At 42.8% G+C, this 72,089-nt stretch overlaps 4 protein-coding genes across 5 annotated transcripts in view; 1 reads left to right on the plus strand and 3 right to left on the minus strand.

Moving 5' to 3' along the window:
- Window positions 1-1,314: 1,314 nt before the first annotated feature.
- LOC134435936 (sodium-dependent neutral amino acid transporter B(0)AT1-like) lies at window positions 1,315-22,889 on the minus strand. Its single transcript, XM_063184970.1, has 12 exons — window positions 22,680-22,889; window positions 19,436-19,576; window positions 18,256-18,393; window positions 16,675-16,856; window positions 15,860-15,970; window positions 14,803-14,915; window positions 12,906-13,034; window positions 11,485-11,641; window positions 7,912-8,116; window positions 7,057-7,216; window positions 2,756-2,918; window positions 1,315-1,556 (listed from the first exon to the last, which is right to left on the minus strand). Exons 1-12 carry the CDS (start codon window positions 22,876-22,878, stop codon window positions 1,413-1,415), a joined length of 1,842 nt encoding a protein of 613 aa, XP_063041040.1. The 5' UTR covers window positions 22,879-22,889; the 3' UTR covers window positions 1,315-1,412.
- A 3,968-nt stretch (window positions 22,890-26,857) lies between these two features.
- Window positions 26,858-53,818, minus strand: LOC134436688 (sodium-dependent neutral amino acid transporter B(0)AT1-like). Its single transcript, XM_063186018.1, has 12 exons — window positions 53,603-53,818; window positions 50,483-50,623; window positions 49,701-49,838; window positions 45,548-45,729; window positions 42,312-42,422; window positions 39,895-40,007; window positions 38,787-38,915; window positions 37,718-37,874; window positions 36,591-36,795; window positions 32,472-32,631; window positions 31,467-31,629; window positions 26,858-28,067 (listed from the first exon to the last, which is right to left on the minus strand). Exons 1-12 carry the CDS (start codon window positions 53,799-53,801, stop codon window positions 27,858-27,860), a joined length of 1,908 nt encoding a protein of 635 aa, XP_063042088.1. The 5' UTR covers window positions 53,802-53,818; the 3' UTR covers window positions 26,858-27,857.
- Window positions 53,819-65,655: 11,837 nt separating this feature from the next.
- The window catches only part of LOC134436065 (sodium-dependent neutral amino acid transporter B(0)AT1-like), a 36,245-nt gene continuing 29,811 nt past the window's right edge, over window positions 65,656-72,089 (minus strand). Inside the window, exons 9-12 of the mRNA XM_063185092.1 lie at window positions 69,523-69,727; window positions 69,236-69,395; window positions 67,791-67,953; window positions 65,656-65,880 (exon numbers count right to left, since the gene is read on the minus strand). Coding sequence (XP_063041162.1) covers window positions 65,656-65,880; window positions 67,791-67,953; window positions 69,236-69,395; window positions 69,523-69,727 — 753 coding nt within the window. The remainder of the gene's footprint in view (window positions 65,881-67,790; window positions 67,954-69,235; window positions 69,396-69,522; window positions 69,728-72,089) is intronic.
- zgc:174680 (uncharacterized protein LOC100136843 homolog) overlaps window positions 71,468-72,089 on the plus strand; it is a 3,094-nt gene continuing 2,472 nt past the window's right edge. Inside the window, exons 1-2 of one of the 2 annotated variants that reach the window (XM_063186021.1) lie at window positions 71,468-71,555; window positions 71,840-72,089. The exon at window positions 71,840-72,089 is cut by the window's right edge and continues 436 nt beyond it. In XM_063186021.1, the coding sequence (XP_063042091.1) occupies window positions 71,544-71,555; window positions 71,840-72,089 (262 nt within the window). In that variant the 5' untranslated portion in view covers window positions 71,468-71,543. The remainder of the gene's footprint in view (window positions 71,556-71,839) is intronic. The other variant, XM_063186020.1, reaches the window with a different exon arrangement.

Consider the following 72,089-nt stretch of genomic DNA (forward strand, 5'->3'; position numbering starts at 1 on the left):
AAAAACAACACTTCATTTTTAAAGTCCACTAAAAATGGATAATGCATAATGCAATCTCCACCATAACGATGATGAAGATGAACATTAGTAGGATGTCATTATTTGGGCACTAAATCATTGGGCAACATCATTTTTTTTATCATCCTACAGTAGCTTACAGTAGCAGCAACAACAGCTGGTAACCTTTCACAACAATTCCAAATGAAAGACAGCAGGGAGCCAATCACTGGTTGCCTGGCAACAAAGTTTGCCAGTTACACCAGAGACATTCTAAAGAGAACCAGGCTGATTTCTAATACTTGTGCTCCAAATGCTTATTCCACTACTTGAGCTTGTAGCCTCATGTTTTGCTGATGCCCCGCCTCCGTAGAGAAAACAATTAAGGTTCCCCGCTGTCAACCTGGCCCGTGGGCGTAGATTTAGGTAGGGACGGTCGTGACATGTCACAACCAATATTCAAGGGATATAAAATAGTTCCTACCAATATATTAATAAAAAAAAAAAAAGAAAAAGAAATAAATGAACAAAAATCTACATTGATTAGTTTAATATTTCAGTAGGGCCTATACTACGCAGTGGTAGCATTAATTTTAAAAACATTATAAATACCTGTTATTGTGCTTGGTAGTAAGTTTAAGGTCCTACCAAAGCTTACAGCAAACCTATGCCCTTGACCTGGCCACAACAACTTTTGGGGGACTATTCTTCATTTACTTTCCAATTTTCAAATCAGAAAATGACTTTACAATTGAGCTTTTGCAAGATATTGAAATATAAGGCTGTTTTCAGTGATGCCATCATGACATCAAGGCCACAAGCACAAGTGGAGGACGCATATTGGAACACACTCCCTATGTAGAAAGTCTTTGATTGCACCCGCCCTAGGTTGGTCCAACTGGGATTAACAATAAACACACACAGTAAAAAAAAAATGCAGTGTATGCAGTGTTAATTCAACACTTTGAGAGTACATGTAGAGAGCAGAGTGAGGGTCAGAGCCACTCCGAAGTAAAGTTAAAAGTCTTTTTCTAAGTAGGGCATTAACCGACGCATTTCGGTCGCGTGCAACCTTCTTCAGGGCTAATACTCGGGACCAAATACACAGAATATGTTACATCGACTCTCTCAGGGTTGAATTAACACTGCATTTTTATGGTGGACCACTGATTCAACCAATACCCAAAATGAAAAAAACAACCTCTAAAAGTAACCCCACTGTAGTGTCACATTTTCAAGGGGTAAGCCACTATTTTGACTCTCACTAGCTTAGGTACTTACTCCCTCCTTAAAACAAGACAACGCTTAACATGAAAAATAAGACACTTTGCCACCTTTATAAACCCAGGGCAATGATTTCAATCGTATTACAATAAGCCCCAAAATAGTGGCATACCCCTTGAAGGCTTTTAACATCAGTGTCCTCCGCTGCAACGGATCCGTATGTATTTATAAAGCGCCACCACCGGAACAGCCAAACTAGGCACCCCAGCCAGTATGAAGATAATGACGTAAATCCATCCAGGATACGTTAGTCTGGCCAATTTCGGGAAGTCTACCTGTAGGAGAAAGACATACGTAGCAATCATCAACATTTTACAGTGACTGCTGTTGTTGATAAAAAATGTTTTAAAAACACGGTGACACAAGTGACATTCCCACTGTCCAGTTTTGAAACCAGAGTTTACAGTGTATATCATTGTTTCCCAATCCTGGATAAAATACTTGAACTTCCCTACAAGAATGTTATCCCGCTGCACAAAGGTGAAATGTACAGGGTCAAGACACTGGTGTTTTCTGCAGACCACTTTTTCACAATACGTGTGTGCTCCTACTAGAGATGCAACGGATCCTGATTTTTAGGATCCTGCCGAATACCGGATCCACTGCTTAAGATCCGGCCACCAATCCTGGGGGTCCCTCACATGGAATTACGGCTCACACACAATGGGTACGCTTCCGATGGCCTCACAATGGGGCACCTAAGTCTCCACCCCTTCCGGGCGGCTTATGGGGCTGGGAACGCAAACACTTTTGACTGGGCTGCAATGGACTGATCAAAGCTATTTTCCGACCCACCTCGCATTTCCCCGTCGATCACACATATGCTGTGCCTCAGAATTAATAACAACCAATGGTGTGCTTGTTGACTTCACTTGGCAAGCGATTTTTGAGTTGTGTGTGTGCAAAAATATGTAATTATTTGGACTACACAACAGACGTCGCATGTCCGACGTGCAGCCACTTAAGCCACGGTGCAGCGGTAGGGTTGGCTGTGCCTCGGTTCACGTCAGATATGCGAGGCGCACGTGTAGTCTCCAACACAGTTTTGCACAAAAGCTAAAATAAGGTTTCTTGCGTGCCGAAAATGAGTGGTCTTACGACGCAAATCCAAACCTTTCAAATTCACTGTCATCATATGTGAAATCCGGAGCACATGCCAAACGGGATGAGGATTTAGCTTGACTCGCTCCATTAACTCGCATGCAAAATTTTGAGAGCTCCAGCCCCATGGATCGGAAGTAGAAGGGCGTGACTTAGGTGCCCCATACCATCCCACTTCTGACACCATTTGTAGCGAAGGGGAGTAGAGTTGCCCAGCTGGGACTCGAACCCAGACCTTCTGGGGTAGTAAACTGGGGCTCTGACCGCTACACCAAAGAGCCAGGCTCGTTGGCGTGACAGTCAGAACACACCCACAACCCTAGTGATGGTCACTCCATCACAATAAACAAAAAAAACCATTTATAGTACTTACATAGCTGGGGTCCCATACAGCGTAGGTGAGCTCTTTTGTCACCTGGGAGACGAAGTAGGCTATGAATATGGCCAGCACCAGCAGGGGACTGATGAACCTCCAGGTAGCCTGCCAGAAGATGTTGGGCTTGTGGCCGATCATGAACTCCATGTCCGCGTTAAACCTGATGGTCAGAGAATGAAAACAACATATTCAATTTATATAATAATAAAGTGCTAAGAATCAGGGGGTTTGTGGCCGATCATGAACACAGGTCCTCGTTGAACCTGATAGAGTGACAACAAGAAAATAATAATGTTCAATTTACTATATGATATAGCGCTAACCATCCGGGGGCTTGTGGCCGATCATTAACTCCATGTCCCCGTTAAACCTGATGGTCAGAGAATGAAAACAACATATTCAATTTATATAATAATAAAGTGCTAACCATCAGGGGGCCGATCATGAACTCCATGTCCGCATTAAACCTGATAGAGTGACAACCAGAGAATAACAACACATTCAATGTATATAATAACTACTAGCGCTAACCATCCGGGGGCTTGTGGCCGATCATGAACTCCATGTCCGTGTTAAACCTGATAGAGTGACAACCAGAGAATAACAACACATTCAATCAGTGGTGTAGTCTACATAGAACTCGGGTATACGGAGTATACCCACTTCTAAATTCCAGGGATTTCAGTATACCCACTTAAAATTGATTGATCCATTGTTTTGAATAGCACAAATATATGCAGTATACCCATTTCAAAAAATGCTGAAATATACAGTATACCCACCATAAAAAAGTAGACTACACCACTGCATTCAATGTATATAATAACTAGCGCTAACCATCCGGGGGCTTGTGGGCGATTATGAATTCTAAGCAGCAACGGTTCTACCTATTTGGTGGCCCTAGGCAAAACATAGACTGGGGACCCCTTTTCAATTACTTTCGCTGGTATTTACTATGGTGGGGTGGACTGTCGGGGGCCCACTACATTTGGGAAATTTGGTGGGGCCCTAGGTAACTGCCTAGTCTGCTACTCTTCCTCTTCATTAAAGGCCAACTTCCGATAAAACTCAGTTTTACTCACTCCTTTCGAAGATCGGACGGTCACCCTAAGTTAAACTCACTTGCAAGGCTCTCATAGCGGTGCGTCAACTCTCCTGGCTGTGTTTCCCGGTGTTTCCCAATTTACATAAATAATGCAGAGAAACGAGCGAATCACGAAAGCCTTTCTGTGTTTCGTCACGTCGAAAGAAGGCGTTGCCCACAAAGGTTTATATCGACCCATTTATCTAAAAACATGTCGAGTAATTTTTTTCTGCTTGTTTTCAAAACAAGCAACGTCTGGTGGCCCAAAACATAGCTTAGCTTAGCTATCAGCTGGTTGCTACTCTCAGGTACACACACAGCACAAAGCCTCATACATAAAGCCTGCTCACTCCGGTTGCTCCGTGCCTGCAGCTCGCCTAGGGGTCGCTGTCAAAAGAGCACAGCCCTGAATGGAGCCTGCACGCCTCCGTTGGCGCCCCTATAGTGCAGTACCACCCGGGGAAGTGGCGACTCTGTTTCCCATTACATTCTCTCCAAGAACTGGAGGACTGAGCCAATCAGAGACGCGTTTCTTTGAGAGCAGGAGGAGTGAGCCAATCAGAGACGCATTTCCACGAGAAACACGGAACACTCTCTCGTTTCTCCACAAGCCACCTTGCCAGCTTGCAAAAACGTCTTGAAACAAAGCAACCAGAACGTTTTTTAAAACAGGACCAACGCGTAACACATTCAATAACAATTGGGAACACGGCAATATTAATTAAATGACGTTGAGAGGCCATCTTTAAAAAAAGCTTTTCATTAAATGTAGCTAGTTCATATTTGAACAGTTAAAAGTGGCCATGATGTTTCGGCCAAACATAGGCCTTTATCAGGGCTTTAAAAGGGCTACACCTTTGTTTAAGGTACAAGGACAGTCAGCTAATGTCAACAAGGTTGTAAATCTACAGTGCCCTCCATAATTATTGGCACCCCTGGTTGAGATGTGTTTTTTAGCTTCCAATTATTTTATTTTTTTTCTAAATAATATGGGACCTTAATGGAAAAAAAGAGAAAAATCCAACCTTCAATACAAGTGCATTTATTCAGTGGGGAAAAAATCCCACATAAAGAAATAATTATTTGACATCAAATAATGTGTGTCACAATTATTAGCACCCCTGGTGTTAATATTTTGTACAACCCCCTTTTGCCAACAAAACAGCACCTAATCTTCTCCTATAATGTTTCACAAGATGGGAAAAGACAGAAAGAGGGATTTTCAGCCATTCCTCTTTGCAGAATCTCTCTAAATCATCCAGAGACCTGGGTCCTCTCCTCTGTACTCTCCTCTTCAGCTCACCCCACAGGTTCTCAATGGGGTTGAGGTCAGGGGACTGAGATGGCCATGGGAGGAGCTTGATTTTGTGTCTGGTGAACCATTTCTGTGTAGATTTGGCCATATGTTTAGGGTCATTGTCTTGCTGAAAGACCCAGTGACGACCCAGCTTCAGCTTTCGGGCAGAGGGCAACAGATTTTGATTTAAAATGTCCTGGTATTTCAAAGCATTCATGATGCCATGCACCCTAACAAGGTTCCCAGGGCCTTTGGAAGCGAAACAGCCCCACAGCATCACTGACCCACCCCCATACTTCACAGTGGGTATGAGGTGCTTTTCAGCATGCGCATCTTTCGTGGTACGCCAGACCCACTTAGAGTGTTTGTTGCCAAAAAGCTCAATCTTGGTCTCATCTGACCAAAGCACACGGTCCCAGTTGAAACCCCAATACCGCTTGGCGAACTCCAGACGCTTGCGTTTATGATTGTGAGTGAGGAAAGGTTTTCTCCGTGCATGCCTCCCAAACAGCTTGTTGGCGTGTAGACAGCGCCTGATGGTTGATTTGGAGACTTTGTGACCCCAGGATGCTACCATTTGTTGTAATTCTGTAACAGTGAGCTTTGGAGATCTTTTGATTTCTCTTACCATCCTCCTCACTGTGCGTGGTGGCAAAATAAACTTGGGTCCTCGTCCAGGCTTGTTTACCACTGTTCCAGTTGTTTTGAACTTCTTAATTATTCCTCTCACAGTGGATATGGGCAGCTGCAGTTGAGTGGCAATCTTTTTGTAGCCTCTGCCTGACCTGTGAAGGTCGACGCACATCTGCCTCACTTGTATGCTGTGTTCCTTTGTCTTTCCCATGTTTAAGAGTGGATAAGAGAAATGGCCTCGGTGTCACGTCATATTTATACACCAGGGAAACAGGAAGTGATGAATTACTAATTAAATGTTCCTACATACTCTGGTAAACTTTGTAAACTACTGTAGAAATTACAGAAATGCTTCAATTATATTTATTTCCTGGGAATTGTTAAGGGTGCCAATAATTGTGGAACAGGTGATTTAATGAAAAAGAATTATTTTTTAGTCAGGGATTTATTTTCTTTTCTTACAATTCATTTGAGTTGAAGGCTACATTTTCCTACAATTTTCAGTGTGACAGTATTCTTCTGCAATAAACACTGAATTTATTTTAAGGCTTTTAACACATCTCAACCAGGGGTGCCAATAATTATGGAGGGCACTGTATATCATTTATGGTTGTAAAAACAAAATGATCACCAAGTGTGTCAGCAAGAAGTTTTGTGATAATCTAGTAATGTTGGGCCTTTCTGGACATTCTACAGGTGGATATTGCGTATGCAAATGGTATGGCGTCAGGGGTGAAAGTAGTTTACGTCTCTTACCGGTGCTCCCCACCGACCACCCGCAAACAAACAATATGAACATAATGTGCACTACAGATCTATAGTGCTGCATGACTACTTCGCCTGTCTCATCATAGGAGGACACTTGTCTCAAATGGCAGTGTGCTTTGTAGTATGTGTTTTCTACATAAATAGCAGACTTAATACAATACAATACAATACAGTACAATATCTTTTATTTGTCATTGTGACAAGCACAACGAAATTGTGCATTCCTTGTTAAAGCAAAAATAAATAAAAAAAATAAAAAAATAAAAAATGTAATAAAAAGAATGGTATACTTTTCTCAAATGTGAGTTTTTGGGCAGCATTAAACCTATTCTCTTACCAGTACGGTGCACCAGCTGTGAATTGTATACCGGTGCTATGAACTTGTGCGCACCCGTCTACTTTCACCCCTGTATGCCGTATACACTGTCTATACAGTAACGTGTCCATAAGGGAATATTGAGAACATGAGTGGAAACACAGACTATTGTGCACAATTTTTGTATTTTTTCCCCTCACCTGTCTATTCCATATATGTACACAACTGAGATCATTTCAAAGAAGGCGATGGTGAGTAGAGGTATGGAGCCAGCGAAGGTGTCAAACAAAGTCACCCAGTAGTTTCCCGAGCGTTGAGAGAAGATCAAAGCAATGATGAAGGAAACTAGACACGTCAGACCTGAAACAAATCAAACATCGAGCATCAGCTGTAAAAGTATGATGTGTGTTCTAGACTCTAGACAAATTTGAGGGAATTCTTATTGATTTGGATACATGGGGTGATAGTGAAAAAAAATCCTGAGCCTGAACTTTTTCCCCTGCTCTAACGACGACGACAAGATATTGCATAATGACGCAACGTATGCCTATTTTGACACATTATTCAAACATTTAATAGCCTGTGTATGACCATTACTCAAGCATGATAGTAGAAGAAAACCCTGAACCCATTATTATCAATGTTTTTTTTATTTTTGCAAAGTCTGTCAAGCCTGAAATCAGGCATGGAGCCTGAATACTATCAGCCCTGTGGATACCTGATTTCTATTCTCACGCATTCGGGTCATGGTGGACAAATACTGTAAGCTACATAAGTTATAAGTAACTCGAAGTCTTTTGGAACTCGAAGGTATTTAATCCATCGTCTGAAAGACTTCAACAGCAGAAGTTGAAAAGGTATTCCTCTTCAATCTCTAAACAGAAGGTCAGTTGCTTACAATGACAAGTTTAGGATTTTGTGATTCTAGGAATCTGTTTCCAAAGTCCTCACAGACACACAGATATGTAGCTACTAGCTACGTAAGATTTGATGCATAACAGTATGGACCGTCCATGCACATCCAACCATCCATCCATCCATGTTTTGCACAGTACCTGTGAAAGCCTCCTTGGGCCATTTCTTAGGAAGGACATTGAGGTCTTGCAGCGGCACCACCACCCCTTCGATGTTGCCGAATAGGCTGGACAGGCCGAGGCAGAAGAGCATGACGAAGAACAACACGGACCAGAGAGGGGAGATGGGCATCTTGGTGATGGCCTCCGTAAAGACGATAAAGGCCAGGCCAGTCCCCTCCACACCCTGTAAACATATTCATCAACATAATTAAAAAGTGCATCTGTATTAAATCAAATTGCACCGCACCGCACTCGTGATTAAACGGGGCGACACATAAACTAGAACTGTGAAAGAAAAATATCTGCACACTTGAAAAAATAAAAAATTATCACCAATCTTTTGGGCTAAAGAACTTCCTCATCAAATGAAAAAAATGATTTAAGTGTGCAGATCTTTGGGGGCACTCTGGCGCAGCGCGCTAAGCCCCCCCACATTTGGGCTTGCATGCCCTCGGGGACCCCGGTTCGAGTCTGGCCGGGGTCATTTCCCGATCCCACCCCATCTCTTTGTCCCACTCGCTTCCTGCTAGATCCCTATCACATTTTGAAACTATTATGATATGTTTTTTGTGGCTAATGTGAGAGAGAGAGAGAGAGAGAGAGAGAGAGAGAGAGAGAGAGAGAGAGAGAGAGAGAGAAAGAGAGAGAGAGTGAGGAGTGCCAAAAGTTGCATGCAAGTGATGCCTTTGCCCTTTGTACTATTTATGGCCCTCTACAAGGCTAGCAGGTGATTCATTAGGCCAGGAAGACACATGGACATTGGACTTAAAGTCAAGAAAAGGGGGCGTACCTTGCATCAAACTGTTTTCTTTATTTTTGTGCACAAAACAGTTTGATGCAAGGTGCGCCCCCTTCTCTTTGATTCTAAGTATTTTATTTGGGCCAGCACCCTCAAAATTAATCAAGAAACCTGAGTGAAGCCTGCTACTTGTCATACATTGTACTTAAAGTGACATTTCACCATTTCTTGAACTACATGTTCATTTCCCACCTTTCTCCCATTCTCCCAGCAGTTTCCTGAGTCTGGAGACACCGCTTGTACGTCCAAGCTAGCAGGCATCATTGAATTGAATAGGGCAACTAGCATGTAGTATAATTGAATGGAATGGGGCAACTAGTATGCATCATTGAATTGAATGGGGCAAGCTAGCATGCATCATTTAACTGAATGTGGCAGCTAGCATGTATAATGGAACGTAAAGGGTCCAGACCCCATTTGATTCAATGATAAATGCTATCTTAAAACTAGGAGAAATATAACCAACTGAGTTATGACTTAGAGAACAGCTTGTACATACTCCCAGAAATGTTGCTTCAATACAATGGGATCTTCCCAAATAGGAATGGAGAGACATATAATAACTGTTCTGTCTGTTCCATTGGGGATTTCTCTACAGCCAGTCTGACACGCAGACAACAGCAAGGACGTCACTTTGCATACAAGTTTGGTCTCGCTATTAAACTGATAAACAAAGGCTAAAGCTACCACAGCACGTGTTGAACATTTAACATTTATTTAAACTATTTTTGTTCTACTTTAAAGGGACACTGTGTGAGATTTTTAGTTGTTTATTTCCAGAATTCATGCCACCCATTCACTAATGTTACCTATTTACTACCACCATGAAATTCTAAATATTCATTATGACTAGAAAAATTGCACTTTCCATACATGAAAAGGGGGATCTTCTCCATGGTCCGCCATTTTGAATTTCCAGAAATAGCCATTTTTAACTGCAAAAATGACTGTAATTGGACCATACAAGATATTTGTTTATTACTTAGTAAACTTTCATGTAAAGATCAAATTTGGCAATAGGCAGCCTAGTTTCAATGAGCAGCATAGTTGCAGTACCTTTTTTGACCATTTCCTGCACAGTGTCCATTTAAATCTTCTTGCTTGGGCTGGATGTTTGGGTACTGGATGGGATTTTCATGTTAAAATCTGGCATTGTCTATGAAGTTATGTAATGTCATTTCAAGAAAATAAAACCAGAAAAGCAAACAAACAAACAAACGAAACAAGATGCGTCCAGATGCTGTTTATATTCTGTACATTGAAATATGTGTTGTTGACTATTATTCAGTTTGGAGGGTATAAGAAAATGTAGTTGCCACTTTGACTGGTAGCCAGTGTAGCCTATGTTTGTGTTGTAAAATTTAACATCAACTAGCAAAATTGGCTAGTGAAGAAAAAGCTGCAGAAAAAAATGTAAAAAAATGTACTGTGTAGCCCTGGTTGTTGATGTAAATGTCATTAAAGAAGAAAAATCCGCTCTCACAAGATATGTGGCCTACGTCTCATTATTTATTTATACCCATGCAGTGATGATGGCTTCAGAGCCGAAACGTGTTTGCTTGTGGACAAGGTGGTAATATAAATCAGTGTTTCTCAACCTTTTTTTAGGCGAGGCGCCCTTTCAATTCTTGAAATATCTCAAGGCACCCCAAACCAACAAGCCGTAACATCGCATCTGCTACCACACAAGCTTAGAAAAGTGACGCATTTGGAGATGTCACACAACCTACGTTCGAAGTTGCAGCTTTAACCTATCTCTGACAGGCTATGTGTAGGCCACACTGGGGCAACCTAAATTTAGGCTACTTTATTGTGCGTAAATGGTAGATGAAAGATTCCTCTGACTAAGCATTTATTTATTAATTTAGACAAATATGTATTATATTACATCATTTATTTAGGTCAATTTCACATACCGCCAGACACGTTTCTGCGGCACCCCTGAGGTGCCCCGGCAACCCGGTTGAGAAACACTGATATGAATAAAAAATAATGAGATGTAGCTTGTGAGTGCGGATTTTTCTTCTTTAAGTTGATAAATGTTATCGTGCACCCAAAATCATTAATTTTTTCCTAGAAGTTGAGCGCGCCCTCTGACAAACTTGATGTAAATTTCTTGCAATACCTCAGTGTTTCTCAACAGGGGTGCCGGGGCACCCTGGGGTGCCGCGGAAACGTGGCTGATAAATAAGTTCTGTAATATAATACATATTTGTCTAAATTGATAAGTTAATGCTAGTCAGTGGAATCTTTCATCTGCCATTGACGCACAATAAAGTAAATATAGGTCGGTCCAGTCAGCTGTAACTTCGAACGTAGATCGTGTGACGTCTCCAAATGTGTTACTTTTCTAAGCTTGTGTGGTATCGGATGCGATGCCATGTTACGGCTTGTTGGTTTGGGGTGCCTTGAAATATTTCATGAATTGAAAGGGTGCCTCGCCTAAAAAAAGGTTGAGAAACACTGCAATACCTCACTGAGGAAGTTCCAAACTTGATATAAATGTGAAGAGTTCAGATGCAAAAACCCCTAACTCCATTTCTGAAGACATGCACTTCTATATTTTTAGAGAACCCGGTTGTTGGTTTGGTTTACATTCATGTACTTGATAATACATATAAATAGTTATATTACATAAATAAAATAAAAAAAATGCATTTTGATAGCTTTGTATTAAATAAAAATGGATCAAGATTAATTTCTGAAAAGGCACTTAGAGGTTTTGCATCTGAACTCTTCATGTCATGCCATACCTCACTGAGGAAGGTCTGCATTTCACAGGTCTTCAGCTGTAATCCCTCGATGATGCCTGGAGAGATGCTGGTGAGATTCGTGAGATGCGAGTCATAGTTGTCCAGTGTGATGCTTCCCTCGGCCATGTCAAACGCATTCAGCAGCGCCAGGATATTCCTGTGGAAAAGTGGAGAAGACACGCTCACACTATCGCCTAAATAGGATACTTTTAACAGTTCTTAACGGGGTGCTGAATCCCACAAAAACTTAATTGAATGAATGAAACGAAGGACAGCACTCTTCAGACTTCTTCTTTGTTTATTCGCCCACAAACGTTTCGGGCAGAGCCCTTCTTCAGCGTGTAATGGCGTTTCAAACAAATTAAGATATTCCTGTGGAAATAGGCACCGTTGTTTAGTAAACAGCTGCAGTATTGGAAAAAAAAAATTAAACCCATCAAAACACCCTTTTCCCCACAGGAATGTGTTTGATCGAGTCTTATGTTGCAGTAGATACAGTATGAGTAGAACAAGAAATGCTTTTGTCTCCTCTTGTCTTTTCAAAACATTTTTTTTTAACCAAATAACAACTTTATTTCAACTGCTAACTGCTGTTGAAACAAGGATGGTAAAGAGGGATCATACTATCTTTTTAAAGTATTTTTGGGGCTTTTCTGCCTTTATTGGTTTTTGTGAGACAGGATAGTGGAGGAGAGACAGGAAGTAAGCTGGGAGAGAGAGACGGGGAAGGACCGGCAAAGGACCCAGACTGGGAATCGAACCCGGGTCGGCCAAGTGGTAAATGTGTGCCCTACCATATCAGCCACGGTAGGGCCGGGAGCATCCTATCTGTGAGGATGTATCACACCACCTGTTGCCCTCAGGTAGGGGGTTCAGGCTGCCTTCATTTCAGACAAATAGAGCCCACAGATCTTTCATACCACTAGTTCCCTAGTTTCCCTCAGTAAGAAACAATGTTATACAACAAACAAAAATGTTTTACCTCTACACAACTGTTAAGAAAATTCCATGATATTCCATGAATGTGCATGCAAAATGGTAAAATTCCATGACTTTCCATGACTGGAAAAACTTTCATGAAATTCCATGATATTACAGAAATTCCATGACCCGTGGGAACCCTGATTGTACTTTAAACTGTTTTTGTCGTTATATTGTCAGCCTGTCTTTTTTTCCAAGAGGGGTTTGGGTGCTGTGTATGTCTAGTGTGTTATGTCCATTGTGTGTTTTTGTAACCGTATCAGACACACTCTATCTATCTATCTATCTATCTATCTATCTATCTATCTATCTATCTATCTATCTATCTATCTATCTATCTATCTATCTATCTATCTATCTATCTTTTGCTGTTTAAAAAATGCCCTTTACATTGACATTGACATGACCTTGAAAAGATGAACATGACCTTGATAACATACCCGCCGAGGCAATCGTCGTACTTCTCTGTAGCTCGGAACCCAATAATGGAGTAGATGACGATGGCAGCATAGAGCGATGTGCAGCCCGTTACTATGGAGATGATGATGGCATCCAGCTCACAGTTGTTGCTAAGGAAAGTGTAGAGTAGACATACTGCTTATTTGGAAGGACATTTAAAAAAGAAAGTCATTAGTTTTCTTTTGTTTCAGACATCACAGTAACATCGACTGATTACAAAGAACGTCACCAGGGCTGGCCTGGGGGAGAAATAGGGCCCTGTCACTTTTGGCGTACAGTTTTTCTCAATTGGTTTTGTACATTTCTCACAACAGAATGATGATTATCAAAAGTCTTTGTTTAATTGTGACTTCCTGGTGTTACCTGTGCACATGGTCAAATCAGTTTCTCATTGTTTTCGGCATATAGCAAATGCTCTCGTCCACCATGCCATGGCTGTGTACAATTCTCAGTGATTTCGTACATTATCAATTGCTTTTGTCATATCACTCAAAAAGCTTTGTCACTGAATGCATTAAACTATCTCAATCTTATCTGATCAATGTAATATAAAACTGAATTTAAAACATTTCCCATCCAATCTAAACAACATTTCGCTTCAGAAAAGATCCTCAAGAGTGTACCATTCAATTGACAACATGAGAAATTGATTTAACTAGCTTGTCCATACACTATGACACAATGACTAACCATTCTGCTGGCGCTGATACGTTCATTGACACAAAAACTTGGTTTTTGAAAGACAAATAAGGGTTTTGAGCAAGAGACTCGGTTTTGCAGATTATCCACCGTGTTTTGCCATTTGTTAAAGCTGTTTTGAGAATGAATATTATGCTTTGCAAATTGCGAGATAGATTCGAGAAATGTACAAAACCAATTGAGAAATACTGTAATTATGACGGGCCCCTCATGACTTTTTTTTTCTTTTTACATTTCTGAAAATAGGGGCCCACAAGGGTGCGAGGCCAGCCGGGAAATGCCCGGTATGCCAGATGGCCAGTCCAGCCCTGCATGTCACACATCAACACCTTTGTCACCATTGAAACATGTCAGGTAAATGAACACTTTTTACATGTCCGAAGCAAACCAAACCATAATGACTTGAAATACATAGTATTTAGTAGTAAATACATCCACACTTGATAGCTATTGTGGACTGTATAGTAGAGTAGTAGTAGAGTAGTAGAGTGCTTTATTGTCACTATATAAATACAGTGAGATGATGTGTGGATGCAACCCAGAGATGCCCACATATTACATGTAACAGTATAACTAATGTGATAAGAAAAAAAAGCCATAAAATATGCAATCAAGTATTCGCATGTCCACACACACACACACACACACACACACACACACACACACACACACGCACACGCACACGCACACGCACACGCACACGCACACGCACACGCACACACACACACACACACACACACACACACACACACACACACACACACACACACACGCACACACGCACACGCACACACACACACACACACACACACACACACACCAATTGCACCAGGTTCTATGTCCTCTACTTACTGCACAGAGTTGTAGCTGGGGTGCGGGCACCCCCTGGGGGTGCGCCAGAGATTCCAGGGGGTGTACGGAATTTTGTTTGTGCTGAGGTTGTGACCAAAATTCTGCTAGCAACCATTATAATAAGGCCAGATTAAACCAAATGAAAACATGTTTTGGTCCCCATGTAAAGCCATTAAGGTATTGGTAAATGTTTTAAGCAAGATTCACGGTAATAAACTTAAATCATATTTTTGTGCGTATATGAAGTTTGGGTTGGGGGTGCGCGGCTTGTCTTGGACGGCGGTAAGGGGGTGCTTTAAGAAAAAAGGTTAAGAACCACTGACTTACTGCACAGAGTTGTAGCTAGAGAAGGAGATGAGCCCTCCCCAGGCCAGACCAAACGAGTAGAACACCTGAGCTCCAGCATCCAGCCAGGTTTGAGGATTCATCAACTCGTTCACCTGTCGGAACACAACACACATTATTGAAGGTCTTGCCATATTTTTTGGGCTAGGTCAGTGGTTCTCAAACTTTTCCCATCATTCCCCCCTTCGGAGGGTCTGGATGCTTCCGAAAAAGTTGATTTATTTCCATAATTCCATCAATAATGTTAAACTGTCATGGATTGTAGATTCATGACCCAGTTTTTTAACTATTCCAATCATTATTTTTTTTCTTTTTATATACGTTGGCCTTCCAGCTCAAAAAACCCATGAATTGGGAAATTCGCATTATTAGAATATTGTTATAAAATCACAATTTTCTTCATCAAAATTCGGGTCACATTAAATCAGTTGAAATTTGGTACTTTCTACATAACATGCAATGGTCAATACTTGGTTAGGACATTCTCTGTCTTCATAATGGCCATGATGCGTTTAACATTGAAGTCAATGGCAAAAACAGTGCATGGGAGTTATGGAAGCCCAGATATCCTTGATGCTTTGCTGTCAGCTGTTTTTGTTTGTTGACCTGGTACCCCACACTTCACTCTTCAATATACCCTGTAGATTTCCATGCCACGTTTTGGCGCTAACTCACCAGTTTAATTCTAAATAACCAGAAATTAAACCCCATTGAAAATGAATGGGGTTTAATTTCTGTTGAGTTAGAATTAAACTGGTGAGTTAACACCAAAACGTGGCATGGAAATCTTCGGGTATATTGAAGAGGGAAGTGTGGGGCACCAGGTCAACAAACAAGAACAGCTGACAGCAAAGCATCAAGGATATCTGGGCTTCCATAACTCCCATGCATCCAGCCACACACACACACACACACACACACACACACACACACACACACACACACACACACACACACACACACACACACACACACACACACACACACACACACACACACACACACACACAGATACTACATTGTTGAGAAGACTTCTTACATCTGGGGTGAAGAGGAACACTATGCCACTGGTGGATCCTTTAAGGGTTAATCCTCGGATCAGGAAGATGGCCAACACCACATACGGAAGAGTTGAAGTCACATAGACCGCCTGAAACAGAGAGAACATAGAAACATATAACGCATTTTTAAGGAAGTCTGTTCAACTCCAAACTGTGTCCCTTCTATCTGAAGTCACATAGGCTGCCTGAAACATAGAGAGAGTTTTTTTTAGGAAGTGCGTTCAACTCCAAACTCCAAACGTTTGTACTTCCACGTCATTCCCGTCCAGTTCCACTTACTAGCTGTAACTGCTGTCCAGAGTAATTTAAATATACAACCAGAGACAATCCCCCTGAGAGATTAGATGCCTTTCTGAAGGGCTCCTAAAGGAGAATTCCAGATCATTCAATGTGCAGTCATATTGCTCACTCTGCTCCTGACTTGACCCAAGAACACCCAAAGACACATACTGATGGGATGGGATGATGGATGTTGTTGACAATTTTGAGACATTTCAAACAACATTAGATGGACAGGATCTCAAAAAAAAATAAAAAAAAAAAAAAAAAAGGCCTGAATAAAATTAAAAATCCGGATCATTCAATATGCAGTCATATTGCTCACTCTGCTCCTGACTTGTCCCAAGAACACCCAAAGACACATAATAATGGGATGGGATGGGGTGGGATGATGGATGTTGTTGACAATTTTGAGACATTTCAAACAACATTAGGTGGACAGGATCTCAAAAAAAAATAAAAAATAAAAGAGCTGAACAAAATTAAAAATGAAAGCTTTTAGCTGTTGCCGCACCTTGCCAGTGGACTCGATCCCCCTTAAGCAGCAGATGTAGAGAATGGTCCAGGCTGAGAAGGACACCAGCACCAGCCACCACATCAGTCCTCCAGAGTCGTCGATGGTGGCCGAGGTGTTCAGGGTCTCCCTGTACCAGAAGTAATCCACCGAGGAGCTCTTGGCGCACTCCTCCACCAGAGCTGCAGGGGGCAGTAGAGGGCTAGTGTTGCTGAAAGTGATCAAGGACTACTTGGGCCAGAAGGAATCAACTGAAGAGGTTTTGGAACACTTGGAGTGAATTCCAATATGCACACTTCTGTCCTTCGTTGCTCACTTGCCTCCTTGTGACCTCATGATGACGTCACCGACGACAGAAAATTTGTTCAATATCTTGCAAAAGCACAATTTTAATGTCATGTCAGTTATGAGGGCTAGGCTGAAAGCGGGGAAACGTTATTGTTTTCTCCACGGAGGCGGGGTGTCAGCAACATCCGAGGCCACAAGCACAAGTGGAGGACAGAAGTCTGCATATTGGAATGCAACCTTAGCCATCAGAGTTGCACTTTAGAGTATCATCATTATATAGTTTATGATGCTGCTGAGGCTTCAAACAGAGCAGCTGAATTTGCTTAAATGGCTGAAATAGACCAGGTGTGAAAACACCCTACGATGCTGAAACGGATTAATGTGTAATCAGCCTGGACATTAGAGTAATAACTGACACCGGGTTGATAAATAACATAATAGAGCCACAAGCCGAGGCTAAAGTGTCAGACAGAAACACGCATCAGTGGCGTGGTGAGTCTGTAACCTGTACTCTCACCACTTAATCTCCTTTTCAAATTGACTCAGATGCTCAGTCAGACTCCATAAAAGAAGAACATGATGCAAAGAGCAGGTGTTTAATGACTGAAAATTGAAATGTCCTAAAGTAAATGGTAGCTAAATATTTTACATTTTTTTCAAATGCTAAAAAGCGCTTACCCATACTTTGGATACTTTTTCTAAACTCTTAACACAGACTACCACCTACCAAGCACAATTGGTCAAACAGTTCATTTTCTTCTCAAAAGCACACACTGTTAAATATACACAAAGAAATGCATTCATTGACTGCTAATTGTGTGAAAAAGGCATGTAATGTGTCAACTGTATGGTAATGGAAAGCCCTTGGTGTGCTAACTGTATTAAGAGTTTTGCAAATGTCGCTGAGGTTTGGACAAAAGCTTGTTAGCAGTTGAAAAAACTGTAATTGAAAGTAACATTAATGGCAGGCCTATCATTAGCATCAGGGCCGCTGATAGCTTTTGCCGGGCCCGGGACAAAGCCGTTTGAAAGGGCCCCCCATCCAATACATATAATGAAAGGAAGACCCAATTTGGGGCCCCTCTCTCCCTGGGCCCGGGACAACTGACCCCTTTGTCCTCCTCCCATATCGACTTCCCTGATTAGCATTATGGATGCCATCTTACAGTAGGCTATCTGTGAAAGGTTTACACATGTATGTGTGTGTGGGTGGACGTGGGTGTGCGGGTGAATGGGTGGATATGTTGGCTGACATGTGTGTTGTGTGTACAGCATCTCTACAGCGGGGGGCACCTGTTCTGTTGTCGTTAATGGGACACTGGCTCCATGGCAACGGGTTCTGGAAGGAGTTGAAGAAGTACCACATGACCCAGGAGAGAATGGTGTTGTAGTAGAGGGCCACCAGGAAGGACACCATCATAGAGGCGATCCCTGTGGATCACATATGAAACACTGGTCAGAACCAAAAAGGGTATTAGGGCCTCCGCACTTTGGCTCCGACAGCACTGCGGAGCACTTTCGCTTCCGACACAGTTCTGACCCCCAAACCCAATTATACACGAACTTAGATCTCGCTTCTAATCGCTTGCCGACATCCATGAATGTCTGCGGACATCGGTGCTGGTGTGCAGGGTTGTATTGACAACAGTGGAATTGAACTTTGGTGGAGCAGTGCACCATATTGTGGCAGAGCCAATGTGCAGAGGCCCTTACTTGCACAGGGTCAGGCCTAAGTACCTTCCTACATCTCTATGTTCCCACAGTCTTATGTTCTCTCAAGAAAAAAAGTAGCCTATTTATTTACTGATAGATTAGGGTTAAGGACTAATTCGGTCTGGGCGCACCGTAGCATTATTTTGTTTTGTTTCGTTTATAGACAGAATTTGGCATCGACTAAGTGGGAGAGGTATTTCATCTGCATTGTAGAATTACAGACTAGAGAGAATGGTGTTGTAGTAGAGGGCCACCAGGAAGGACACCATCATAGAGGCGATCCCTGTGGATGGTCAAAAAGAGAAAAACACGCACATCCGTCTCAAAAAGATTGGGTGCAGGACTTGCAAAAATACCATGAAAACTGGGGGGCACTGTGGCGCAGTGCGCTAAGCCCCCCGCATTTGGGCTTGCATGCCCACGGGGACCCCAGTTCGAGTCCGGCTGGGGTCATCCCGATCCCACCCCGTTTCTCTGTCCCAATCACTTCCTGTCACCATCTCAGACTGTCCAATCAAATAAAGGCATAAAAGCCCCTAAAAATATATTTAAAAAATAATTTTAAAAAAACCCATGACAACTGAAAAAAAATGTCTGCAACACCAAGCTCCCACTTCTCTTATTTTAAAGTGACGTTTCGGGCAGCATGCCCTTCCCATCGTTATCTCATCGCACATCGTTATAAATATAGTATATACTATTTAGTAATGATAATATTGTTATAAAAACACTACAATACAATATAAACCCGTCTTCTTACCGACTCCAGTGAGGTAGGGGCTGATGGACCTCCAGACCCCCACACTGCCCCCTCTGAGTCTCTGGCCAATGGCAAACTCCAGGTAGAGGAGGGGCGTGCCCTCCAGGACCAATAGGATCATGTAGGGGATAATGAACGCTCCTGGGAAACCAATCAAATATCAGCTAGGTAAAAAAAACACCTGTGCACAGGTACAGTACAGGGCCCTATGTTACAAAGCTGGTTCAGGATAAGTTAAGGTTAAGTTAAGAGGTAAATCATCTAATACAAGAGCTTTTCTTAAGAACTCCAGGCTCATCTATTAGATGATTTACCTCTTAACTTAACCTAACTTATCGCTCCTGGGAAACCAATCAAATATCAGCTAGGCAAAAATAACACCTGCGCACAGGTACAGTACAGTCAGTATTGCCAGATTGGGCGGTTACCTACCCAAATGGGCTACTTGAGATGACCGTCTGCGGGTAACAACGGGAGAAATTGGCAATTTGGTGTTTTTTTATGCAATTTTGTGCCCATATAAATCAATGCAATTTGTTGAAATTGGGCGGAATTTAACACATTTTGGCGGTTTTTTAGAACCTTTTGGGTGGAATTTAATCAGACAAATCTGGAAACACTGAGTACAGTACATTAACTTGGCAACAATAACACAAACCAAGGTATAGTTACACCCAGGGGCAGGGCTATAGGGGAGGCAAGCGGGGCATTTGCCCCTGAGCCCAGGGCCCTTTTTTAATGGATGGCGGGGGCCCTATTATGACCATATAGGGGGCTCACAGTTTTTTTTCATGCAGGACCCTGTGTGCAATTGTTCCACCAGTGAGTACATGAACTTAGCTACAAGAACTATGCACTGTCAGAAATAAAGGTACAGAACTCGTCGCTGTGGCAGTACCCTCAAGGGGAGTACCATTGTGTTGCTTGATTGGTACCCCAAAAAAGAGGAGCGTTCAGTTTCTTGCAATGGTGACTAATGTGCATCTGTCACCTCTTTTTTAGGGTACCAATCAAGCGACACAATGGTACTCCCCTTGAGGGTACTGCCACAGCGAAGAGTTCTGTACCTTTATTTCTGGGAGTGTATGCACAGGTACAATAACAATAGAGCATGCACAGGTAAATTCATTTAGCAGCAACTACCATGCACAGATACATTGAAGCAACACCAAAAGACACTCTTCAGTTGTCTGACTACATTGTCTTTCATGTAGTTTTGGGTAGGGTGCGCACATCCAAAAACACTTGTTGCAGGTGCCAGACAAAAAAGTCAGACTGTTGAAAAAGGTAGGTCTGCACACTGCCGATCAGCTCCAAAAATAAACTTTATTATTTAAAAAGCAACGTTTCGATCACGCTGGATCTTCATCAGGCATATGGGTAACAGGAAGAAGCAGTGACTTATATCACATGACCATTCATACACCCGCCCAGGCAAGGCACCCAAGGGTGTCAATCAAATAGACAGACAGGCGTCTTGGCCTGTGTCCATCATATATCAGGCAAAACCAGAAACATTTGCAAGTTTCAAGAATCAAGGAATGAGAAAAGATTAAAAATATGAATAGAGTACATGAACATATAAGTACCTTTCACATGGTTAAAAAAAAAAACAACAACAATTAGGAGACAATTACAGAAATTACGTTATCTTTCAAGTCACAGGTTGGCAAACTTTTTGAGCAGTAACAGTACAACTCACGGAAGAACGGTTCGGCCTGTTATCAGCCTATTATATATTAATAGCGCCACATTAATTGCATCAGTCAGAGATTTACAAAGTTTCATTCAGGCTTGTGCCGTTGTCTTCCCTTGGCATTCCTTAGAAGTTTTTTTTTTTAAATGGATTTCATTTTCAAAGATTGTCAAACTTTAAGCACAACAGACAGAAAAGACAACACTAAGCATACTTCATAAGTTACAGAATATCTCTTCATGTGTTACACTTTACCAAAAATGCAAATTCTCCTCCGACTTACTCGTGATGATGGAACACAAGCATATTTGAAAACCAAATTCACTGAACACAACACATTTTTCCTGAGACAACTTTTTATGAAATAGGCCTATAGAATATTTTTCTCTTCTTCTTGAAGAATGTACGTGTAATAGCGTTGTATTTGTTATTCTATGTTTAGGCTCTCTATCTGAGGCCAGGCCCAGCCACATGTCAATATTCCACCGGTGCACTCTTCACAGCAAAGCGTTTTATGACAGCAAATAATGCAATTACTTAAATACCTTAAATAGTCTACTTTAATACCTGAACACAATGCTGATATCTTGTATGGATTTCAATATATGAATACAACAAGTATTTACACTCTGTAGGCTACATAGTCTTACCTTCACACTCATTCTCACTATCACTTGTTCCAAAATAACAAGACACATACCCTTAATAATTTACAAATAACACAACATGTTGACGAACAGATCCACATCTCTTGTATTTTAATACAACGTATTTTCCATATTCTCCACAACCTTACTTCCTCTGGCATTATTCTTTTAATGGTGCACTCTTTCAGTACACAGTCTTACGTTACACATTCAGTTAAACCACCAGGGACATTTTAACACTACATGTAATCATGTAAATATATTCCCACATTTTCCACAGCCCACATCTCTTCCAAGGCTTTGGCACAATTCTTAGCATTAGTCTCACCATTACAGATAGGCTACACTTGAATTGCCATTGACAAACACTTCATACTGTATATTTCAATACAATATTTCAGACATTTCTCCATAATATTATCTCCTCCATGGCTATTCTTTGCACCGGTCTTGTAATACAGTCTTACCATCACACAGTTAACCTACCAGTGACAACACTAAAACGATCCATAGCCTTCATACGTACATGTCAACACAATAACAAGATAAGATGTGTCCCACGAACTTAAATATCCCATGGATGAAAATATGTCTTGGACAGGTAGAGTTACACGCTGCAATCAGGACCAACAAAACACACACGAGACTCATCACAAACCCAAGCTGAATAAGCAAGACATGACAGACATTGTATCACAACATAGCATAGAGCATCAAAGCAAGCACACCATATTCAGACGTTTCCTAATACTTGTCAGTCTTATTTATATACGTTTTAGTTTAACTGCACATTGGAGACTGGTCAAATGCATTTTCAAACTTCTGTGCTAACCCTGTTGCATAGATTTTTGACAATAAAGTACACTTGACTTGACTTGACTTGACATGATAATAAACTCACCTCCTCCATGACTCTGGCACAGGTAAGGGAACCTCCAGACGTTGCCCAGCCCGATACAGAAGCCCACGCAGGTGAGTAGATACTGGGCCTTGTTGTCCCATTTGGGCCGGCTGTCCGCCTCCTCCACCTCCAGCTTTTCCAGCTGGGCATGGCTGGGTATGCGCTCCTCCAGCCCGGGGTTCGGGAACACCAGACGCATGGCAGTAGCGTATGGTGGTGGTGGTGGTGGTGGTGGTAGTAGTAGAGTAGTGTGGCTGCTTCCCTAACGGACACTGAGAGGAAAATTCAAAGTCACGGCAAGATAGTGACTGTGTGCGTGTGTGTGTGTGTGTGTGTGTGTGTGTGTGTGTGTGTGTGTGTGTGTGTGTGTGTGTGTGTGTGTGTGTGTGTGTGTGTGTGTGTGTGTGTGTGTGTGTGTGTGTGTGTGTGTGTGTGTGTTTAAGAGAGAGAGACACACACAGCCTGCGTGTGTGTGTGTGTGTCGTCCAGCTCGGCTTGGGGAACACCAGACGCATGGCTGGCTATGGTAGTAGAGTAGAGTAGAGTAGAGTAGAGTAGAGTAGAGTAGAGTAGAGTATCATTTATTGATCCCGAGGGAAAGTAGCCTCTTACTGCAGATGGGGTCGCCAGCGGGCCTATTCACTATTTGCTGAAAATACTCAACTACATCGTAACAACATTGCTATGACAGAGAGCCTTAAATAACAGATTAAGCCATCAAGACATAGCCATTACAATTTTGGTGACAATAAGGTCATAACATAGGCTCTACGCCAAGGGGTTAAGGTGTCAAGTACACAGTACATTATGCGGTGTTAATTCAACACTTCGAGAGTTCATTTAAGTCCATATGATGTCAAATCAACTCTCTAAGTGTTAAATGAGCACTGCAGAATTTACTGTGTAGCATACATACGTACATGAATACATAAATATAGAAGAAGACACAAGGACATTACACACAACATTGCACATATATTCACAAAAATCACCATACCTACTGTATGTTCACAGGTTCAGACGTGGTGGTGGTAGTAGTGCAGTTTTGCTGCTTCCCTAGCTACAGTGTGTGTTACTGGGCTGTGGAGCTAGCTAGGGGTCGGGGACGCTGGTTAATGTCTCACACACTTTGCTGCTGCAGACGCACACGCATAGAGACAGACGCAGGTAGAAAAGCAGGCGTACACAGGCGTGCATCCACGCACGCGTGTGCACACATACAAATGAGCGCGTGCACACACACACACACACACACACACAAACACACAGACTGTGTGTGTCTCTCTTAAACACACGCACACACAGTCACTATCTTGCTGTGACTTTGATTTTTCCTCTCAGACTGTGTGTGTGTGTGTGTGTGTGTGTGTGTGTGTGTGTGTGTGTGTGTGTGTGTGTGTGTGTGTGTGTGTGTGTGTGTGTGTGTGTGTGGCCGAGGCACGAGGACGATTGTTTTACAGGTGTTTATCTTTACACTCCAATGCCACTGCAATGTCAATGTCTTAGCAACATCACACACACACACACACACACACACACACACACACACACACACACACACACACACACACACACACACACACACACACACACACACACACACTTGTTGTGGCCATCTAAATGGAGAGAGAGAGAGAGAAAGAAAGAGAGAGAGAGAGAGAGAGAGAGAGAGAGAGAGAGAGAGAGAGAGAGAGAGAGAGAGAGAGAGAGAGAGAGAGAGAGAGAGATACTGACAGCTGCCTATCAGGAGATGAAGGGAAGCGAGAGTGATTGTCACATGATCATATCTCTACTTTATTGGCTTCAAATGGCTTGTGAATAATAATTACTCAGTTTCACTCTACGCTTTTTAGGACATGCTATCACTCTAGTACAAAGTGCTCTGATAAAATATTTCATTAATTAGTTAGTTATGACTCGAACATTAATAGGCCTACAATAAGAACACCCTCCGTTGGACATATTGTGTACATTTTATACTGATATGCAATCTTTGATCAGGTGCTGATTTTTTTTTCCTGTAAATCAGTTACACATGTGTTCATTATGCACTTAATCAGATACAAGTCTCGTAAATATTTGATTTATTAATTCTCAATGGGTTTATTGATATCTATTCGTTTATTGATATTTCTTTTTAAAACAATACCCCTTTCATTAAGTCTAGGATTATAAAAAATGCTGTTATTGTAAAAGATTACTGTAAATGTGCACCGACAATGCGTGTGTGTGTAGCTCTAGAGCCCCCTGGAGCGCAGCTACACACACTACGGTCTGGTAGCGCTGCCATTAACATGCTCTTCTCGAGTAGAAAATAAACGGAGCATTTATTGCTTAAATATCAACGGCAGCTCGCATTGATGAGTCACAGGACAGATTATAGACTATATTGACTCTTTAGAGATTAACAGAAAACGTTTTTGGAGGAGTTGCAATAAATGCGCCATTTGCTACCATTGTGCCAAGTGCTACCAGACGGTAGTTTATGTACATACACGGAGTGCGCTACAATATGCGGCCTTGCATCCTCCACTTGTGCTTGTTTCCTCGCTCTGCCTCCTGGCCCCTCCTCCGTGGAGAAAACGATTAAAGTTTCCCAGTTGTCAGCAATAGCCACAACAACTTTTGAGGGTTTTTCATTCACCATCCCAATTGCAAATGAGAAAAAGAGCTTTTGCAAGATATTGAAATAAAATGCTGTTGTCAGTGATGTCATCATGACATATTACTTCCTGGTGCGAGGAAACAAGCACAAGTGGAGGAGGCAAGGCCGCATATTGTAACGCACCCACGCATGGCGGCAAGGCTAACAAAAGGCTAATGTGCCATAACATTACCCTGGGGACTTGGATGCGATTCCGACCCGAGCTTGTTTCCTGATCTTTTCCCGTCTCTCTCTCGCCCCACTCATTTCCTGTCTCTCCCTGTCCTGTCTAAGTAATAATTAGAAATAAATAATAACAATAACAAACTTTTACACTGATTTCCTCTTGAATTTGTGATGGGGATTGACTTAAATGTAGCACTCATCGCATTTTTCTCTACTAATTTTGAACCCGTTGACACAGCTTGGCCTGTCCAACAATCGCACTTCCTGTCTTTTACGGCGTCATATAAAATACTCGGCAATAAAGATGATAAAGTAATGATAAAGTTGTTTCTGCACTGGGCAAAGAAAATAAAAGAGGAAAGCAGCGATGTTTAAATTAAGCGGCCTGAATAATGTGGAGAATATAATGTAAGCTAAGCCCTGCGGTGGACAGAATCACAACCTTGATTACCTCCGCCAAGGAGGTTATGTGATCGTCCGCTTTGTGTGTTCCTTCATATGTTCGTACGTTTGCCGTGCATGTGTATTGTAACGTTCATTACACATGTGGTATATTTGGCATTGCTGAAAGTGAACTCATTTATAAATGGGTTTTCATTAAAGTTCAGATGCAAAACCCCCTAACTCCATTTCTGAAGACCTGCACTTCTATATTTTTAGAGAACCCCGTTGTTGGTTTGGTTTACATTCATGTACTGGATAATACATGTAAATAGTTATATTACATAAATAAAATACAACAATATGCAATTTTGATAGCTTTGTATTAAATAAAAATTAATTAAGATTATTTTATGAAAAGGCACTTAGGGGGGTTTGCATCTGAACTCTTCAATTTCTTGTTTTCCCCTGGCTGCGTGACCCTGGCTGCTCACAACTCAACCTCTGATTGGTGGAAACCGCTGTCTATCAAAAAATTTGCTCACGTGGTTGGCTGACCAACGCAACATAATCTCCCGAATTCCGTGCTCCCGGCAGCTCCTAGAAAGCACTTCCGTGTGTCCATCACAGAAAACAATTCCGTGTCCAGGAGCACGGAATTTTGGCAAAATCTGTGAAACTGACACGGATTTCGTGTCCCAAACAGCCGTGCCCAGGAGCACGGAATTCTGGAGATCAGGCTGGGCTGCCAGTATCTTGCCCCCCCTCACAACACCATGTTTATAAACAAAAACAAAAAAACATACCTCGCGCACGCAGCCCCTTGTGGCAGCAGAAGTTACAGCAGCGAACAAACTCATTATATTATGGCAATGGATAATTGAAAAGGCAGCTGACATACCACACTGCATTTTTCTTCATGGAACTAAAACAAAACTTTTAACATGATGTTTTTATTGTGCTAGAATATTCAAATTAAAAACAATCACTTGTTATGAAAGGACTCAAAATGAAATAATAACACTCCAACAAAATGCCTATTGATAAATCAGTACACATACTGATAATTCCCTTCAAACATAAATAACATCAGACACACATGGTGAATCTCTGTCAGTTCACAAATATGTTCAACAATAACCTCTCAAACATCTCACAAAACATAATCTACACAGAAATTTGTTCACAAAATACCCTATAATGTCCTCACAATACTCTTGTGGACAAAGTGCAATTCCATGCAGGAGTTTCCATTATGGCAAAACACGGCAGTGGACTAGTATAATGGCTTTAAACATCATTCGCATTATGCCATTTTTTTACACAAGTTTTTATAAACATAAGACAATGTCCAGCTGAAAACAAATTGATGGAGGACATGGCTTTAAATAGTTTTTCAATATAAATTATATTTAAAGGAGCACTCCTGCCAATTTCAATATGCTGTTGTATTGCTCACGCTACCCTTGACTTGCCATATACCCAGTGATGCCGCATTTTTTGGCTCAGCCCTTTCCGAGATATGAGCTATTTTAATGGGGGCAGATTTTGTTTACATTTTAAAAAATCTTAACATAGGCCTACTCCAAATATTTTCCCAAAATATATCACTGTTTGCTAGTTGTCTGCTGATGTTGCATAACCTTTTGGATGTTTTTGGGAATAGATAAAAATTATTTTTTGAAATGTAAACAAACACCTGCCCCCATTACAATGACCAGGATCACTGACAAGTCCAGGGTAGTGTAAGCATTACAACTGCATGTTGAAATTGGCTGGAGTTATCCTTTAAGGAAGCGCTAACGACGTGTTTATACCATTATTCTGATAACGTTGCACAGGTTCTCGGTTAAACTTTAACCATGGCGTTTTATGAAGCACAAACAGAACGACCATTGTCTCTTAAAAGGGCCGGCATGCAGCCAAGCTTGACATTGCGTCATCTCGATGAACACCGAGCGGAGATTTTAGTTGGATGTCTTGATGTCTTTCATCTTCACTGTGTCAGATATCGTGCTGATGGCCTCTACGTCGTCATCACCTGACTTGTTCCGGCAGAAGATGAATTTTATGATGGCAACACAGGGAATCGCCAAACTGGGAATTCCGGCCAGGACGAAGATGATGGCGCTTATCCAGTCAGGATAGCCCACTTCATTCAGAACTGGGAATACCTCCTGCGGCAGAAAACGAAAAGGAGAGAAAAAGAAGAGGAGACAATAACTTTACATTACTTTTGAAGTAGTAATAGTTTTGTACATAGTTGCAAGGATGGATTACTGCACTGGGCCTACCGGGCCCAAGCCCAGGGGCCCAAGAGCCAAGGGGGCTCTGAATCCCAAGCCTCTATATTTCCATTCTCATATTGCGTTAAAAGCACACTTTTACTAACTATATCTTCAAATTGTCTAGGGATTAAAACCCTGAACCCCAAAAAATATAGGGTCTCTAACATCGGGTCTAAAACCCTAAATGTTTTGGTAAACGAACAACACCCATTGAGGGGGGCCTTTCTTGTCGTCTGGCCCAGGGGCCCACAGACTCATGATCCGTCCCTGCATAGTTGTACATAGTTTTGTACATACAGCTCTATCTGAAACTTGATATTCAGAAAACTCTGTTCAAAAGGTACCAAGAGGATAGTTGAAGCTGACAAAATACTTTTTAATGACAAAAGCTATAAGTTGGGAGATCAGATTTGGGACTTGACCTATTTCCAGTTGGGAAGTGTGGGAACTTCCCCGGATTTTTCCCCCCAGTCAAGTCAGAGATGGTTGAGCGAGAACATTCGGGAGCAGGAGATCTGGGGTGGATTCACCCAATGGACTTCAGTTGTTTACATTATACACTGAAAAAAATGAACTTGGTTCCGGGGAGAACCCGGAGGTTTTCTTGAAGGCTCCTCAGAGAACCCAGGAACCCAAAACAGGGAACTCACCGATTGCCATCGTGAAAGAACCCCTAAAGGTTCTCTCTTAAGAACCCCTAAAGGTTCTCTTTAAGTATGTAGAGATATGCCAATGTAATAGGTTGCTATGGGCACCTAACATGACCAGTGTGTGTCACGTGTGTGTCACGTTTTAGGTTGACTCACATGTCAAGTCACGTTTTACATAACCTCCATTGCCGCCGTAACCTCTGTTCTCGTAAAATCCTTCTCTGCTGTAAAATAATCCTGTTGCATAGGATTATGGCCCTTATATTTCTTATATGTGTCAACTTCCTGGACAAAAAACGCTCAAGATGGCATGCTATCTATATAGGGAGACCTTTGTGCTTCCAAAATGATCACATTGGGTAGGGCATGGATGTATGCGGGGTTAATTGGAAATTTCAATGTAAAATGTAAGTTGGCTTGTTAAAAGGTCATGTCAAGTGTGCATGTTTAGTGAGGAGCAAACCTGAGTTAGTCTTGATTTTTTTTTTTTCTTATGTTTTTGCCTTCTTTGGCTTTATTTAGATGGGACAGTCCAAGATGGTGACAGGAAATGAGTGGAAGAGGGAGACGGAAGAATTGAGAAATGACCTCAGGTCAAAATCAGACTCAGGTCCCCAGCTTTTAATGTGATATTGTCCCATTTTTGGAAATAGGCTCATATTACACCTCCCCTCGATATGAGATAAATAATTGAGTTATACCTTCCTCTTGTACTTTCAACCGTTCTCTGAGTATAGCAGAGCAAATTTTACCTCCACGCTAGCAGTTAACATTGAGTCCTATGAGACCAGCGGGCGGCTAACTGGTCTCATAGGACTCAATGTTAACTGCTAGCTTGGAGGTAAAATTTGCACTGCCGTACTCGAACGGCAGGAAGTACAGGAGATAGGTAAAACTCAATTATTGGTAACACTTTATTTTAGGGACACATCTATTAGCACTAATACATAAAATATTAATGCATGTGTAAGTAACTTGTAAGGCATGTACTAAGCAAAATAAGACAGTTATTAAGCATGTATTCACAAATGTCTTGTTCATGCACAATAAGGGATTTATTACCAATATAACCTTAGTAAGGACCTAGTAGACCTAGATTTCTATTTATGTGTAAGCAGTAAGTGCCAGAATACAATGTGTATAAGCTCCTGGTACACTGTGTGAACAAACCCTGAACAGTGTGAAAACAGATGTGGAATAAGGGTCCCTATTCTAAAGTGACGCATTGCTCAACCCAGATGGCTTAGGGCCCCCGCACTACCTAGGGCCCCCACTCTACGTCCCCCCTGGGAAGCAAAGTGTAAGAACATTTCAGATTTTACATTAGTCTCAGTAGGTATGAAGATCTCACTAATTCTACTCATTAAGTTGATGAGTAATTGGAAGCATTATATAGCAAGGATTGGACGTAAAGTTATCAATGACGGTGGGTGGTGAGATGTCATTTTTTCATACACCAATTAGTTTTAATTGTAAAAACCCAGCAATAAATGCAGAATATAACAATGAGTAATAGTTTGGAAGCAAAACTAAGCTATTCCTTTCTGATAAATAAGTTAATGTTTGAGAAACTTAGCTACAAGAAGTGCAGTGCATGATGGGTACGCCCTTAGTCATAAATGCAATGCATGGCCAATGCAGCAATGATAATATTTCTGTTGTTACGTACATGGCAAATTGTTTGGATAGCAACTAAATTTCACAAGTGAGGGGAGGAGCTAAGGACGTAGGCTCAGAGCTGGGTAGGTTGTCTGTTGGCCTAGATTGCGTACCCATCATGCACTGCACTTCTTGAAGCTAATGTTCTTAAACATTCACTTAATTATCACAAAAGAGTAGTTTAGTTTTGCTTCAAAACTATTATTCTAATTTTCTGCATTTATTTTGGGTTTTTTTTTACAATTAAAACTCAGTGGTACATGAAAAAAAATTACATCTCACCAACCCACCGCCATTGACAAGTGTACGTTCAATCCTTGCTATATATAGGCTCTTGTTACCTACCTCTTATTGATATGAACAAGAGAAAACTAGATGACTCAGCTGGATAAATATTAATTATTTGATATTCCCTTACACTTTGTAGAACGGGGCGGCTAGGTAGTGCAGGCCTGGGTGGTGTGGGGGCCCTAGGACTTTGGTAGTGCAGAGGCCCTGAGCCATCTGGGCTGACCAATGCATCACTTTAGAATAGGGACCCTTATTCTGCATCTGTTTTCACACTGTTCAGGGTTTGTTCACACAGTGTGTCGGGAGCTTATACACATTGTATTCTGCCACTTACTACTTACTAATAAATAGAAATATAGGCTTACTGGTCCTTACTAAGGTTATATTAGTAATAAATCCCTAATTGGGCATGAACAAGACATTTGTGAATACATGCTTAACATATGCCTTATTTTGCTTAGTACATGTCTTACAAGTTACTTACACAGGCATTAATATTGTATGTATTAGTGCTAATAGATGTGTCCCTAAAATAAAGTGTTACCCAATTATTTAACTTAACGGGAGGTAATATGAGCTTATTTCCAAAAATGGGACAGTATCACTTTAAGGGTTGACAACTTAGGCCACTGAGCCCCCACATTTGCTGCAAGAGGTGAGTGCAGGGGTTAGCGAGGTAAAGACGTACCGCGCTAGGGTCCCAGACGAGGTATTCCAGCGGTTTGGACAACGTGGTGACAAAGTAGAAGATCAGGATGACGAGGATGATGGCTGGGCTCAGGAAACGCCAGGTGAACTGCCAGAAGATGTTAGGCTTGTGGCCGATCATGAACTCTATGTCTTCGTTAAATCTGTTGAAGGGGAGACAAGACGAGAAAAGTAGAGAAGAGAGGGGGCTAGCTGTGCTAAGCTAATTTCACCTGCTTTACCTAAAATGTTGATGAGTTTAGCATATCTGTCGATGTATTTAGCTGACCTTTCGATGAGTTTAGCTGACCTTTCGAGGGGTCAACCAGAGATTATTTAAGTATAGAGATATGCCAATGTGATGGGTTGCTATGGGCACCTAACATGACCAGGTTCCGGTCTGCCTAAAGGGGCGTGTCATAATACTCTTAGCATTTAATAGAACAGTCCTTAGGTCTACATAGGTCTGCCTAAAGGGGGATCCCCCCCCCTCCCCCTTGCAATAATAGAACCCGGAAACAATGGGCCAATGGAACCTCTCTCTCTAATAGAACCCGGAAACAATGGGCCAATGGAACCTCTCTCTCTAAAGCCAGGCTCAAACTACACGACTAGCGATTGTGTGTCCGACTTCGGCGTCGGGGTGCACCGCACACTAGAAGAGAATCGCAACTGTCAATCTTGTCGCTGCTCGCAGTCACCGAGACAATGCCCGACGTTCTATTTCCAGTCGCAAATATCAAACACTGTTTGATTTCTACGATTAGCGATCGGCGACTCTTTGAGCTGCCAAAGTTCTATCTTAGAACGTCGCTCACGACGAGGAAATCTTTCCCGACAATCGCTTGCGATGGTCCTGGGGGGTAACGTTCCAGCGATTGTCGTAAGGGGGGTTTTCAGCCGAGAATCGGCGCGATAGTCGTGTAGTTTGAGCCAGGCTTAATGGAACCCGGAAACAATGGGCCAATGGAACCTCTCTCTCTCTACTCTCTTTGGTCCAACTCACCTGTCGATGCCGTAGATATAGGAGACGGCCATCAACTCACAGAAGGCGATGACGAGCAGCGGGATGGAGCCGGCGAAACTGTCGAACAGGGCCAGCCAATAGCTGCCCGAGCCCTGCACGAAGATCAACGCGATCAGGAAGGACACCAGACACGTCAGGCCTGCCGGGCAGCACAGAAGGAACAGAAAGAGTTAAATACATACAGTACCGTATACAGATCAGCTGTAACACATGTAGTACCCTGCTCACTCTCACACACACACACACACACAAATATATATAATACACACATACATAAGTGTCCAGACACGTCAGGCCTGCCGGGCAACACAGGAGGAAGAGAAAGCGTTAAATACATACCATTTACAGATCAGCTGTAACACATATACGTGTAGTAACCCCCTCACTCACACACACACACACATACTGTATATACGTACACACATATGTACTGAAGTGTCCAGACATTCCCTATTGGTAATTCCAATAAATAGTCCCAGATTTTGGTGGTCGTCTGTCTCTGGGTCAGGGGTCCATTTCTCGAAAGCGTCTTTGCTATCGTCGTTAGCAAAGTCCTTAGTAAGAGCGACTCAACTCTCTCTCAACAGCAACGCTCACCACTAAATCCAAGGGAACGGTAAGACGGTCTTAAGACGGTCTTAAAGTGATACCGTCATATTGGTGTCATAAGCTTATTTGACACCTTCCCTTGACTTAAAGAATTGGGTTTTACCGTTCTCCTGTACTTTCAACCATTCTCTGGGTATGGCAGTGCAGATTTTACCTTCATGCTAGCAGTTAACATTGACTCCTATGAGACCACCTGGCGGCTAACTGGTCTCATAGGACTCAATGTTAACTGCTTGCTTGGAGGTAAAATTTGCACTGCCATAGCTACAAAACGGTTGAAAGTACAGGAAAATGGTAAAACCCTACTGTAAGGAGAGGTGTCAAATAAGCTTATTTCCAAAAATGGGACAGTATCACTTTAAGACCGTTCGCAACGACAAGAATCGAGAAACGGACCCCTGAATACCCACTTCACAACAAGGTGAACCCCACTTTGTATCAGATTTTTAACACTAGAACTACCAGGATTTTTCTGCCTACCTAGAAGTACCACAGAGGGGTCATTTGACCCGGCGGCTTTTACCTAATATACTAATCACTCATTTTGTTATGGTAATGAGGCTGTTAGGGGCCATGTGTGGGGTGAGGGGTGAGGGGGTCACACCTTACAGTGCTAACAGCCAAGACAAACAGGGACAGACAGCTTCTTCCTAAGGGCTGTCAGCCTCCAAAATCACCACAGGTAAATAGCAACTTGCATGAAGATATCAGCAGCAAAGACAGATAGCACAGTTGGCGGACAGTGTGTTACAGTTTTTCTCCCTTGGTTTGGCTCATTTCTTGAAACTGAGATGTCATTCTCAAAACATGGACAGATTCCAAAAATAATTTGCAGTTCCTCACAACAGAATGGCATTTATCATTGCTTTCATCAAATTTCAAATGCTTTTGTACATTTCTCAATCATTTAGTATATCATTGTAAATGGCTATGTACAAGTATCCTTCCGTTTATCAGCTTACATTTAGTACAATTTTCAAATGAATGTACCTTGCTGATCTATCCCAATTGGTTGATTCTCAGTGTAATGGTTGTCCTGAAAACATGTCAGCACATTTTCTTATTAAAAGTCATCAATGAACTTGTGAATGTCCCATGTGATCATGACGTATCATATGACTGCAACCAGATAATGGTTGAATTACAGTTTTTCTCGATTGGTTTGGCTCATTTCTTGAAACTGAGATGACATTCCTATAACCATTGGGTCATTTGGCCAAACATTCTTACACACACTGCACAACAGTTCAGATAACTAGCAAAATGTCATATACCTCCCAAAACACCTCATTCTTGCATCAGCACTAAACCGTCTCACATATAAATAGTCAGTACCATCAAAATGGCATAGATCTTTCTCAATTGCTTTGGCTCATTTGCATTCATTTAGTTCTTCTGTCAAAATAAACTGGATGGTTCAGCATAACTACTTGGATCCTCATCACTCGCTCATATCACCCCAAAAACAATTTACCCATGTGTCAAAACTAAATTTCTTCCCCACATATATCATCAGTACCCCCAAAATAAATAGTCCCTTTGCCATTGTGTAAGCACTGCCAGTCAAAATGGTTAGGTGTTTTATCTACGTTCAGCTAACAGATTTCGACTATGTATAAAAATGAAAAAGTGAGTGGAAACATTGAAGTTTGACAACACAGATAATTTACCAAGGACATTTATCACTAGCTTTCTTTACTGTAAATTCATATACAGAAAGTAATGCCCATATATCACAGGTTTCTCATGGGTTTGGCTCATTTCTCAAAACAGAAATAACATGGACAAATGCCAAAGCAACTAGCAATTGTTCAAAACAGAATGTCGTTTGAAAAAATGTCATGAAATTAGCCAAATAACAGAGGAAACTGTAGTATACACGGTTGTAAAATTATTTTCTACTAACTAGAAAAGATACAATACCACCTGTTGAACATTTACTATGTAATGAAATTCTTAAAATATGATGTCCTTGACTGTTTTGGGAATTGCGTAGACCACTTTGCATATGATGACTTACACAATGAAATAATGCTGACGTGTTTTTGGAGAGGGCAACCATTAGACTGAGAATTGTCTAATTCGTTTAGATAAGCAAGGTCAATTTATTTGGAAAATGTGCTAAATCTATGCTGGATGTGTCAACTGAAGGGTATTTGTACATATCCATCTGCAGATATGTACTAAACATTTGAGACATGTACAAAGCATTTGATATCTGATGAAAGCAATGACAAATGCCATTCTGTTTTGGGAAATTGCAAGTTGGTTTGGGGATTTGTCCGTGTTGTTTTGAGAATGTCATCTCAGTTTCGAGAAATTAGCCAAACCAATCGAGAAAAACTGTAACGTGTGAATCTCCCATGCCATGTGACCATAACGACTCATGTGAATGCAACCTGGCAATTGTTAGATGGATAAATACCAGTGCATGTGGACTACTGCTTCACTTCCCTCAAGAATTTTGTGGTGAAAGAAGCTCCTCTCCCAGATGCAGAGATACAGCACTCAACAGGCATTGGAAATGATCCACACACACACACACACACTCTGTGTCTCAAGTGACAGCTGTGAGGTGCTAACAGCTACATTTCCACAACAAAAGGAGTGTCCGCAGGGGGTCCAAAGGGTCAAATGACCCCCTTGTGGGGCTTTTAGGTAAAAAGGTCAATTGACCCCTCCGTGGTAGTTCTAGTGTTAAAGCTAATTATTTCATGTACACTGTAGATGTACCACGCCCCTAATATACATACATCATATGCACATTCATACTTACTGGCATGCATTCGTACATATAGTACATTGTACAGTCCATGTATTCATATATCCATAAATACATACATTTACATGAAAAATACGCTCGAGTTCTATTTTCCAAATGCAGCGGAACGGGCGCGTTTTTTACCGGCGTCGGTGAAAATACATTGAAACATATCTGTCCTTACACACCAACCAGCGGTAGTCGGGTGTCAGCGGCGCGGTAGCCGGCTCCGCGCCGCGCTGCATTTGGAAAATAGAAGTCAAGCGTATTTTTCACGCCGGCGACCGGCGGTGTCTCATTCAAATGAATGGCAAAGTAGCACGCTAGCTTTAGCTGTGGGTTTTTTTTTAACAGGACTGGCCGCGCACGCCGACGCTGTCAGTGTGAAAGGCAGAGAAAAACACACCGGCCGAAGCTCAGCAGAAAGACAGCGTTCGTTCCGTTCCGCCTTGGTAGGTTTTGGCCCTAACTGCCTACCGGTGAAGACCTCCTTGGGCCACGTCCTTGGCAGGATGTTGAGGTCCTAAAGGGGCATCACGCAGCCCAATTGGGCTGCTTAGAGTGACCGTGTACGGGTAAGAATGGCATTTAGCAGAAAAACCTGCCCAATTTTTGCCATAGAAATCAATAGAATTGGGCGGGATTTGGTGCGTCTTGGCGGGGTTTGAGCATTTTTTTGGGCTGGAAATCATCAGACTCATCTGGCAACCCTGAGCGTAACTGCCTACCGGTGAAGACCTCCTTGGGCCACGTCCTTGGCAGGATGTTGAGGTCCTGCAGGGGCACCACGCAGCCCTCGATGTTGCCAAACATGGTGGACAGGCCGAGGCAGAAGAGCATGATGAAGAAGAGGATGGACCACATGGGCGACACCGGCATCTTGGTGATGGCCTCCGTGAAGACGATGAAGGCCAGGCCTGTGCCCTCCACGCCCTGCAGGAAGAGAAAGCAAACAGCAGTCAGGGCTAGTGGTGTCAACAATGATCGATTCGGCAATCATTTTTTTTTAAGTTTCAATTACTTCCATGGATATTTCGGGAGCAAATGAATGTTAAATTAAATAAAAGCACTTCAAAGACTGATACAGACTGATACAGAAAACAGCCAATAAATTAAAGTATCAAATACAGTATCTGACTACTTGTATTGCCTCATCATGATTGATTAAACATTTGCTTTGCTTTCAGTAGAAATGTAATGCATTGCAATGCATTGTAGAATTGAATCGGATCAGACCGGATCGCATAGAATCGAATCGAATCGAATCGCTACCTCCCGAATCGTGATTGAATCGGATCGTGAGGGCAGTGCCGATCCACACCACTAGTCAGGGCGGTGGAAGTGAGATTTATATTTGGGGGTGAGAGGGTAGATTTTGTGGAGAGTTACCCGAGACATTAATTCACAAGGGGTTTCTTGAGGAATCAATATGACGTACGGTTCTAAGCTGCCATCATATTGCAGCTATGCCCCTTTAGGAGAGTAGCAAAGTTCTTGAAAAATCTTATTTATAGATATTTTAAGCTTAGTAAATAATACAAACATTTGTTAATGTTTGGTTCATCATTAGTAAACTATTTACAAAGCCTTCATAGTGCTTTTTATGCATGCATTATTATAAAGGGTTAGCAATTTTTTTGTATGAGTCTTTTCCTTCAGGCCCTGCCGAGGCCAAACGGTAGGGCACTCGTCTACCATGCGGTAGACCCAGGTTCGATTCCTGGCCCGTGTCATTTGCCGGCCCTTCCCAGTCTCTCTCCCCACACTCACTTCCTGTCATAATCTCCACTTTCCTTTCAATAAAGGCACAAAAGCCCCTAAAAATATCTTTTAAAAAAAGGTATTTTCCTGTTACCTGGCTAAGGAGCTGCTTGAGGTCACAGAACTCCAGGTCCAGGCCGGCGATGATGTCTGGGTGTGTCTGGTTGAGTTGGGTAACGGTGGCATTGTAGTTGCTCTCCGTGAGGTTACCCTCTGGAAAGTCGAAGGCATTCATCACAGCCAGGATGTTTCTAATTGGAAGAATCAACGAACATCAAATAAAAATCAAATAATATTGTAGAGGTATCTCCGAGTTCTGAGAAAAGTATTATAGGCTCTAACCTTATTTCTTGCCATTATTTATGAATAAACCATTTATTTATGGTCTAAAAAATAAGCTGAAAGGATTTGCATTGTCAAATTTCAAATTTAACATTCTCAAATTTCTCTAGTTGAGAAGCCAGAGTTGCTAAAGAAAACATCCAAATATCATGTTTTTAGCAAATTCATGGCATAGCTTCTTCTGTAGTGACCGACAGCAACCTCTTTGCTTTTGGTAGTCCAGGTGTACATTTCTCAAAACCATAGTTGCTAACTAAGTTTCCAATTGGCAACTACACAAGTTGCTAGCTGGCTAGCATTTAGCTGGCTAGCAACTATGCTTTCATGCACCCCAGCCGATCTGTACATTTAGCGGACCACGACACTCAAAGTTTGTTCCTAGGTAAGTTGTTTCACCCTGCGACCATTTTATATTCACTATGCAGTAGTAGTGTGGATTGGAACTGCCCTCACGATCTGATTCGATCACGATTCGGGAGATAGCGATTCAATTCGATTCGATTCTATGCAATTCGATCCGATCCGATTCAATTCTACAATGCATTGCAATGCATTACATTTCTACTGAAAGCAGAGCAAATGTTTAATCACTGAGCAACAATTTATTGGCTGTTTTCTGTATCAGTCTGTATCAGTCTTGCAATGTTTTGAAGTGCTTTTATTTAATTTAACATTCATTTGCTCCCGCCGAAATATCAACGGAAGTAATTGAAACTTAAAAAAAATTCCGGATCGATTCTGGAACTTGCCGGATCGATTCTGGATCGCATCGCAGAATCGATCATTGTTGACACCACTACTATGCAGCCTACGCTACGTACCCGTTCATGCATTCATCGAACTTCTCGGTGGCCCTGAAGCCGATGATGGAGTAGATGACTGTTGCCGAGTAGACGGAGGTGGCGCCGTTTATCACCGAGATGATCACCGCATCCTGCTCACAGTTGTTGCTAATAAAAGGGGAAAAGCAGCGGGAACAGAAGTGTCAAAAGTAAGTTGTTGCTGCAGGGAGAAGGGAATGACACAGGAGTTAACCCTTAGAAAAAAAGAGGTATCGCACACCAATAAAGTCTTTCTTGAGGTGCTGGCTTCTTGTGCATACAAGTGTCAAAAGTAAAAGTAGACTTACAGTAATTTTGTGATGTAAGTAGCCTACACACAAAATAAAAGTAGACGTACATTTATGACAACTGTAGCACACCACTGTAGCACATGATATGACATAGCTGTTACACCAGTTATTCCATTATACCTAATGAGGTGGATAGACTTTTTTGTTACTGAGGAAAAAAAACAAAAACTAAATAATGAAAACCTAAAAAAATGATCCAACCAGAATCAGGTACATTGCAGACACACAAACACAATGGTTTGCTCTCTAAGTGTTCAATTAGGGGGTCAAGTGCTATTCCAACATACCGCTATTCCGACATCCGACATGCCGTAGGGTTAGGGTAACTGCATGCACTCTCACGAAACGTGCTGGTATTCAGACAATAGCTGAATAGCTCATAACTGCTATATATGAGGTTTTTTATTCTATGCCTTGATGTTGTAATTTTTTGCAATGTGGAGCTATGGAATCTTTTCCTCATCCTTACCCAATGTTGTATAACACTTTCAGACAGACTTCCGGGGCGCTCCCTCGCGTGCGACCCAGCAGCCCGTGTCTCTGTCTTCCAATGTTTTTATTCATTGACTGATGGAGACTGGGACCGCAAACTGAATTGCCCTTCTGATGGGACTAATAAAGTTATCTGAATCTGAATAGACATCAATGTCGGAATAGCGGCTCGTCTGAATAGCGCCATGTAACCTTCAATGAACACTTAACCTTACTGCTCAGTGCCCTTTGACAGTACTCACTGGACGAAAGGGAGTTGGCTGGCTACTGATAACGTCATTGACCTTTGACAGGGAGATACTTACTGGACGGAGTTGTAGCTGGAGAAAGAGATAAGGCCTCCAAAGGCCAGCGAGAAGGAGAACAGCACCTGCGCTCCGGCGTCCAACCACGTGCTGGGGTTCATCAGCTCATTCACCTGGAAACACAACCACAAATCTGATTCAGCGACTCATTCACCTGGAAACACAACCACACACGTTGATTCAGCTCATTCACCTGGAAACACAACCACACACCTGATTCAGCGACTCATTCACCTGGAAACACAACCACACACCTGATTCAGCGACTCATTCACCTTTCAACCCATTGATGCTGGATGTTGCGTTGACTTGCACAGCATTGGCCCTGGTGCCTGGAGCTACATGATGCAATATTTGGGCTCATGAGATTTAACACAATTTTATTAAAGATCTTGGTATGTTAGAGCTAAATGAACACATTCTAATTCTAGGCCAGGGTCTTAGCCTTTAAATGCAACTTACTGCATCATTTTATGTGCTTCGGAGGCTGAGATATTTAGGTTTTTTATAGGCCGAGGACAACTTTTCTTAAAAATGGACATCCGGGCATTCAGTAGCCTTTTTTGCAGGTGCTTTAGGCATCAATGGGTTAACAGAAGTCAATGTAACTTCATTGTGCAGATGGGCCTGCTGGGCTAAAAAGACTTAACTACATCATAAGAATGCTATGACATTATCTAGATTAGAGCCTTAACCTCTTTGTACAGAGCCTATGTTATAACCATACTGTCACCAAAATTGTAACGGGTATGTCTTAATCCGTTACTTAAGGCTCTCGGTACTGTCATAGCAATGTTATTATGATATAGTTGAGTATTTTCAGCAATGAGTGAAAAGGCCCCGGCGACCCCATCTGCAGTAAGAGGTTACGTAACAGTATAAGACTTACAATTTTGGTGACAACAGAGGCTAAGAGGTTAATTCAACTGATTTACCTTGAGAAAACACAACTTGTGCACTTTGGAAGAGTACCTTAGGAAGCTGAGATTATGTACATTTTTCCCCTAACACATATTTTATTGTAACTTTCAAACTATTGTTTTGCTAGTGTACTTTCTCACTTCAAACAAACCTTATGATAACATTAGGGTTTGCAGGTGGGTCATTAGTGCATTATTGCTACTGACTCTGAATTAATTTTTATTGTTGGGCTGGTTTGAGTAAACAGAAGAAAGTATGAATCACCTGCTCATTCACCCGTGAACAGATACAACATGTTATTGTAGCCACATGAGATAAGATAGGGGACATTGGCCAGCAAGGGATATGTAACACAGGGTAAGAGTGTGTGTGTGTGTGTGTGTGTGTGTGTGTGTGTGTGTGTGTGTGTGTGTGTGTGTGTGTGTGTGTGTGTGTGTGTGTGTGTGTGTGTGTGTGTGTGTGTGTGTGTGTGTGTGTGTGTGTGAAGTCCCGCTGGGAGATTCCCATTGTCACTGTGAAACAGCACACAGTGCACACGAGGTTGCATTTATGACTTACTCACACTAGGGGGCAGCACAACAAGTGCCCCATGGAGCAGTGCGAAGTAAAATGCCATGATAGGGTTACCTCAGTCATGGAGAAGCATGGGGTAGACTACTGCTGAGCATTGGTTATTAACCATTGAGGAGTACGGATTTCCCTCCAGTTCTTCTAGAATGTTACTCGAACACTCTACAGCAGTATTTCTCAACTGGTGGGTCGCGACCCAAAAGTGGGTCGTGGAGGGTTCATAGGTGGGTCGCGGAGCCTTGGTGTAAAAAAAACGTAATTCTAAAAAAAAAATCCAACTCTTCCTGCAACAATTTACTTTTATTTTGATAGGCTCCGTGTCATCTCATAGATACAATCTGAATGTTTATGCGAGATAGATAGCATGCAACCAGTCACTCGAGTCTTGGTTACATTTTGAGAATTGCATTGAATTGACTTGAACGCTAAAAAAATTGGGTCGCGACCGAATGAGAGTGGAAAATGGTGGGTCCCAAGACTGTTCCAGTTGAGAACCACTGCTCTACAGCTCCCTGAGTTAAAAATCTCGCAAAGTCCTTATGACATCATAATGAGAACTCAACATTTTGGCAACATTCTAATCCACATATTTGTGATGGTACTCCTCAAAGGGTTAACTACACCCACACCACCTGGCAGCGGTGGGGATCAAATCAGCACCACTACACAGTAAAATGCAGTGTCAATTAATTCTACACTTAGAGAATACTCTGGGGTCAAATGCACTCTAGAAGATATTACATTGACTCTCTAAGTGGTAAATTAACTCAGCATGTTTTTTATTGATACATTGTTGCACCCTTGTGGACTTGCTTCGCTTGTTTTGATGCACATCAAATGGCATAATGTTTTTTTTTTGTTTTTTTTTTAAACTGTTAAAGATCTTGAGGAGGACATTGAGGAAGGGGTGAAGAGGAGGTACATACGTCAGGGGTGAAGAGGAACTTTATCCCGTCGATGGAGCCTTTTAGAGTCAATCCTCTTATCAGGAAGATAGTGAGCACGATGTACGGCAAAGTGGAAGTTATGTAGACAGCCTGTGGAGGAGAATAAGAACATTATATGAAGCGTACAGTGTTGCCAGATTGGGCTTGTTCCCGCCCAATTGGGCTGCTTAGGATGGCAGTGTGCGGGTAATAATGGCATTTATCAGGAACCCCCCCCCCCCAAATTTTGCCATAGAAATCAATACAATTGGGCTGGATTTTGTGCTTCTAGGCGGGTTTTGAGCCTTTTTTGGGCTGGAAATCATCAGCCTCGTCTGGCAACCCTGGAAGCGTACAAAGATCCATGCACGGCTTCTAGGTGCTGGTAAACGCAGGAATATGTAATACTTCAAAAGGGAAAAGCTACCGCACACTTGCTTGACTTTATGCTCTTTTATTCAGAAAGAACAACGGCTCTGTGCCTCATCAGGTTTGCTCAGGCATTGATGCGTTGTTCGCTCTGAATAAAAGAGTGTACAATTATCATATTGTCCTAATGTACTTGTCAACTATGCTGTCTTAATTTCCAAACTTGCTGTTTTTTCTTGCTTACACACTATTTTCACAACTCTGGTTTGTCTCTTATATAACCCAACTCTTGTCAGATGGTTTTATCAAAAAACCTTCTATGTGATTGGGGAAACACTTTTTAATGAGGTGCTACTATAACTTTTTGTTGTCTGCCAATTTCGCCGTAAGTAAGTGGAGTTTGCATGACCAGGCGCGGCCGGTTCATTAAGGGCAGATGGGCAGTGCCCCTCCAAAGATTCTTCCTCTGAGAAAAGTAGATCCATTCAGAAATTGCAGATAAAATATATATTGTAACCTCAATCACACTGGGAATCGTATTACATCAATGTTGTGGTTTGTGACGAGCTTTGCGAGTGGAATCGGGTTTTATTTTTGTTGAGAAGTCAAGTTTACATCCAGTGTGGCTGTTTAACGTTACTGTCTATGGCACTGGCCTGGGCAGATTTCTCGCCGCCTCAGCTAAGCCCGGCCCCCTCGCCCCGATCCCATTCTACAAAATTAGCACTGTAGCCTACTTAGCATAATGTCATAACATAAGCGCGACTTTATGGGCGCTATCAGGGCAGATGTATGATCTGCCCTGACCAATGACTTATGTAGACCTCCTTGGCCCTGACCAATGACAGGTTGGTGGCCCTGCCTGCTTTGAAAAAGACACAACAAACATATTACTCCGCTCATCTCTAACCTGTGGGATTTTATTAACTCCATTGCCGCAAATTTCCCTCACAAAATCGGTGGATTAAACGGATAACCATGTCGGATTTGACGAAGGATATGTGTTGGCTGGTTAAGGATTCACGTTTGGGGTAGGTAGGCCTACAGTTTATATTTGCTATTGCAAAGTTTAAGGTTTTATGACCGAAGTCTTTGCATAATGGGTAACTGTCTGTTATTTAATGAAATTTGTGGGCTTGCAATGTTGAGACAGCAAGCAAATGTGTAGCTTCGTAAAGTCTGCTGCTGCTACCCCCACGTAGCCGACTAGCTGATGACATTCTCTGAGAAACTGTGTTGGGCTTACTACATAGTTTAAACAAAGCGTGAGGGATTATGAATCAAGTCTTTGTAAAATAGGGAAACTGGAAGTTATTTAATGAAATATCTGAGCTTATTGAGCGTGGGATGTTGTTGACAGCTTCATTTATGCTCAGTATTGTCTGCTGTGTGTCCCCGAAAGCTAGCTAAAAAATACACCTGCACACGGTCCAGCCTAGCATTGCAGAACAGGAGCGAGTCTGTTGGATAGTGAGCTTCAGTGGCTGAATGCACAATTCCCCTTTTAAGTTTTAACCATGGCTACTCGTTTCGAAAATAGGCACGTCCTTTCCCGGTATTGGTAGCATTTGGTTCTGTGGTACATTTGAACCGGCAGCAAGAATGAATTGACTGACTGAATTGAATAGTGTTGCAGGGCTTGTTGATTTGGTTGCATCCAATGTAATGTACGAACGGTGAAGGCGAGATCACTCGTCTAGGCAGCAGCAGTTTGTACTGTAGTAGCCTACTTGAGGACAGTTTGTTTCGCATGTTGGTCGACAAAAATGCTTCTACATTTCAAACGAGTATGTTTGCACACGAGGAGTTTTGCTCTGCTTTGGCAAAGGCTACGATGCTGGCTACGATACGAGGCTACGATAGCCTTAGTTTTCCTGATTGTTCGTGCTGTCCGGTTGCGTGGAGTGCATATTCTTGTCGTGTTGCTTGCCACAAACTCCAACTCCGCAAGCGGACAAAGCATTTTTCTTATAATTTCTTAACATGTCTGCAATCGCTCTGCTTAAATGAGAACTAGCTGCGTGGAGAGAACTGTCAAAAACAGCTTTCTTCAGAACAGAAGTTGAACAGATAACGCGCATGCCTGATAAGTGCGGTGTATCACGGCAGGTGGAGTTTTACTAACACATCAAACACTGCGTAAACGCTCTCCTGTCTTGCCTACACACGCAATGCAATTCGTAAATGATACAGTATCGATTTTATTATTATGGACTTGATCGCCAAAATTTCTGCCCTGCCTGTTTTCCCATCCACCGGCCGCTACTGTGCATGACTGTTTGACTGGGCCCTTAATGTGACGCTTCCCTGTCTCTCTCTCACCCCATTCGCTTCCTGTCAACCACTTGTCCTGTCACAAATAAAGACAAAAAGGCCAACAAAGATCTTAAAGGTGCACTATGTAATATTTTCAGTAGTTAATTTCCTGAATTTATGCTGCCCATTGACAGATGTTACCTTTCTCACAAATATCGACCACCATCAAAAAATTCCAAGTATTCATTTTGACTGGGAACATTGAACTCTTTATACATGAAAAGGGGGATCTTCTCCATGGTCCGTAATTTCAAATTCTTTGTATGACCAGTGCATGTAAAGAAATTGACAATAAAACCAACTTGACTTGACTTGACTTGACTTGACTTGACTTTTTGAAATAGGCATTTTAGCTGAAATACTGTACTTTGGTCATACTAGTAAATATTAGTTCATTAATCAGTACATATTCATGAAACGATCAAATTTGGCAGTACAGTGGACAGCACAATTTCACTGAACCGTGTAGTTGCAATACCGACTCTGGTGGCCACCATCTTACACAGTGCACCTTTAAAAAAAAAAAAAAAAAATTTAAAAGATGTGTGTACCTTCCCGGTGGTCTCGATGCCTCTGATGGCCGACACGTAGAGCACGACCCAGGCACTCAGCAGAGCCAACACCATCCACCACTGCAGGCCTCCCGAGTCCTCGATGGTCGTCCCCGCGTTCAGGGTCTCCCGGTACCAGAAGTAGTCCACAGGCGAGCTGCGGGCGCACTCCGACACATACCCTGAAAGGGGTGAGATTAACCCATTTTAGCCAATTTATTTCATGAAGTAGTCCACAGGCGAGCTGCGGGCGCACTCCGACACATACCCTGAAAGGGGTGAGATTAACCCATTTTAGCCTGATGACTCGTATATGTTGTTTGACCTTTGTTTGCCTGGAGACACATATACGCTGCATTCAGGCTCTTTTGAGATTTTAGCTTTATTAATAAAAATGTGGGTTTGTTACAGCTGAATGAACACATTCTAATGCAAGATGAGGGTCTTAGGGTTTAAATGCAACTTATTTCATGAAGTAGTCCACAGGGGAGCTGCGGGCGCACTCCGACACATATCCTGAAAGGGGTCGTATGGAGGCGGGGTAAGATTAAAGTGATACTGTGCCCATTTTTGGAAATAAGCTCATATTACATCTCCCCTTGAGTTAATGTATTGAGTTTTACCTTTCTTCTTTACTTTCTTTTCGTTCTCTTAGTATGGCAGGGCAAATTTTACCTCCATGCTAGCTATTCTCATTGAGTCCTATGTGACCAGCTGGCGGCTAGCTCTAATTCATTTCTTTCTTTCTTCCCTGTTTCCTTTCATTTACATTTGTTAACTTTGTGAAGCACATTGAGTTGCACCTGTGTATGAAATGCGCTATATAAATAAACTTGCCTTGCCTTGCCTTGCCTTAGCTGTATCACTGTAACCCAATGTAAACAAAAGTTGCCCCCATTAGAATTGAACATTTCAAAAAAAACATTTTTATTGAACATCCTACCGTAGGATAAAATTACAATGTAGGACCGTTTGTCAGAACACCGGCGCGCGAGGCTAGATAATCTGGGGACTCACTAGTTCGACGCCCTTTCGGTACTTACCGCTTACGTCATACAAACCTAAACCTAACCCTAACCCTGACCTTAACCCTAAACCTAACCTTAAACCTAACCCTAACCTTAACCCTAACCCTAACCTTAACCCTAAACCTAATGCCCCGTGTACATGGGGAGCGACCAACGCGAATGAAGCGACGGAGGTCATTCATTCTCTATGGAGGGTGCGCGACCAGCGCTACCGGAGCGAATTCGCCAGGGGCGAAGCTTCTTGAGCGACCAGGGCGACTTTTGACGATTAAACTCAAGCTAATCTTAAGCGAATTCGCTATGACGCTGTTCGGCGAAAACCAATCGGAACGTTCATATCGAGGAATGTCCCAGGCTGTCAAGACAGAGCCGTTATGTGATTAGCTGAATCAAACATGTCAGTGCAGCGTCCAGAGCGAATAAAACGAATTCATGGCGAAACTTCTTCAACTACCCCAGCTACCCGGTCGCGTTGGTAGCGCTTGATGTACACGGGGCATAACCCTAACCTTAAATCGCTTGTTTGAAATGTTTGATTACCATGTGAAGTACCGAGAGGGCGTCAAACTAGTGGGTCCCAGATAATCTGTCCCTGCATTGCAGACATCGTGCAGGCATATTAACCCATTGATGCCTAGAGCACTTGCAAAAAAGGCTGCCGAAGGCCCAAGCCCTTTTTAAGAAAAGTTGCCCTCAGCCTATAAAAACTGAATGAAATATCTCAGCCTCTGAAGCACATAAAACATGCAATAAGATGCATTTAAATGCTAAGACCCTCATCTAACAGTAGAATGTGTTCCTTCAGCTATAACATATCAATTTTTTCAAATCTCATGAGCCTGAATGTTGCGTCATGCAGCTCCAGGCGCCAGGGCCAATGTTGCGCAACACAACATCCAGCATCAATGGGTTGAAAAAGCAATGTAAGCTGAAAAAGATCATCAAGGACATTCTGCCAAATACTATAGTCATTACCAAGCATATCAGGCAGCACCGTAAGCTAAAAAAAGAACCACACACACAGGAGGACAAAAGACAACGGGGCTCAAAGGTTGCTGCCATTTGTGATATAATCATCAGTAAGATTTCACGGCTCAGTGAGCAATGGAGCAATGTCGGCTTTCATAAGAGCGGATGGAGACACTGTAGTCAGTGATGCCAGATTGGGTGGTTACCGGCCCAATTGGGCTGGTTGGGATGGCCGTCTGTGGGTAAAAACTGGACAAAATGGCCATTTGGTGTTTTTTTCTGCAGTTTTAGGCCCCTAGAAATCTATGCAATTTGTTGAAATTGGGTGGAATTTAGTGCATTTTGGCGTTTTTTGAGAACCTTTTTGGGCGAAATTTGATCACACACATCTGGCAACACTGTAGTGTCGTGTTTGTCCCATCTGTCACCTGTCACCTCTTTTGTGTGTTTTTTGATTCGAACGTGTGGGTTTCTCAGCTTCTGTTTTGGCTTCATGACATTTTCATTTACGTGTACTTGGTTACCCTGAGGTACGCGTATCACTCCCTGGTTCAGAAAATTTAATTTCATCCAAACAACAGCACGGTTGCAGCAAATTGTGGGCCCTATGTACAATCAGCTCCAATGGACCCCCCATCTACATAAATCGGACTGTGTGTGTTTGGGCCCTGCCTTCTGCCCTCTGCCCTGGTGACTCAGTAACACTTTACACCCCCCCTGCTGTACGAGACACAGTGGTGTAGTCTACGTAGAACGCAGGTATACAGAGTATACCCACTTCTAAATTTCAGGGATTTCAGTATACCCACTTAAAATTGATTGATCCATTGTTTTGAATAGCACAAATATACTGTATACAGTATACCCACTTCAAAAAATGCTCAAATATACAGTATACCCACCATAAAAAAGTAGACTAGACCACTGATTCAAGGTTGACCAGTAAATCAGTGAAATCACTCTGTTGTTGAAAGGAAGCTGAGGCACTGAAGTTTGCCATTTCTACTTTTTTATTTGGCTACGATGATTACGCGTTTCGGCCCTTATGGCCTTCTTCATGGCGATATGCCTTTTTTTAAAAGAAAAAAGAAAAAATTGCAACCTTGAGTACCTCAGCATTTGTCTACCTGGACCAAGTTTGAGAGCCCCTACACTGATGAGCACCAAGGGGAAAAGGTGAAGACCCAGAAGCACTCCAATTACCTGCTTGTGTTTGATACAAGGGAAATCTCTGTGTTGAAAGGGAGCATTAATAATAATAATAATAACTTGGTTTTATATAGCGCCTTTCAAGGAACCCAAGGTCGCTTTACATTGGGGGGCTGAAGGGGCAGGGGAAGGGCCAGTGAAGTTAAAGTCCATATGCCTCTGTGAATAGATGTGATTTCAGGTGCTTCTTGAACGTAGCCAGTGTGGGGGTGGGGCCCCAAGCGAAAATTCAATGGAATTAATATTTTTTCGAAACAAAATCACTACTGTAGAAAAATGTGAGCAACTATTCACCATCTAGGACAGGGATGGGCATCTTTCACGATGAAGGGAGCCACATTTTTCCATCACTCCTATTGGAGGGCCACATGAACACGGATCTGACAGCAACTTGCAGAGTGCAAGGGCCAGTTGGATGGTCACTGACTGCCCTTATTGCTTGGAATGAATAAGGAGTGTTCTCTATCAGCCAACAGTATAATCTCAATTAGCGTATTCACTAGTGGTTTAAAAAAATATATGTTTTATGTACGGGCCGTACTCAGTGAGTAGGAGGGCCACATGTGGCCCCCGGGTCTCCAGTTGCCCATCCCTGATGTAGGAGCTTGTGGGCCCCAAGCAGCTGCCTGGTGACAAGATGTTGACAGAGTGTCACTCCTGATGCATTTCTCGAAACCATAGTTGCTAACTTATTTAGCTTTGTTGTTTGCAATGCGATTTCCCATTGGCAACTACCCAAGTTGCTAACCAGCTAACAACTCTACTGTAGAAGCATCACTACACGATTGTACACACAAAGTAGGACTGGACTGTCTAATTTGTGAACTTCAAAGTAATTTTCAACATTCACAGAGTTACAGTTCTGCACTTTGTCTTTGCAGTGCAAAATGGCTTACCCTTTTCGAAGAGTACCCTGACTATGTGAACAAGGTTAATAGGGGTCGCACCTGTTCTGTTGGCATTGAGAGGACACTGGCTCCATGGCAACGGGTCCTGGAAGGAGTTGAAGAAATACCACATGACCCAGGCCATGATGGTGTTGTAGTACATGCCCACCACGAACGACACCAGCATGGAGGCGATACCTACAGGAGCAGTTGAGAAGTTGAGAACTTTTGTTTTACACTTCATAAGAATTGTGTACATATGTATGGGACATGCTCATCCCTCAGAAGGATGGATTCTTGTTCCACTGAATGAGTAATTAAAAAAACAGTGCTTAAAGGAGTATGCCACTATTTTGGGGCTTAATACAGTTAAAATTGTGGGCTGGGGTTTATAAAGGTGGTAAAATGTCTTATTTTTCATGTGAAGCGTTGTCTTGCTTTAAGACAAGTTAAAAGAAGGAGTATGTCGCTAAGCTAGTGGAAGTCAATGCATCCATGTAGCATTGCTACATGCTACACGGATCCATTGACTTTCACTAGCTTAGCGACATATTACCTCTTTTAACTTGTCTTAAAACAAGACAACGGCTTACATGAAAAATAAGACACTTTACCACCTATATAAACCCTGGCCAACGATTTTAACTGTATTAAGCCCCAAAATAGTGGCATACTCCTTTAAGTTGTGCTGTATGATGTGAACAGAATTTAGCACACAGTTTGAATTCTCTTGATTACAACAGCACTTGAACTAACTCCCATCGACTTGAGTGAGGTAACTAGATATATACTATAATACCATTATAAAACTGATATAATACAATATAAAACCGTCTCCTTACCGACTCCAGTGAGGTAGGGGCTGATGGACCTCCAGACGCCCACACTGCCGCTCCTGAGTCTCTGGCCGATAGCAAACTCCAGATGCAGCAGAGGAATCCCCTCCAGCACCAGCAGGATCAGGAAGGGGATCATGAATGCACCTGGCAACACACACACACAGGTACGTTACCTACAGACATCTACTGTAGAAATACAGGAGTCATGAATGCACCTGTGAACACACACATACAGTAGGTAAGTTACCTACAGGCACATGCCGTAGAAAGAGATGCACCGGATCCGGTTCCGGTTCCGGATCCGGCAGGATAATAGGGTTTTTCACAGGATCCGGGTCCGGCAGGATCTTAAGCAGTGGATCCGGTACCCGGCATGTTACCTAAAAATCAGGGTCTGGTGCATCTCTAGCCTAGGCTTTTCAGTCAGTCTTTCACAACCCCAATCACTGCATGGAGTGAAAGCCCTTTGGAAAAAAATAGTTTGAGCCAACGTAATAAAAAGGGCCCACGTGTGCAAGTAGACTATATGTTTCAACTCTGTTGTAGGATCCGGTTCCGGATCCGGCAGGATCTTAAGCAGTGGATCCGGTCTCCGGCAGGATCCTGAAAATAAGGATCCGGTGCATCTCTAGTAGAAATACATATTCATGAATGCACCTGTGAACACACAGTACATTACCTACAGGTAGGCCTACCTACTGTAGAAGCACAGTAGTCATGAACGCACATGAACGCACCTGTGAAAACACAGATTGTTGCATCTTTGAGTTTGTGTGTGTTTAACCCCTTAGCGCAGAGCCAATATAACCTTACTATCACCAAAATAGTTATGGCTACTGTATGTCTTAATCTGTTACTTAAGGCTCTCAGTAATGTCATATTAATGTTGTTATGATGTAGATGAGTCTTTCCAGCAAATAGGGAATAGGCCCGTCAGCGACCCCATCTGCTGTAAGAGGCTACGAAACACAGTTAGCGAGATGAGCAGCTAACGATGATGACTGTTAGGGACTGGTGGTGATGAAGTAATCAAATAAAGAGGAGGTTGAAAAGAAAAAAATACCAAGGCACTCTCTTCAAAAGTAAAAAGCCTTTATTCCATGGCTTGGTTTACAATTAACCTTTAAAAAACTCTGACATGTTTCGGCCGATTGGCCTTTCTCAGGGAGTCAAACTAAAGAGGAGGTTGAATTGTATTACATGATTTGCTGATAAGCTGTAACTTTTAAGAGCCCACGACAAACTTGAAACAGCAATAGACATCTTCAACAAGGGGGTAATTCCGCACGCTTCTGTTTCATCATCTGGTGTATCGACGAGAGAGAGGCATGAAATCTTCACTGGAGAAGACAACACCAGAGCAGCACAGATGCAATTCTGTTTCTTTATTCACGTTGCCAATACTTGATTAAAGAAAAAGAATTGGCGTGTTGCTTGGCGTGTTGCTTTAACGCAAGAAGAAGAATGTTTATCCTTTATCTCCATTTTACCCTTTCCTCTTGTCTTTGTAGGGCAGAGATAAGAGGTAAAACCCTCATCTTTATGTAACTTCTCTTAGCTATAGGAGTAATAGTCAGAGACGTCATAGAGGGTGGAAATGAAACCTTCTTTGTGTTGCCATTTAAGTTTTTTTTGTCTTTTGTCTTTTTTGTGAGCAGATGTTCAAATTCACTCAATCACAGTTTGAAATGGTAAAGTCTGTGAATTTTCCACCCCAATTTGCTTTTTGGGGTGATTATACCCTACAAATGTTATACCGAAAATAGAAGATTTCTTCCTTTACAGATCTACCAGGATGCAAGGGATTGTGAGGAATGCTTCACCTGCAAAACTTCAACTAGTGTCTGAGAATGATTTCCCAAGGGCTCAGTAATATACAGTATTCTAGGGACTCCAAGCATCGCAAAGAGGTCTCAGCAGTGTTGCCAGATTGAACTGTTTCCCGCCCAATTGGGCTGCTTAGGATGGCCGTGTGCGGGTAAAAATGGCATTTAGCAGAAAAACCCGTCCAATTTTTGCCATAGAAATCAATAGAATTGGGCTGGATTTTGTGCTTCTAGGTGGGTTTTTGGGCATTTTTTGGTCTGGAAATCATCAGCCTCATCTGGCAACCCTGTGTCTCAGATGTTCCCAAACAGGAGATTGCTAATCTTACTGCTCCTCAGTGCTCCAGTGGCTAAAAACAGATCAGAGACATCTCAAATAAGACGGAACGTGACATTGTTTGTTTCCAGAGCTCTAAATTAACTTTTTCATCACCAGCCGAGATGGCTAGTAGAACTTCATCTTACTTACACACACTCACTAATGGATCAAAGTTGTCTTCTTCTTCTACCAGCCAAACTGAAATGTCACCAGCATTTGGCTGGTTGGCTGGTATTAATTTAGAGCCCTGTTTGTTTCTATTCATCCCTGTTATCTTTTAAACTAAGGGGTGTAACGCGTTCAACTCAAACAAAGTGAACAACTGGGTGCTCATTCCTCGAGAATATATGAACTAAATAAAGACCAGGACAGCACTCCAAGTTTTGTGGTTTATTGCCCGTCAGACGTTTCGGGGTTCTTCAGTGTCGGGCAAACCTTTTGCTGCTGTCCTGCTGTGCTGTCCTGCTCTTTATTTCATCCCTGTTATCTTTGCCAGTGCTATACTGTACGTACGCTCTTTGTCTGAAGTCTGTGCACACTAATACATTAGGGAAGTCAAACAAAAACATACTATAACATGTTATCGCGACAGTCAGTTTAATCAAGAAGCACCCCCTTGTCTCCCCCGATAAACCTTTTTCTCATTCTCTCGTTTCCTTATCCTTTTCAGACATACCGCCTGTAGGTCAGCAGATACCGTATTATGCTATTTTATCTGTCTCTATGCTGCTGTATCTCTTTAGATACACGAATACAAAGACATTGTCTATGTACTGTACAGTATGAGTACACAAATCAATATTCTGTGTGCATAGCTGGCGATATCCCCCTATACCCTTTTATCTGCAATGTATCCACACAAATACACAGTCCCGTGCAATGTATATTATAATCACACAAATCAATGCACGCAGTCAGTACCTATATATCTGCAGATATCTGATTGCGTTACTGCAGATACCTGATGGCCTTACTCACCTCCCCCATGACTCTGGCACAGGTACGGGAACCTCCAGACGTTGCCGAGCCCCACACAGAAGCCCACGCAGGTGAGCATGTACTGGGTCTTGTTGTCCCATTTGGGCCTGCTGTCAGCCTCCTCCACTTCCATGCGGTCCAGGTCGGCGTGGGACGGGATCCGCTTCTCCAGGCCCGGGTTCGGGAGCGTCAGCTTCATCCTGCTGGACGACTGTCGGGTCGGGCCCTGCTGTGTAGTTTCTTCTTTAGTAGTAGTCTGCGTAGTAGTCTGTGTAGTATTAGTAGTCTGTGTAGTAGTTTCTTCTTTACTGTACACTTCAATGTGGATGGACAATACTAGGTAGCCTATTGGTGGCTCTTTGAAGCTTTGATGCCAATAGGCAACAAGGTACTAAAGTATTACTGTAGGTCCTGCTCCTCGGTGTGATTGAGGAGAAATAGGTGATGGTGCTCCTGTCCACACTTGTCATTTGTTTGCTCTTGCTCAGGTAGCTCGACCTCTCTCCCTCTCTCTCTCTCTGGGCCTTTCTCAAAACCTAGTGCAGTGCACTTCCAAGTGTATTAGCCTAATTAGTCACGTCCAGTGATTTGATACTCTTTGGTGAACTCTACGGAATATCCCATTACTGGGTGTGACTAATTAGGCTGATACACTTGGAAGTGCACTGCACTAGGTTTTGAGAAAGGCTCTCTCTCTCTCTCTCTCTCTCTGTCTGTCAGCTGTCCCTGAATGATGACCTTTAGAACAGGTGGACTGAGTATTATCTGTACGCATACTCTCTCTCTCTGTCTCTCTCTCTCTCTGTCTTTCACTATCTCTCTTTCCGTATCTACATATCGATCTCTTTCTTGTTCTTGTTCTTGTCTCTTTATCTCTCCGTCTCCTCACTTTCTCTGTCCCTCCCTCCCTGTTTCTCATCTTGTCCACCCCACGTGCCCTCTGCACGCATGAGTTATTGTGTATTGTCAGCAACAAAGGGGCCTCCGTCATGATTGTGTGTGTGTGTGTGTGTGTGTGTGTGTGTGTGTGTGTGTGTGTGTGTGTGTGTGTGTGTGTGTGTGTGTGTGTGTGTGCGTGTGTGACAGAGAGAGAGAGAGAGATTATTATCAATAATAAATGTTTTTATTTTTTTAGTTAAACTGCATATTGGAGACTAGTCAAACGCAATTTCAAACTTTTGTGCTAACCCTGTTAACATAGATTTTTCACAATGAAGTACACTTGACTTGACTTGACTTGACTTGACCTGACCGTAGTTAATGCTTAAAAGAGAAAGAGAGGACTCCCGTCATGGCAGCATTGTAGTTAATGCATACAGGACAAAGAGATGACTAAACCAGAAATGTGAAGCAGCATACCGACTCATCATTTCCTTAAGAGCCCTTCACGGCTTGGGGAAAAAGATCACACGCCGTAAAAGCGGCTCCACACACACACACACACACACACACCACACACGCACGCACGCACACACACACACACACACACACACACACACACACACACACACACACACACACACAAGTACAAGTACAAAAAGTCAATAAATTACAGATATAATAGGGAAGATTGCCCAACGGTGCCTTTGCGATAAAAAGTAACATATGCAATTTAAGTCTCCGGGGCTACGGGCTATGTGTTTACGTGTATTACCTAAATACAATCACAATTGCTCTCCTCCTCCAAAATCACATTACTGTAGCCGCACAGAAACGCAGAAACGCATATAAGTAGAAACACACGCACACACACACACACACACGCACGCACGCACGCACGCACGCACGCACACACACACACACACACACACACACACACACACACACACACACACACACACACACACACACACACACACAATTCCCAATGCAAGTGACCCTGAAGTAATCAGGGCCGGATTTAACCACCAGTCAGGGGGGCCCTGATTGCCCAGTCAGGGGGGCCCTGATTGCCCAAAAGTGGAAAATTGTAGAATTGTGACAAGATGCAACGTTGAAAAATGCATCTACTTTATTATGTTAGTGGCCTCAGGCTATCTTAATCCGGCAAGCCTATGCCTTGCAGCAAAAAGAGTAAACTATTAAGTGCAACATATTGACCGAAAGCATGGTATTTAAATAATGTCAACGCTCTTCAAAAAGCTTTAAAAAGAAAAATAGGCTATAAAAGTACAAAAACTGCACTCTCAAACTTCTCATTTATTACTCACAGTAGGCTTGGGCGATGTCCCCCTAATTGGCAGCTGATGATGTTTACAGTGAGACGATGCGATGGACGATGACATCGTCATCGTTGGGGGGGGGGTTACTATTATTATTATTATTATTATTTTTAATTATCATATGTTTCGGTTTTTTTGGCTTTTATTTTAATATATTTGCTTTAAGAGTAGGCCTAAGTCAAATATATTAACAGTTTTTAAATTCTTACCAAAAAAAGTTTAAACCTCCTCCAGCTGCGCTGTCTGCAACAGAGATGGTCGCTCCTCTGCTGTCTGTGAGAGCGACTCTCCCCGAGCGACCCCTCCCCATCGCCCTTCTTGTCTCTCGTGTCACCATCAGCTGCTTCAAGCCCACTCTTCCAAACTCCACCGCGTGGAAACTTATTTTCAGTAAATTTCGCGATGCAGCCTACTGCAGGCTGCTACTAGAGTGTGTTATTTAACGGCGTAGTTCTATTTCAAGACCAGCTGTGTCACAGCGTTTTTTGCATACCGGTACATAACTTTAGCCATGCAGGGAAGCCCAGAACGTTTGTCAAATGGAAGAGATGAGAACCCACGCGTGCCTTCTCGAGGTTTTGCAATGGATTTTAGCCCGAGTTAGCAAATTACCCGACGCGAATGTTTCTTAAGCACACGGCGAGACTTTTTAATTCATCAATGGAAACAATTGCGGTGAAGCCACAAAGACGCGGGCAGACATGGAATCGCTTGCGCTCCCTCTTGGCAGTGGGCTAATCAGAAGTGTAGCCTACAATCTTGTGTGGCTACTTCACAAGACATCTCCATCGCGGAGAGATTAAACATTTTGAGTCGAATTTCCGTTAAACATGAAATGGTAAACTGTCGCAATTGCTGAACGATTTGTTGCTTTCACTTCAGGCTACTCCGGAGGGAGAACCAATGCCTCATGACTCCGTTGTAGAAACAATAAATGTAGGCAATCAGACACTTAGACCTACTTGAACTCATATGCAGCAAACAATAGTAGGGCTTAGTTTTTTTTTAAAATTCCATTGCGGTTTTTTTTCGTAGCTATAAAATTCACTCTGCTTGAGGCTCGGTCNGTTCAGTCCTGCTACCTGCGCAGCCCGCTGCTACTAAGGATTTTACGGTAATGTTTCAGTTTATTGCAATGCCAAGCACCGTAATGATGGCAATAGCAGCGGCTTCAAAAATACAAATTCCTTGGCATCACGATGTTGGCTGTCCATCGTGATGCCAGCTGTCCATCGCCGATGGACGATGACATCGTCTATCGGCACAACCCTAACTCACAGCAGATGCGTTTTTGCTCTTGAGTGCGCGTTGGCAACAACACCTCGGACACTATCACGCTGAGCACAGGAGCTCCACAAGGGTGTGTGCTAAGCCCTCTGCTCTTCACCCTACTCACACACGACTGTGAAATAACCCACAGCACCAACCACCTGGTGAAGTTTGCAGACGACACAACCCTGGTGGGACTCATCACCATCGGCGACGAGACACACTAGAGGATAGAGGTGGACCACCTAGCCAAGCGGTGCAGCGACAACAACCTCCTACTGAATGTCAGCAAGACAAAGGAGATTGTTGTCAACTTCCAGAAAGGCCCCCGCCGACTCCTGCCACTGACCATCGATGGTGCTGCTGTGGAGAGGGTGAGCAGCACTAAATTCCTTGGAGTGCACATCAGCGACGACCTCTCCTGGACCACCAACACTGCATCACTGGTCAAGAAAGCCCAACAACTTACTGCGGAAGCTGAATCATGCCAGGGCCCCACCAGCCATCATGACCTCCTTCTACAGAGGATCCATTGAAAGCATCATCTCCAGCTATATCACTTTGTGGGGCGGGAGCTGCACTGACTACAACAGGAAAGCCCTGCAATGTATAGTGAACACAGCTGGGAAGATCATCAAGGCACCCCTCCCCTCCCTGCAAGACATCTACTCCAGCCGCCTCACCCGCAAAGCCCTCACAATTGTGAGGGATGAGACCCACCCAGCACACAACCTGATCCGTCTCCTGCCCTCCGTAAATAGGTACGGGAGCCTACAGTCCAGAAGCACCCGACTGGCGAACACCTTCATCCACCAGGCCATCAGAATGCTGAACTCCCTCCACCCCCTCCCTACACGGTCTGCTCCAGCCACCAGGCAGACAAAAAGCTAAGACTATCTCTTTATCTCTCTATCTCTCTATCTCTCTCTCTATCTCTCTCTCTCCCACACACACACACACACACTCACACACACACACACACACACACACACACACACACACACACACACACACACACACACACACACACACACACACACACAACCTATAGAACTGCTCCATGTGACTGCACCTTACCTGCACTCTCTGATCTCTACTTCCAAGAACTGCTTACACCAGGGGTGTCACATTCAAATTGTCCGAGTGCCAAAATCAAAATCTGGAAGGAAGTTGCGGGCCGAACTCAACATTTAATTCTTAAAAAATTGAGTTTAATATTGCGTAAAATTTAGCACTTCATACTCATGGTTAAATTTCACAAACACTCTTTCCCATCATACTGTACATGGTAGTTTAAATGTGTCTTCACATCCTGTGACACACAACAATTCATGTCCATATCTTGTTACACTACACATTAATGGTGTATGTGGGCCAACTGTAACACACATTTGAAATGGTCTCATGGGCCAAATGAAATGACCCCGCGGGCCAGATTTGGCCCCCGGGCCTGAGTTTGACACCCCTGGCTTACACTATGAGACTTGCACCTCCAACTATGCTGCTAAATGCTAGACCACTGGACTACAATAGACCATGCTGGATGGCACAGTTTGACTTTTTGTATTCCACGACTGGACTGTACCTGCACTACCCCACAAGAACACACACACACACACACACACACACACACACACACACACACACACACACACACACACACACACACACACACACACACACACACACACACACACACACACACACACAATTCCCAATGCAAGTGACCCTGAAGTAATCAGGGCCGGATTTAACCACCAGTCAGGCCCTGATTGCCCAAAAGTGGAAAATTGTGGAATTGTGACAAGATGCAACGTTGAAAAATGCATCTACTTTATTATGTTAGGGGCCTCAGGATATCTTAATCCGGCAAGCCTATGCCTTGCAGCAAACAGAGTAAACTATTAAGTGCAACATATTGACCAAAAGCATGGTATTTAAATAATGGCAATGCTCTTCAAATAGCTTTTTAAAAAAAACCTAAGCTATAAAAGTACAAAAACTGCACTTTCAAACTTCTCATTTATTACTCACAGCAGATGCGTTTTTGCTCTTGAGTGCGCGTTGGCAACAACACCTCGGACACTATCACGCTGAGCACAGGAGCTCCACAAGGGTGTGTGCTAAGCCCTCTGCTCTTCACCCTACTCACACACGACTGCGAAATAACCCACAGCACCAACCACCTGGTGAAGTTTGCAGACGACACAACCCTGGTGGGACTCATCACCAACGGCGACGAGACACACTACAGGATAGAGGTGGACCACCTAGCCAAGTGGTGCAGCGACAACAACCTCCTACTGAATGTCAGCAAGACAAAGGAGATTGTTGTCAACTTCCAGAAAGGCCCCCGCCAACTCCTGCCACTGACCATCGATGGTGCTGCTGTGGAGAGGGTGAGCAGCACTAAATTCCTTGGAGTGCACATCAGCGACGACCTCTCCTGGACCACTAACACTGCATCACTGGTCAAGAAAGCCCAACAACTTCCTGCGGAAGGTGAATCATGCCAGAACCACCCGACTGGCGAACACCTTCATCCACCAGGCCATCAGAATGCTGAACTCCCTCCACCCCCTCCCTACACGGTCTGCTCCAGCCACCAGGCAGACAGAAAGCTAAGACTATCTCTTTATCTCTCTATCTCTCTCTCTATCTCTCTCCCTCCCACACACACACACACACACACAACCTATGGAACTGCTCCACGTGACTGCACCTTACCTGCACTCTCTGATCTCTACTTCCAAGAACTGCTTACACTATAAGGGCCTTTCACATTAGGTTTTGTGGAACTGTTCTAACACAACTAGGCTTCATAAATATTCATGAAACTTGACGGGGGGTAGATGGTGCTGTCTCGCATGCATTTCCATACAACAGGGACTAGAACTGGGCCGTATGATGCTGCAAGTAGCCGCGACAACACCGTGCTTTCACGCCATGGTGAATCTAAGCCCTAATCTAAACAACAGGGCCTACATAGGACTAAATATAACCAGCGATCTCCTTCTCTTACGGCTGTGATACATGTAAGCGAATTTCCACCCGCTTTCAACCTGCTCGCTCACCTCGCGTGGTGACGTAGCATCGTTTCCCGGTCAAATTAGCTTAGCTTAGCAAATGCTGTGGTCAAACAACCGTCTCTCTTCAATCACAAACACTGTATGTACAAATAAAAATGATGAAACAGGAGCGAATATATTGGTCACCTTAACCCAAGTGTCATTTATTTTAAAACCATCTGTGAAAAACGATCGGCAGATTTGACACCACCAAAATCAAAACAGCCTCCATTTTTAATATCCCAGTAGTGCTGGTGACGCACGTGACGTCATGGCGTTGAAAGCTCTCCCATTGGTTAACGCTTTGCGGTGCCGCTACATTTTTCAGCCAAGCTCAACTTTCTCGCCTCGCTCGCCCACCGCCCGCCACCCTCGCTTCCCTACGTCACCACCTCTCGCCTCGCTGCCGCGTCCCAACGGAAAATAATGGAACGCCACGCTTCTACCGCTTTGGAAGCGCCCTTGTAAATCAGGCGTTAAACATACAGAAATGTGTTAGGGCTTATTCAAAAGCTGAGATTCTTAGCTTTTTACAGTTTTTTTTACGGCATTTTTATGTTCTTTCAATCCAAAGTTATTTAACTTTAAGCGGACGCCACTTCAAGTAAACAGTGGCGTTATTCTCCAGCCGGATAGAGAGGATATCTTTTTTTGTCATGCAGTGTTTCCCACAGAAATTTTGGAAACTATGGGGGCAGCCGGGATTTTTTTTGTCGGGGGGTGGGGGGTCTGGGGGGGGGGGGGTCTTTTCACTGGCCTTTTTTTTGTCGGGGAGGGGGGGGTCTTTTCACTGGCCTTTTTTTTGGGGGGGGGGGGGTATTCACGCAGTGTAAATGCAAAATGGCAAAACAATGAGTACAGTATGACATTGGCGCATGGAGAAACTATAGGCCTACGCCTACATTTCAGCCATTTATATTTTGAGCAATAAGGCTACATAATACACATGCAGGGGTCTATGTAATGAAAAAAATAATAAAACAAACTAGGAGCAGAGATAAGAATTTAAGATTGCTGTGAAATTGTTAACGCATAAACAAAAAGGGTCTAAGAGGGTAGGCTATGCCTTTTCCCCACACACACATTCTACATGAGGGGTGCTGGTCACAGGGCCAGTTTTTCAAAATTCCTCCCATTAAAAGGGCTGAACAACATATTACACATTTATGTCTATATTCACATTCATTACACATTAATTTCTATATGCAGCCCGATGTCTCCTCTGCCTTGTCAATGAAGGCCTGTCACCTAACTCATTACAACTGTAAAACAAAGCCTGGGGAGTGTTAGTAAACTCATCCCAACTGTCCCTTCTCGGAAGGTTTTTTTTTATTGCTCCCAAACCCAAGTTAAGTACAACAACTTGACAAGGCTTTTGATCCCTCTCTCTTTCAAGCACTTGTGGTTTTCTCTATAGGATGTATTTACTCCAGGAGGAAAATGCGAAGGAAATCGTAATTGAAATCGCTTTTAACAAACACGGAAATCAATTTTTTTTTTTTAAAAATCAAAAAAAAAAAAAAAATGTTTTTTTTTTTTTTAACATTTTCGGAAACGATGGCAGCCAAATTTAAACTATGGCGGGCCGCCATAGTTTCCTCAATGTATGGGAAACACTATGTCATGGCTGTGTTCTTTGTTCCCTCGAGTTCCCTCGATGTTCTTTAAAGTAGTAAGGCTAGGCCGACTTTAAAGAACATGATAATTGCTTGAGCAAATTTTCTCTGTCTACTGTAAAAACTGCCGACAGAAAAGCGATGTTGATTTTTAAAGTGCGTGGGCGGGGATAGGTGTTTGCACATGCCGGTAAATCCTAACACAGGCAACATGTAGACTAGCGGAACTCAGCTCCGCACGCCTCGAACCACGTCTTTCGCGATTCTATAATCGCCCCTGTTTGAGCCCTGTTTGAGCTGATGATGGGTGTGTATGGGTGGAGTAAATGCAAAAAGAAAACGAAACCAGCAGTGCGCAGCCCAGTTCTAACAGGGCTAGTAGAAAAGGCCTTTATGAGACTTGCACCTCCAACTATGCTGCTAAATGCTAGACCACTGGACTACAATAGACCATGCTGGATGGCACAGTTTGACTTCTTGTATTCCACTACTGGACTGTACCTGCACTACCCCACAAGAACACACACACACACACACACACACACACACACACACACACACACACACACACACACACACACACACACACACACACACACACACACACACACACACACACACACACACACACACCTTACCTGCACTACCTCAGTCCTGGAACCTACCTCTTGTATTGTATTACACTATACTTTCACTGTTATTAATATTTCTATTATTGTAGTGTCTACATTGTTATTTATCTTATCTCTGTTACACATTCAATGTTAGATGCTAAAAGTTAAATGTTAAATGTTGAATGTTAAATGTTTTATACTGTATTTATTATTGTCCATTGTTACCAGTCCATCACCGTTACCTGTCCTGTCTGTCGCCCTTTCTGAAAAATGTCAGTTTGTGTATGTCTTGTCCTGGCATGGCATAGAAAGAAGACGTAATATCATTTTGCCTTGTATGTCTTGTGCATATGATGAAAGTGACAATAAAAGCTGACTTGACTTTACTTGAATTTCTTTATTAGTTTATTTTGATAATTTATACCGCTGCCCATTCACAAGTGTTATCTTTTTCAGTAAATGTACAACCGCCACCAATTTGAAATTATTCATTTTGACTTTGATAACGCTTTTCATACATGTATAATGGATGCCAAGCACCTCCAAGAGTTTGATGGTAGAATGCAAGTAAAAAACCTCCCTGCCGTGGCCTAACAGTAGAGCACTGGGTTTCTATGCCGGCGACCCGGGTTCGATCCCGTCTCTCTCCCCCCACTTATTTCCTGTCTCTCCTTCACTGTCCTGTCCTAAAAATAAAGACAAAAAAGCCATAAAAATATATAGATATTTAAAAAAACTCCCTCACGAAACCTGCCGCTGACAGCTTTGACTGGGTCCGGCACAAAGACATCTCAAAGGGCCCCAAACAAAATAGATACAATGTAATGAGGATCCAATTCTGGGGCCCCTCTCTCCCTGGGCCCGGGACAAGTGACCCCTTTGTCCCCTTTGGCCAAAATTAGATTTGCCTGCGAGTGGGTCTAGCCTCGGACAATGCCCCAGGCCCTGAAACTAGCTGGCCAATCACAGCGCAGCAGATTTGTTCTGATTTGTTTTGAATCTTTGGATGCAAAGCAGACAGGGTTTTGAGGGAGTGACGACAAAGCGTTAGTCAATAGGCACAGACACAGTTTGAAAAAGAACGGGTTGTTCCGGACCCGTCAACAATCTTCCGATGTCTCATTGAGCAGGGCCAGACTAAATATTCATATACATAATGAAAAGATCATATTTTTAGACTGGGAAGCAGCAGCGGTGACAGAGATTCTTTAAGTATATAGAGATATGCCAATGTAATAGGTTGCTATGGGCACCTAACATGACCAGGTTCCGGTCTGCCTAAAGGGGCGTGTCATAATACTCCTAGCATTGAATAGAACAGTCCTTAGGTCTGCCTAGGTCTGCCTAAAGGGGGATTCCCCCCCCTCCCCCTTGCAATAATAGAACCTGGAAACAATGAGCCAATGGAACCTCTCTCAATAGAACCCGGAAACAATGGGCCATTGGAACCTCTCTCTCTAATAGAACCCGGAAACAATGAGCCAATGGAACCTCTCTCTCTAATAGAACCCAGAAACAATGGGCCAATGGAACCTCTCTCTCTCTACTCTCTCTGGCAGTGATGCTAGGCATAGGCAGATAAAGTTAAGATTGTGGATATCCCAGGAAAAGGTGCAGGACAAAGGCCTCCAGAATCTGATGAGGACTGTTGAAGTTGAAACGTAATCCAGCCATGAAATAATAAAAGAACAAAAAAGGATTTTAAGTGTGCGGACCTCTGACTCAGAAACCATAGGCAGATAAGGGCACATACAGTAGGGCGCCACATTTTCTGGGGGTACCCGAAAACCTCAAAGAAATACAACGTCAAACAAAATGTATGTAGCTAAGCTAAATGTATGTTACAGTGAGCTATATATGGTTATTTTATGTGTAAGTATGTGTGTAATGTTTCGTGGGCAATGTCTTTATTTATGTATGTGTGTATGCTACTTGACACCTTAATTTCCCCCCTGGGATCAATAAATGATACTCTACTCTAATACACTCTACTCTAAATAAAACATTAAACTTGACATGGACAATGATTATTCATGGGCTTTAAATGAAGTGAAGATAGCTCATAGGAATATGGAAATTATTTATTTTCTTACAAAACAAATTGCAAGGTATAACATGTAAAACACACCATACATTTTAGTAAAACTATACAAAACTATAAATTGTATAAATTAACTCTGATAAAAAAAAACCATTCAATAAATTATTTAATTAATGATGTTTTCTTCTTTTTAGCACTATGACTATACTGTACATATTGACATTATTACCACTGAGACAAAAGTTCATGTGATTCTAAAGGCATTTTAAGTTAATTTCCCCCATTTTGTTTTATAAAAATATGCTGTTTACAACAATTGGAATGTTTTGTGTTGTATATACTAACAGCCTACCAGGCTTTAACATGCCCTTTTGCGATTATACAACATATACACATAAACTTTATATAAAGGCCTATATTATATACATATTATATTATAAATGCATATATATATATGAACATATATATATATATAGACAAGAGCATGGTTTTGTGTGCAACACTATTGCAACATGGTACAACATTATTAGTCAGCATTTCCACACTTGTAATTATTCACTAAGAAGAGGCATGAGATGAGAACCCTGCACAGTGTTGCCAGATTGGGCGGGTGCCCGCCAAAATGGGCTACTTGGGATGAGCGTCTGCGGGCAAAAACGGGAAAAAATGGCCATTTGACGTTTTTTTTCAGCCGTTTTGAGCCCTTGGAAGTCAATGTAATTTGTTGGAATTTGGGCGGAATTTAGCGCAATTTGGCGTTTTTTTTAGAAGCTTTTGGGCGGTTTTTGGTCAGACACATCTGGCAACACTGACTCTGTATAGTGATCGCATGATTTCCCACCAATCTACAGACAGTCCTGTACACACCCACAAGAAATTAATTATTGATAAGTGAACGCCCTCCAGTAGGAACATCAGGTGTAGTCCACAGGTGTTTGTGCGTGGGTGCGTGTGTGCGTGTGTGCGTGTGTGTGTTTGTGTGTGTGTGTGAGAGAAATGTCCTTTTTACGATAAGAACATCAGGTGTATTCTACAGTGTGTGTGTGTGTGTGTGTGTGTGTGTGTGTGTGTGTGTGTGTGTGTGTGTGTGTGTGTGTGTGTGTGTGTGTGTGTGTGTGTGTGTGTGTGTGGCTGGGTGTGGATGTGGGTGTGTGTGTGTGTGTGTGTGTGTGTGTGTGTGTGTGTGTGTGTGTGTGTGTGTGTGTGTGTAAGGGGGGGCGTGTTTATGACTTTAAAGTCGTTATCTGTGACATTTGTACTTTCGAGGAGACGGAGCTGATGCTACTGCGCGTGTCGTAAGCGTTGTCCTTAGCCCCACAGCAGCGTGAACACGCCCACTTGTAAAGAGCCACCCCCGGGATGGCCAACGCCGGCACCCCGGACAGGATGAAGATGATGACGTACATCCAATCAGGGTAGAAGAGCTTCTCCAGGCTGGGGAAATCGGCCTATCACAGGAGAGGAGGTAAAAGAGGAGGAAAAGTTAAGGTGTGGCCGGGCAGGCGGCGCGGCACAAGGTTTGTGTACATTTGTAGTTACGGTAATGGCGAGATAACGATGTTTTCCAAAGTCATTCACGAACTTGAGAGAAGGTGAAGGTCACTTTTGAATTCACTGCTATCAAAGGGGGAGGTCTATGTTGAGATATACATGTTTTTTTTTGTTTATAAACATGGTGTTGTGAGGAGGGGCAAGATACTGGCAGTGAACCGACAGCGGTTTCCAACAATCAGAGGTTCAGTTGTGCACAGCCAGGGGGAAACAACCATTTAGAACCCATGTATACGACAGACTTTGTGTACAACAACACAGCTTTAATGTACAGTCCGATTTCTCATTTTAGAGCTACACTATGTTTTTCATTTCCTAATAACTAATACAATGGGCAGGTTGTACAAGTAAGTCAACATACATTCATAAGGCATTTTGATTAAAACTGCCTGTCAAACTTGCATAGATTTCTGTTAGCAAGGGTCTATGCAGGCTTGTTTATGTTGCAAAATTGACAGTTGAAAAAGCTTCAAGGAGGCGACATGGCTCAGTGGGCAAATAAAGTTGAATGTCCACACATTTGTTCCTGGTTAGCTTTTTCCACCCAAGTGAACATTTTCAAGCTACTCGCTCTTGTCTGTTGAAGAGCGAGTAGCTCGAAAAAGCTTACTTATGAATAGAAAAATGAAAAAAGCACAACGGGAACGGGAAGTGTGCGGACAATCAATTATATTTTCATAGTTGTCTGACCCTTTTGTCCAGCACCTGCAAATTTTATATATGTACCTCTACCTTACCGTGCAAATACACCGGCCGCGACAAGATCAAGCAACAAAAATCGCTGGACTGTGCAGCAAAAGCGATGCGTGCGATAGAAGCGACAGAGTGTGTCCATTTAAAGCAGAATGCAAGCATACCAACATTCCCATTGGCTGTGGCGGCTGTCGCTGAACCGCATCACAGCTAATTTGCAATTTAAAGTCCAACTACAAACTGTCGCTCAAGTCGCTCGAATCGCCTCTAGTCGCCCGATTCGCGACTCCATACAAAGTCAATTACTTCCGTCGCTGGAATCGCTCGTGACGCTCTAGGTCTATTCGTGCCTTTACTTTACTGTCCTCACACTGTAAATTGTGCAGTGTTCAGTTAACACTTAGAGGGTTGATTTGATCTTATTTGGACTTAAATTAACTCTTTAAGTGTTGGATTAACACCGCAAAATTTACTGTGCACTGGGCTAGTGTGCCATACCATAATCGTGGACATGGGTTTAACTCCAGGCCGAGGTCAATCCCTGATCCTTCCTCATCTCTCTCATCACTCCCACACACTTCCTATCACCGTCTTTGAGTGTCCTATCTCAATTATAAAAGATTAAAAAAGCTTCTAATGGAATGCCATTGGTCTTTACCAAGGAGAGATAGATAGGAGGGCTTACTCACGTCATAACAGCGTAGTACGAAATGATGGCGAGGGGAGCACGGAAATTGTATTCTTCTTCTACGGTCAGTGTTGGAAGCATCAGGGAAGCATGCAATGCCACTTCTGCGAGGGTCGGAGTGTGGAAGAGGTCATAGGACAGCGTGAATGTTTGTCAGCTGTCCTTAATTACCCCCAGCAATTACTACTGACCAACAGCTGCCGTTAATTGGCCACAAATTATCCATCATGGTGTCGCCCTCACTGACCATGCGCAAGGGAGTACGGAAATTGTATCCATCGCACCCACTGACCAATGACCATGCGCATGGGAGTTAATTTTACATCCACTCGTGTCCTCAGGCAACGCCCCAGTACTACACCGTGGCCAATGCATTCCCCGCCAAGAGATTGTTCTTTCTCTTGAGTTTCTTTGGTCTTTACTTACCCATTCTGGGTTCCAGACGATGTAGGTGAGCTCTTTGGTTGCCGTGGTGGCGAGGTAGAAGACGAAGATGACGAAGACCAGCAGTGGGCTAATGACCCTCCAGGTGGCCTGCCAGAAGAAGTTGGGCTTGTGGCCGATCATGAACTCAATGTCCTCGTTAAACCTGATGGAGTGACAGCCAGAGAATAACAACATATTCAATTGTATAATTGGTCCCACGGCCCATTGGTCCCACAGAATATTCCTGCTGCTCCATGTTCCCACATTTCTAAGAATTAATTGAAATGTAGGCCCTATGTTTGAAAGCCATATTCTCTTAGTTTACTCCGAGATGTGGGAACATGGAGTTGTAGAACATAGGGCCTATATTTGAATAATTTCCTAAAAATTTGGGAACATGGAGCAGCAGGAATAAGCTGTGGGACCATTGGGCTGTGAGACTAATGGGCCGTGGGACCAATGGGCTGTGGGAATATAGAGCTGACCCCGAGGTAATAATTTCTACCTATCCACCCACCATCTAGCTGACTTTGCTATCGATTCCATACAGGTTTACAAGTGCCCTGTCAATGCCATAGAGGTAAAAAAAAAAAAAAAAACCTCTACCTGTCTATCCCACAAGCTAGCTGACGTACATGTCCATGCCATACAGGTGGGCAGCCATGGTCAGTCAATGGTTAGAGAGCTGGCCTTTAGATCAGAGGGTTGCAGGTTTGAGTCCCACTCTTATCAGCACCATGATCCATGCCTGCAGTGCCCTTGAGCAAAGTGCCCTAATCCCACCCCAGGTAGCAAGCACAGTCGGCCCGATTCTGGCTGCATGTCAGCACTGTCGGCTGAGCGTCAGCTCGGCTGAAACACTGGCTATAGTGACTGGGCCAATACTTCTAGGTTACAGTTGGCATGATAGTACTGTTTTTGAGTTGGCCCGATTCTGGTTGAATGCTGCCACTGTCGGCTGGGAGCTGACGCTCGGCTGAAACACTGGTTATCGTGACTGGCCCAACACTTCTTAAAACACTGAAAATAACGGTCAAAACTTCAGTAACTGAGCCAACACTGGGCCAACACTGAAAATAACTGTCAGTATACGGTAATTGGGACATTACTGGGTCGACGACCAAGACAAAATTGGGCCAACTGTTAGACATTGCGAAAAAAGAAGTGGGTCAACAGTGGGCCAGATAAAATTTGTTATGTGGGACTGCTCGAGGGACTGTAACCAACACCCTGTAAATAAATAACTGTACACAGTAAAAACTGCAGTGTTAATGCAACACTATCAGAGTCGATTTAACACCTTCTAGAGTGTATTTGGTCCTAAAGCACTGTCTAAGTGTTGAATTAACACTGCAGTTTTTACTGTGTAAGTCGCTTTGGATAAAGCATGTCAGCTAAGTGTAATGTAATGTGATGAAATGTAATCCAACAGTAGTCCAACTCACCTGTCGATGCCATAGAGGTAGCTGACGGCCATCATCTCACAGAAGGCGATGATGAGGAGGGGGATGGAGCCGGCGAAACTGTCGAACAGGGCCAGCCAATAGTTGCCCGAGCCCTGAGCGAAGATCAGCGCTATGCTGAACGACACCAGGCACACGATCCCTACGATTCAAACACAGGATAGGACAGTATTTATTTATGTGTGTGTGTGTGCGTACTACGCACTGTACTTATGTGTGTATGTTTTCCAACTTTTCTGATTTGCCTACTGTACTGTACGTGACCCCACCTGTGAGCACCTCTTTGGGCCAGCGCTTTGGGAAGATGTTGAGGTCCTGCAGGGGAACAACACATCCCTCTATGGAGCCAAACATGGTGGACAGCCCCAGGCAGAAGAGCATGATGAAGAACAACACGGACCAGAGAGGGGAGACCGGCATCTTGGTAATGGCCTCCGTGAAGGCGATGAAGGCCAGACCAGTTCCCTCCACACCCTGTGCACATACAGGGAACCCATCTTGGTAACGCTTTAGAATAAGGTTCTTCTAATTATAGCCACTAGTAAGCAGGTAGTAATACCCTTACAAGTGCCGAATAACATGCTTATTAGCTTTGTTAACATGCTTATTAACGTTGCTAACATCTGATGAGTAACTTTATTTGAGTAAAAGCATGAAAATCGGTACACATGGCAGCCATCTGGAAAATTTTGTTTTTTTTGCGACGCCTCCATATCTAGTATTAGTCAGCATATCAAGATGGATATGTGTACCGATTTAAATAATAAGACTAAAAAAATAAACCACTATAAACACATAATAAGCAGCTTATAAGATGTTATTAAGCATGTTAATAGTTAATAATAGTAATAGTAATAATAATAGTAATAGTTAATAAGAATGTTATTTGGGCACTTGTAAGGGTATTACTACCTGCTTACTAGTGACTATAAACGCTTATTAGAAGAACCTTACTCTAAAGCATCACCCACATCTCAAAAATACATGAATAAAGAAGCACTCATCAGATTTCTTTTCGCTTTTTTAATCGCCTCAAGTCTTTTCTACCAGCCAAACTCACACCTCATCAGCATTTGGCAGCTTGGCTGGTGCTAATTTAAAGGGACACTGTGTGAGATTTGTTGTTGTTAATTTCCAGAATTCATGCTGCCCATTCACTAATGTTACCTTTTTCATGAATACGTACCACCACCATCAAATTCTAGGTATTCATTATGACTGGAAAAATTGCACTTTTCATACATGAAAAGGGGGATCTTCTCCATGGTCTGCCATTTTGAATTTCCAAAAATAGCCATTTTTAGCTGCAAAAATGACTGTACTTGGACCATACTAGAAAATATTTGTTTAATACTTAGCAAAATTTCATGTACAGATCAAATTTGGCAATAGGCAGTCCAGTTTCAATGAGCAGCATAGTTGCAGTACCTTTTTTGACCATTTCCTGCAGAGTGTCCCTTTAAAGCCCTGCCCGTGACTGAATATACAGTATGGCACAGTGTGTGCCTGGCTTTAGCTGTTTTAGCCAGAGCCAAGGCTGCCTGTTCCAGCCATAATGCTGTCACACCGCTGGTGTTGAAAGAGCTAAAACGCTGCTGACTCCTGCCTTGAAAGCACAGGTCAGGGGCGTTGAACGCGGCAAACGATTCAACCTGAAGCGTTTGACCAGGTATCTCGACCAACCGAAGCTCTTGTTTAAAAAAAATATGAACATTCACTTGGCAGACACCTGCTGGCGCCAAGCTCATTACATATTTTTAGATGAAGTTCAACTTTTGACGCCCTTGGCTTTTGGCGCTTTTGAGTCTAGACACGCTTTGCGGCTTTTGTATGGAGTTTATTTTGTGCCAATAAGTTTAAAGAAGACTTTTATAGTTGCAAGCAAAATATAGCAATTCAAAATACCAAAGGAAAAAAAATAACAAAAAAAATAATATTCAAACGAAAAAAAAAAGATTGCAATAAAAAAAAGTGAAATGGTGTGAAATATCTGCCTTCCCTTAAATATTGTCTCCCTCTCAGTTTTGGTCGTTGACGTTTTCTTTGATCATGTCTCCAGCTTTCTCGTTTGCGCTCCCTGACTTTTTGTTTGCGATTTTTTGACACAAACGTGCCCGGTGGGTGGGCTTTCGACGTTGGGCATTCCTATTGGCTTATGTGTGTTTGACGGACAGCTAAGCGAGCGTACGAAGCGGCTCTGGCCACACGAGCTAGAGCTAGAGCTCTGATTCTGATTGGTTCTAAAAACATCAACACCGGCGCGGAAGTACGATCTCCGAAAAATGGCAGAATGCAGTCCGAGGTAAGTGTAGTGGGGATTTTTAAAAGTGGGGGTACACTATTTGTAAGACAATTAATTTGGCAACTCATCATGTCAAATTGTGTTATTATCATGTCATTGTATTCAAACACGGACAGAAATGTTCAGTTGTTAATCTCACCTCAGGTGAAGTGGGTGGACTATCCTACCCCCTGCGTTGGCTAGCACGCACACTGGTTACACCCCTGTATAGTCAACAATTAGTTTAAATAATATTTTATCCGTTGTTACTAGGCTTATTATTGATTATAAATTATGGTTTACAGGAACAAATACGATCCGACATCCTACTTCGAATGAAAACACGCTTCGATTTAATACTGAGAAACGGAACAGTGGACCCTACATACCTGTTAGATGTTGCCCAGCAGGAGCTGTCTGTAGCAGAAGCAGCATCCCGGCACCTGCAAATTCCACCTGAACTCATCCCCTGCCTACAGGGGCTCATCAACTCAGTTCAGTCATCGGCAATACCTGTACCGCAAGCATTGGTTAATGTGTCCGATGTGGTGACCA

Source organism: Engraulis encrasicolus, chromosome 20, assembly GCF_034702125.1.
Source record: "Engraulis encrasicolus isolate BLACKSEA-1 chromosome 20, IST_EnEncr_1.0, whole genome shotgun sequence".
Taxonomy (NCBI): Eukaryota; Metazoa; Chordata; class Actinopteri; order Clupeiformes; family Engraulidae; genus Engraulis; species Engraulis encrasicolus.

What these genes read in the sequence shown, in the direction of transcription:
- LOC134435936 (XM_063184970.1), bottom strand. Translation starts at nt 22,878, where the DNA reads ATGCGTCTGGTGTTCCCGAACCCCGGGCTGGAGGAGCGCATACCCAGC. An exon ending in GTGCCAGAGTCATGGAGGAG is followed by an intron (nt 19,577 to 22,679) that starts GTGAGTTTATTA and finishes TTGGTTTCCCAG; the next exon opens with GAGCGTTCATTATCCCCTAC. An exon ending in GGATCGAGTCCACTGGCAAG is followed by an intron (nt 15,971 to 16,674) that starts GTGCGGCAACAG and finishes TCTCTGTTTCAG; the next exon opens with GCGGTCTATGTGACTTCAAC.
- LOC134436688 (XM_063186018.1), bottom strand. Translation starts at nt 53,801, where the DNA reads ATGAAGCTGACGCTCCCGAACCCGGGCCTGGAGAAGCGGATCCCGTCC. An exon ending in GTGCCAGAGTCATGGGGGAG is followed by an intron (nt 50,624 to 53,602) that starts GTGAGTAAGGCC and finishes GTGTGTTGCCAG; the next exon opens with GTGCATTCATGATCCCCTTC. An exon ending in TCCAGCTACAACTCCGTCCA is followed by an intron (nt 38,916 to 39,894) that starts GTAAGTATCTCC and finishes CCCTTTTATTAG; the next exon opens with CAACAACTGTGAGCAGGATG.